The following is a 65,521-nucleotide window of genomic DNA, read 5'->3' on the forward strand; positions in this document are numbered from 1 at the left end:
GACTGTATTTTACATTATGAGATAAACATAGAACTTTGGGGACAAAGGATGGAAAGTTGTGACTGTAGAGTGATGTGTCTGGGTATCAACTTGATAAGGGGTGGAGCTGCGGTTGCTAGTTTGACTGTTAGTTTGAGACAGTGTAGGATCATCTGGAAATAAAGTCTCAATTGTTTATATCAAGTTGGCCTATGGGCATGTCTGTGGTGGATTGTCTTAATTGTCATAACTGAGGTGGAAAGACTTGCCCACTATGGGCAGCACCATTCTCTAGGCTGGAGGATACTGAACTATGTAAGTGGAGGAACTGAATGGAACGCTAACATGCACATATGCACCTACTGCTCTCTGTTGTTGATTATAGATGGGATGCGACCAGTTCCCTCAAGCTCCTGCCTGCCATAGCAACTTCCTCACAGTGATGGACTATATAACCTGGAACTGTTGCTAAAACAAACCCTTCTGGAGCTGGAGAGATGGCTCAGCAGTTAAGAGCTCTCGCTACCCTTCCAGAGGATCTGGGTTTGGTTCCCAGCAACAACAGGACTATTTATACCTCTACTTCCAGGGAGTCTGACACACACTTCTGGCCCACATGTATGAAGCACTAGGCATGCACATGGTACACACACATACGTGCAGATATGTATGTGTTTACTCATACTCACAAAATTAAAATAAATACTTAAGAAACAATAAATAAATGAAAACTCTTTCTCCCTTAAGTTGCTTTTGTCCTGTGGCGGCTACAGGCCACCCCCCCACCACCACCACCCTGGACTGAAGAGGACTTTTCTCCATAGGCACTGCCCCCCCCCCACTCCTTCACACAGCAGGCCACAGGTATAACAAACCCTCTTTCTCAATTGTTCCTGCTGAGCTCTCAATAGGTCCCCTAGAGCCAACTGCTTTGCTGCTAAAGACACCTCAGGGGAAGCCCACTGAGCCAGAGCCCCACCACTAGCATCCATAGGTTTGATTTGGGCATAGCATTTGGTTCTTGTTTGTTTTTATTAAACTGTATTTCTTCAATGGCCGGGGGTGAGGGGGTACGGCGCATGCAGAGGTCAGAGAATAACTTGTGAAGGAACACAAGGGATGGATGGAATGTAAGGGATGGAAGGGATGGAACATAAGGAGTCAGGCTGGGCAGCAGGAGCATCACCTGCAGAGGCATCTCGCTGGCCTTCGTTTGTTTTTTTGGACACATGGTCTCCTGCCACCCTGGATGGCACTGAATTTGCTATGCAGCTGAGAATGACCTTCAATTTCAGGTCCTCCCGCCTCCAAGTTGCTCAAACAGGTGTGCACCCAGATGCCTGGCTCCCTACCCTACCCGTCTGTGCAACCCTAAGCACATCCTGCCACTTTGCTGAGCCTCAGCTCCTGTCCAGGAACCGAGAGCTAGACCAGGAGCTTTGTAAAGGCTCTTCTAGCAGTGACGTCACTCACTCTACCACTAGTCATCGCTTTGCCCTGGGTGTAGACCTGCTAGATGACAGGCAGACAAGACCTGATCTACTCTGAGTCTGACCCCTGTCGTCACCTACAGTACAGATCTCCTGCTATTGTATGAGGTGGTCCTCAACGGACAGCATGGGCTAGTGTCCCTTGGGGTGGAATACAATGTGTCCTGCCTCTTCTGGACCCCTGGAGGCCAGGCTGGCCAGGAAGTAAGTACCTGGGTAGGAGCTCAACTTGCAAACATACATGACGACCCAGACACTTCCATCTCACAGGAATCCAAGCCAAGACTACATAGTGCATTCACTAAGCATGCACTATAACTGCCGGGCGCCTAGAGCTAAGCGACTCCAGGTACAGCAGTTCTCAGCTGCCTCTCCCAAATTCCTAAGAGGAAGAGATCCATCAGCTAAAATTACTCTGCTCCTAATCTCTCACCCCACGTATCCCCAAGTACCCCTTTGTTTTGGGGTCTGGGACTCTTGCTAAGAACAGGTGATGACGGTCCAGATTAGCTCAGCATTAGGCTTTCCAATGACACACATAGCGGGGCGGGAGGGGGTGGAGGGTGGGGGGGTGGAGGGTGGGGAGGCTGCACCTCGCTGATACCTCCCTAGAAGGGAGGACCCAAGACAGAGTGAAGCTGCAAGGCTAGCTCCTGGCTGTGCACTCAGCTATGGGTTACTGAGGGAGAAAAAGGGTGCTGGAATCCCAGCTGTCCAAATTTAGACAAATTGGAGCCCTCTGACTCTCAGGTTGCTTGCCTGGCAAGGCTGCCCTGTGGCTCATGGGAAGCTATGTGTGAAGCAATGGCCTTGTGGCATGTGTCTGGTAGAGGGTGGTTATTTTGATATAGATATTTTGATATAGATAGGCCCCACTTAGTTCCATAAGGAACAGACTCCAGCAACAGTCTGAGAGAAGGTAATTGAAGGTAGACGCCCCCCCCCCCCACCCCCAATCAGAAGTTGTCTCAGTACTTCATCGTAAAATGCATCCGATCCTGTTTGGATCAAGGAAGGATGCATTTGTTCTCTGAGACTCCGCCTTCAATTCAGACAGAGGCCAAATCCACAGAGGACTCTCTCAAGTTCATCTTAAGAACCCCAAGGAGGGGCTTGGGGGAGATGGCTCAGTTCAAGAGTACTGGATTCTCTTTTGGAGGACCCAGGTTCTATTTCCAGCACCCACACGGCAGCTCACAATCATCTGTAACTGCAATTTCAGGGGATCGGATGCCTTCTTCTGGCCTCTGAAGCAACAGATACGCACATGGTACACACACATACATACAGTAATAATAATAATAATAATAATAATAATAATAATAATAATAATAATAATAATAATAATAAAGTACTCACGAGGGACTCAGGAGCATAGCACGGCACTAGTCAGGCCAGCCTTCATCTGTACGTTCTCAAGTGTCCCAAGATTCTGGGTACCAATCCAGTCCCAACCAATTTTTCAGTCTTCTGCTGGCTGGAGGCCAGGTATCAGTAATTTTGAGAGCTCCCTGGGTGAGCCTACCCTGAGATCCACTTTGCCCAAAGAGCTCTACGGTTCTTCCCAGGTGTCCCTGGCACCCGCAGTCATGCTTCGTTCTGCAAGCAGACACGCAGTATAGACTTGGTGCATAAGTGGGCTTCATTTGTTGTCTCCATAATTAATGGTGTGAAAGGGAAAAGTCACTGGGTGTGGTGGCACATGCCAGTAACCCCAGCACTCAGCAGGAAGATTAGGAGTTCAAGATCAGCCATGACTATATGCTCAGTTTGAGGATAGTTCGATATATGCGATGATCAAAGGAAGAGATGGGGTGGGGGAGAAGATAAAGGAAAGAAAAACTGAATTCTGAGTGGAAACTGAAGGGCACCTGTCTAGTTGCCTCTGTGGCAATGAAAAGGTTCTGTAGCCCTTGCTGTTCCATCATAGTACCTCTGAGCTGGACCTGTCTACCAGGTACTTAGGAAGAAGCTAGTGTGGCCAGGGCTCTAGCTTTACAACTTTATGTAGGGTTAAGTTTAAATTTAAAGACTCACATACGGCTTACAGTGAATAGTGGAGAGCATACATAAGGAGCATCAATCTATTATAAACCCCATCTGTCTATGCCTTGTACTTCCATACACCTCTTTTACAACAGCACCCTATTATTTTGCGGGCAGCCTCCTGCTCCCACTGTCTATGGTCATAGCTAGACAGCTACTAAAACTGTACTGCTCTCCCCCACTCCAGAGAGGGCTGAGCCCAGGACCCAAGCTAAGTCAGCCAGACTCTGACTCTAGGTTTAGTGACACAAGAACAGAGCATGAGGGTCAGGGTGGTGGTGCACAGCACTTGGGAGGCAGAGGCAGGTTGACCTCTGTCAATCGAGGCCAGCCTGGTCTACATCTGAAGTCTCAGGCCAACCAGGCCTGCATAGGGAGACTCTGTCTCAGAAAGAAAAAAAGGAAGAAAGAAAAGAGCATTAATCAAAGCAAAGGGATATGATTGCTAATGCCCTAAGACACTTCAGACCATCTCTAGAACTGTACGATCTCTAGAATGTGATTAACAACCGTGATGTATATAATATGAACTTTATCTGTCCCTCCTTTCTACTTCCTGTCAACTGGTTACTCGATCTGCTCTGCCTCTGGACCTACGGCTAACTTTATTTAGCTTTTGTTTACAGAAAGCTTTTGGAATAAAGGTGTGTGTGCCAGGGCTGAGCCACACCACAACCACGTGTTTACAATAAACAGAAAACTCTTGGGTTAAAGGGGTGTGCTATGGCTGAGCCACACCACAACAAGAAACTGGCTTTTCCAGTGCATGATCTCTCGGTCCACAGTGAGATCAAATACCCTGCAACACCTGATACCAGCGCAGGTGCTCCCTAATGCTTACCATCTGAAGGTTTGAGTGAATATCCCAAGTCTGTTTAGTATGCATTAGGTAGTATATCACAAATCTATATTTCATCTTAAGAAATCTGCAGTGGTCATTATCTGATGCTATGTCACAAACTACTGCTCAAATACACAGACACACACACACACACACACACACACACACACGTATGTATGTATGTATCTCACTTGTTATTTCTATTTCCATAGGAGAAAAGATCAGACAGGATGCAGACAGCCATCCTGTCTCTGCTCCATGACTTTGGGTGTAAGACCCAAAGGCTGAATCGTCTCAAGCTTCTCCTTACCACCTGTCCTGATTGTCTCAGTTGGCTGGGGAGGTCTACCGGGTCCTTGTGTGGCATCTGTATTACTTGTGCTTCCCTCACGGCATGGTGGCTGGTGTCTTCTGAGTGAAGACAGCCTCTCGGTTTTTTGTGACCCGGCCTTTAAGGGTCTCGGAGCATCACCCCACCCCATTGTATTCATGGGAGACAAGCCCTTGAGCTCTCAGCACACCTTTACAAAAGGATGGCAGAGGACTTGCAGACGTACTGTAAAGTCACCGTGAGCACTGGGTAAGCGCGAGAGACGGCTATTATTAGGTAGAAAGGAGGTGTTGTAAGGTGTGGTTCTGCCACTTGTTCCTGTGTGAGCTTGGGGCATTTACAGCTGTTGGTCTCAGGCATTTGCATGGCTGCACTCTTGCCGCCTCGGTGAGTTGAGGATGAGGCAGGCCTAACTAACTTTCTTAGAGCCCTGAGACCTGGCCTTCTGGAAACATCCCTAGCACTGACCATGCCTGGTTCCTGACACTGGAGGTGACAAAAGGCTGTGACTGAAGCTCAGAAAGATCTGACTGCAGGAGGAACTTACAGGAACCAACAGGGAAGTGCTGAGGGCCTGGGGATTCTCTGGGCTCTTCTCTACACTTGCTGTGGATGCACATATTTAATCCTAGCACTTCCAGAGCCAGAGGCCCAGCAAAGCTCTGAGTTTGGGGCCAATCTGCTCTACATATCACGTTCCAGACCAGCCAGTGCTACATTGTGAGATCTTATCTACACATAAATAAATAATGACATGAACGAGTAAGCAGCATTCCTCTGTGCTTTCTGCCTTGAGTCCCTGCCCTGACTTCTCTCAACAGTGGACTGTGGCTGGAAGTATAGACCAAAATAAATCCTTTCCACCCCAAGTTGCTTTTTGGTCAGTGTCTCATCACACAGTAACAGAGATGAAATTAGGATGGATAGAGGGGATATCTGCAGCACCCCAAAGACAGACACACACAAAGCTCCACCTCCCAAAGGTTGTGCCACCGCCAAACAGTAGCATCTGAGGTCATGTTGGGTCTCCAGAGTGCACAGGCCACACACACAAATCAACTCTACTAATTCTGGGCAGGTCGACACTCCCCAAACACTGCCTCCTACTCATAAGTTGCAGCCTTGGTCCTATGTCTGGGAAGGCTCACTGGAGCATCCAAAGCCAGAATCAGGGGCAAACTCAGTGAAAGAGAATGACTCCCAGCCCCTACAAATCCTCCCTTAATGAACACTGCCAGAAAGGCTGAGTTCATCCAGCCAGCGCTACCGGCTCAACTGACAGATGCGGAAACTGAGGCCTGCAAAGGGGAGGGATTTGCTGGAAGTCTCAGACGAAGGCCGGCATGAACACGTCTAGAACTCGGGTCTTCCAGGTCAGCATTCTTGTTTCTATAGCGCGGGCTGCCCCTCCAAGAGTTGTGCTTCAGGAAATTCCCAAGCGAAAGCCACTATTCCTTCCGCTATAGGAATCCCCCTCACCCCCCAGGAGTTTGCGCTCTGGGTAGTGAGTTGTAAACTTCCCCTGCAGTTCTGCGCCCACTTCTTCAGCGCCCTAAGAGAAAGAGGTGAGAAGGGAGAGAACGTCCAACGCATCCCTGCGACAACTTGTAGGTGGGGGGCCAAGGGTGGCGGCAGCAGGAGGATCCGACGGGAATGCGCTGGCCCTTTAAGGGGGGGACGGAGCGCATGCGCGGCGCGAGCCAGAGTCGAGGCTGGTGGGCGGCGGGAGGGCTGGGCACCCAGCCGTCGGCTGCCGTGGCTTCTGCTTTGCTGAGCCGGGACGCCGCGATCGGCCTGTGGGCTGCACCTTCGCAGGCTGCTGCTCCCCAAGAATCCGCACACCGGCGCCCGCCCGAGCTTTGCCATTCGCTTACAGCCGTCGCCGCGGGCGGAGCCTGCAAACCTGCCCTCGCGCCCCGCTCTCCCAGCTCTGCTCAGCTTGGCGGTCGGAGCCCTAGCGCAGCATCCTTTGCCCGCTCATGCTGCAGCTGGTGACTAGCGGCAAGTCTGCGGCTGGAGCCTGCCGCTCAACGACCTCAACCTGGTCCCCGCGCGTCTCCTGAACCGCTCCCCATGATGGCTGAGCTTGGAGTCCCGCGTCCCGCTTTGGCTCGGCTGGGACCACTCCGCTCTAGGTGCCCCCGGTGCCCCCGCTGAGCCGCCCCAGGCGGGGGGATCTCAAGGCCCGGGCGCCCCTAACCGTCGCAACCCCCACCCCCCGCCGCGCCCTTCCTCCCCGCCTGCTCCACTGCTGCTCCCCGGGGCTAGGGGCTAGGGGCTAGGGAACCCAGACAAAGCCCCACTTTGTGCCGGAGGCGGGCGTGGAATGTGCGCGCCGGCGCGCGCCCCCTCCCCTCCCCACCAGCTGCTAGACTCGGCTCCCGGAAGGGTCGCGACGGAGAAGTCGCCCCCGGCGCCGCGGTCTCCTCTTGTATCTCCCGCCCCCGGGGTCCAGACTCGGAGCTCACGCGGGCCCCCTCCGGTCGCCCCAGTGTGAGTGTGCAAGGATTTCATAGAGGAATTTTTTTTTCTTTCCAAAACTTGGAGTGGGCACTGGTGCCTCGGCCGACCTTTTCAGCGTGGCTGCAGGTCTAAGCAGTCTGGCCTCAGTCTCCCCAACCCGACCCCTACTTTTCTCCTCCAGGCCACCCTAGATCGCTGTGGGTCATTGTTCTCGCCGCCAAATGGGGGTGCTTTGTACAGGGTGCCAAGTTGGGGTTTTTTCTCTTCAACTCGTTTTCCAAACAAAACAAGGCCTCTAAAGCCGACCCTGGGCAACCCACCTGGCCATCACTCCAGGTTGATGCGCTGATTCTTTCTTACCAAATAGTATTTTATTGTGCAGGAGCCACGCCCTGGTTTCTTAAAGGCGCCAGGCACTGTTTGACCATGTGTTATCTCTATAGCGGGTGTGTGGAAGGCCTCCTGTGAGGCACTTATTTTTCCCGCCTCCTGATACATCCTCCCACCCCCCGTCGAGGATTTAGGGATGCCAGGGGGAAAGAAGGTGGTCTCCAGTGGCAGCAGCGGTGCCTCCCCGAACGCAGCCTCCGCCACCGCTGCTGCCGCTGCCTCCCACTCCGGCATTAAACGTTTGGAGACCAGCGAAGGGGCCTCAGCACAGAGAGACGAGGAACCGGAGGAGGAAGGGGAAGAGGATCTACGAGATGGTGGTGTCCCTTTCTTCATCAACCGTGGTGGACTGCCAGTAGACGAGGCTACCTGGGAAAGGATGTGGAAGCATGTGGCCAAGATCCACCCAGATGGAGAGAAAGTGGCTCTGCGGATCCGTGGGGCCACGGACCTGCCCAAGGTAAGACATGCAGGGGGCAGACACAGTGAAGAGGGGTTTTATTGACCTTGGGGCTAAGAAAGTAGTACACACACATCTTGCTTCAGAAGGGGACCATCGTTATGGTAAGTTTTAAAAATATATATAGGTAGGTGGCACCTGTCCAGAACTTTCTTAACAGTGCTTTTGGAACCATCCGATGAGGGAAGCTCATGCTCCTATCCCCAGGAGGCCCTCCTCCATGGCTTTCTGAGCAGAATCACAAATGAACTAGGGAACTGATGTGGCTTGGCATCTCTTAGGTTCAGGACACTTGAGGACCCAGGAAACTAGGAGACTGGGGAAGTGCAGGGCTTTGTATGGTGAGGAAATATTTTAAAATATTACCCTCTGGGTTTGACCAGCAGTGTTCCCAAGGAAGTGCAGTTTGGGTTCCCTTTTAGGATGAGAAATTCAGAAGGTACAGTGGGAAGCTGCGGAGCTGGGATTCCCCATCAGGCCTTGGGGTTCCATATGCTCAGCACTGTTGGGCACCAGATTCAGTGGCGTTAGCCATTACCCTGTGGGGAACAGAGAAGTTAAAACTGGACCTCCTCCACCACAACAGAGCCTCCATGGTACTGCTGAGCAAAAGAGCCTCCGTCTCATTCATCTTTGTCTTCTTGAGGTCTTCTGAGTGCCTGGCACAGGCCAGACAGTTATGAGTGTTTACTAAGTGAAAAGACATTTGGGCTATGCTGTGGTGTGCAGTGTTATACTGGAAGTGTGTGTGTGTGTGCGTGTGTGCGTGCACACGTGTTTAATGTTTATGGTTCATTCCATGGAAGCAGTGCTCCAGGTACTGAGGCCACTGCTCAGAAGTCAGAGCCTATGGCGTAGCCCTGAAGGAAGAGACAGGAGAACAGAGCTACTGGAAACCAGGCATGTTTTGCTTTTGCTGGGTTATTGGCAGAACCATCAGAAAAAATGTTTTTTGGAAAAGATAATCTGAGGTTGAAGGTTGAGCTACTGCCTAATGTTTCCCAGGGGAATAAGCTAAATCCATTTTGAATGGCTACAGCATCATCCCCTCGTTTATTTAGCTAATCTAAAACTGGAAACCGTCTCCATTGTCTTATCCTTAAAATGAGCACTGCGCAGAACATTCTAGAACACAAAATTTTGGAGCCCAGCTTTGATTTTTGACCTTGGGATACATTTCTGAACAAGGAAGTATGATACTATGGGATGGAAGTATTGTTTCGGATAGCCTGCCCGCCCATGTGAACTCAGGCCAATCCCCTGTAGCCTGCTCACGTCACCGGCTTTCTTATCTGTAAAATGGGCTGGTGGTGGTGAGGACGAAATGAGAAACCATGTGTCAAACTGCAAACTGGGACTATTGGGAGGAGAGAGATGAGATACCACTTAGAGTATCTGGCAAACACGTGCTCCACAATCTCTGGCCCTCTTGGTTCTGCCTGTTGGACCATTGGAGAGTGGCACAATAGTCCGCAGCTTTGGAGGACTCAAACTATCGGTGTCTTTGATACTGATTGGTCAGTAATGTCATCCGCAGGCCTCATGTTCAGAAAGGACATGCTTGAATGAATGAAGCTGTCTGTTAGGGAGGAAAGTACGGAGACTTTTTATAGGAAGTATAGGAAGACACGGGAATTTTGAAACCTCATCTTCAAGCCTTTGGGGAAGCGTCTCAGATTGAGGAAGTGAGGAAGCACCAAGCTCAGTTGTTAATTTGGCTCAGGGAGCCCTTTGGGTGCAGGGGCCATGGAGGAGCCCTAGAAGCCATGGAGAAGAGAAACAACATTGCGTATCATACTATGAGCTGCAGAAAGGCCCCTCCTGAGTGGCCTGCTGCGGAGGTCACGCTGTCCCACGATGGGTCCCGGGAGGGTTTCTTAGGATAAACAACATCTTAACAGATTGCTTGAACCAAACCTTGACATGTGGGAAGATCTCTCACATAATGATCCCTAATTTTTGGCATCTTTACAGGAAAGGAAGAGAGATGGGAACAGCATGTCTATGGCAGCTGGCAGGAGGGGCTGGGATGTGTCTCCCCCTCCCCCTTTTTGCTACAGCTTTCTGTGCCCCCGCCCCCCCCCCACCTTCCCTGAGTTTTACAGGCTGAGTGTCTTCAGGAAGCTGTATCCACAGCAGCAGGGCAGGGCAGTGAAGGGCAGTGCTGTGGAGGGGTGCCTTCATGGCTTCTCATCCTTGCTATCTCAGAACTACTTTAATAAGATGCCCTGCCCCTCCACATCCGCAGCTGTCAGTGGATCGGCGGCAATGCCCATTTCATGGGGATGCTGAGGTGAACACCTCATTAGGTGAGCATAGGTTCCCAGTAGTGCACAGAGTGGACATGCAGCAATCCACAAGCGCTTGTGGCCTCTGTAAGAGCAGTACCAGACCTAACAGTTTCTAGAAGAATCCAGAAGCCAGTAGCAGGCTACGCTCCTGCATAAGAATCTCTCCTTGCTGTTTCCAGCTGCTGCCCCCTTTGGAAGCTGAGAGACTTTACCTAAACCTGGCTGCTGAAGGCTTAGCTGTGGCACTGGCCGCTGAGGACCTGCAGACGGAATCCAGGCATCGCTAGAGAGCCAGATAACCCCGGGAGTGTGTGCTGAACAGTCTTGGCACATATCTGTAGCCAGGTGTTAGACAGTGTTCTGAGGTGCCTGTTGGCAACAGCTCAGTGATGCCCCACCTGTTCCTGTTCCTGCCCTTTCAGGAGTGAGGTGCGTTCACTGTGAGACATCTGAGGGCGCCTCTCTTCAGGGGCTTCTCTGAAATCGTAGAGTTGGATTCTATAGCATGGTCAGTTCTGCTCTGTTTATCTGGGAGTCTTCCTGACTCATCTCCAAGATCAGCTGTTGGCTCCCCTGCCTCCCCTAAGCCGCTCGTTGTGCTGGGCTGAGGAACTCTTCCAGTAGGATTGTCCTGGAACCCTGGACTGTCCTTGGACCAAGCTTTGTTCTTGCTAAGGTGGTCTCTAAGGCCACACATAGGGCCCTAGGTCATTCTTTACTCTTCTGCCACAGTGGCCTTCTTGGCAAGCCCTTTGTGTGGCAAGTAGCCATGATGCTTTTGTGGGTACCCCCTGTTCCTGGCTTGAGCCTGTTCCTAAGTCTCTGCTGGAGCTTTGCAAGCAGTTTACTATGGCTTCCTCCCTGTCCAGGGTGGTTCTTGAGCAGGCGGGTTCAGTTACACACCTCTGGGGGTGATAATTGTGATACCCTGAGAGTACACCCCTGAGGTCCAGTGATTTGGGTGGACATGCAGTGTTGCCTATCATGTCCTACCTCCCCACCCCCATACCCTTGACCAGGATGGCCGGCCAGCCCCTGGGACCGTTGCAGTGTGCATTTGGCACAGAGCGACCAGGCAAGTGAAGGCAAGACCCATCCTGAGCTTATCTCGTGCCGGTGGCTGTTAAAGTGAAGGTGCCAGTTTGAAGATGGAAGTGATGGGAAAGCGGAAATAACTTCTCTAGACTGTGGCATCTGCTGCTAGAGACTGCCTAGACAGGAAGCCAAGGGCCCTGGGGAGAGAAGAGGAAAGAAAGGCCTGCTAGACTGCTTCTCTGAGCCAGGGCCCTTGCTTCCTGCATCTCCACCCAATGGAGTGAGGCAGTATCTATCAGAGACACCACACTGGTCTCCCCCCACCCCCCAATCAGAAGCACCCCAGAGACAAGTGTGTGGTGATAAACTGTGTGTTACTTCCCTTCCTGACAAAGCCCAGCCACAGCGACTATGGTATTTAAAAATACTCTGTGAGCCCAGCCTACCAAAGATGAACCCTTCCTCCTCCATACACACCCACCCTGAGTGTACCTAGGACTCCTCCTGATGCCCCTTCTCTTTACTTTCACCCTTACATTTGCAGCTAGGTGGGCATGGGCAAGCTCTGGGTGGGAACATACTGCTTAGGTATGGAGTGGGTGAGAAAAGGGTGTTTGGAAGCAAGACCTGCCCCATAATATGTTCCCTTGTCCCACGGCCACTGCCACACTCTTTGCCAGTTCAGGTTGGTGATTTGGAAGCCCCAGCACACCTGCCAGTTAGGTAGGTGACATCCCTTGCTGAGGATATGTCCGCCTGTCTAGGACAGATCTCCTAGCTTAGGGTACTACCTGGTAGAATGGAACACTGAGGAAACCAGTTTTAATCTAGTACTGGAGCCAGAGTGTATTCATCTGCTTTTCATGGCTATAATGAAAGACCTGAGGCATGACAGTTAGGAAGAAATGAAGGTTTATTTAGCTTGCAGTGTTGGAGGCTGAAGGGACCCCTGTTGGTTCAGACTGGGGTAAGGTCTAATGGCAGTGGATAGCGTCAAGACAGGAGCATGGAGAGACAGATCACACTGGAAGCAAGAAGCTGGAGGAAGGGGGAGCTGTGTTGTGCCCCTTTGACGACAACCCTGAGGACTTTCCTTTCCAAGGGCACATCTCCAGTGCCCTAAAACCTTCACCTAGAACCCACCTCAACATTACCAACCCAAGGACAAAGTCTCAACACCTTTGCCATAGACCAGACTGAACCCCAAACCCGAACAAATAACCCCAATATGGACATTCTTGTTAAGCATTAATTAATGCATATTGTAAATTTAGTCAGTGGATCCTCCTGTGTTTTCTAAAATTATTTAACAGTATGAAATTCCAAGGTCAACATAAGTGCAGTCCGGTGTCTGGGATGGCTGAGCTGGGAGGAGGCTTGGGATGGAGGGAGCTGATAGAGAAAGCAGTGCAGAGTAGGAGCCTCCCCAGGGTGTTGCTGCTGGGGGGAGGGGGGCTGGAAGCTCCAGGGTGTGCCTCTCCATGTGACAGAGATTTTTCTCCATCTGTCCCTAGATTCCCATACCAAGTGTGCCTACTTTCCAGCCAACGACGCCCATCCCTGAGCGCCTGGAAGCCGTGCAGCGCTACATCAGGGAGCTGCAGTATCCTCTTCGGTCCTGAGCTGTGGTCACCATTTAATGACAGCCCCAAAGATCTAGTGGGACCTGAAGAGAGATCAGCAGGGCCGCCTCCCTCCCAACTCCAGAACTGCCATTTACTGGCATCTCTGTTCCCTGGAGCTGCCCATGGTTGTGTCTGAATGCTGGACACCCTCTCCAGCTTCCCCAGTACCAGCTTCTCCATGGTGTGTGTGTGTGTGTGTGTGTGTGTGTGTACACGTACGTGCACCCATGTAAGGAGAGAGGGGGCTCCTAAGAACCTTGCTAAGGACAGTGGGTATCAGCTGTCATGCATCCTGCTGCAGCCAAGGGACAGAAGAAGCTGGTTGGGGCCATTGTAGTGCTCCCTTTGGGAGGACGGAAAACGATCTTTTGCTCCAAGATAGAACATCTTGAAGTCTTTCTCCTAATTTTTGGCACTTTTCTTTCCTGGCCAGCGGCCTGTTGCCTTATTTCTCTGCTGCGAGCCCCTGAGCTTCTACAAAGAGCTCTGTTTGTGTCCTGTAGCTCAGACAGCCTGCTTTCTTGGAACACCCAGGACTACCAGCCCAGAGGTGGCACCGCACACCAAGGGGCTGGGCCCACTCTCCACATCAACCCAAATTAAGAAACTTCACCTCAGGCCAGTCTGGTGGGGGCATTTTCTCAGTCGAAATTCCCTGTTTCCAAATGACTTTAGCTTGCATCAAGTTGGCATACAGCTACCCCGCCAGCCTTCTCAGCTGTTTGGAGGACGCAGCACTGCCAAGCGCCGTCCCCAGCTAAAGGCTGCTTTCTCAGCCCTGCTGGCTTGGCTGCCCAGTCAGTGTCCTGTCCTGAGACAGGAGGCCATGAGAGAACAAGGGAGGCTGCCAAGGAGTGGGGGAGAGGAGCTATGAGGGTGAGGAGAACCCCAAGTTCTACCCTGTTCCCTTCTTCCCGGAGAGCATCCCAAGCATCCTGCAGGGCGGTTTGTGGGGTCCTTCTGTCGCCATGCTATGGTCTGGGATGGCAGCCAAGGGAAATGTAGAGCCTTGTAAACCGAGCTAGGAAATCCTTAACCACTCTCCCCAGGTACAATCACACAGGAACACAGTTCTTTGAAATTAAGAAGAGCAGACCTCTGACAGGGTAAGTGTAGTGCCACTGGGTTTGATCCCTTAAGGAACCTGGGGGTGGAGCAGGGACTTTCCTGAGGACTGCCAGCCATAGGATGGGGGAAGGGTGCTACCGCGGGGGGGGGGGGGGAGCACCAAGGAAGGAAATCCCAATGAGATAGCCACCCAAGGCTGATGAAAGGGAAACATAACTGAGCTAATGGGGTAACCCTTCCCCTGACCCCAGATGCTGTTGGCAGGAGTGGGGGATGGGAGGGGGCATCTTCCTTTTCTTTCCTTGAAGCCTCCCATCCCCTCTGGGTTATATGGTACCCCAAAGAAAGAAAACCGGCTTCTCTTACTCCCTAGCCCATTGTGACTCAGCATGTGACTCAGCATGCAGGCTGAGTCTCTGGTTCCAGACAATTTCAGTTGCTAATTTGCTTAAATTCGGGACAACATCCTGCGTTGCTTATCCACTTAACTCTTGAAACCCTTGAGTGGAACCCACCTTCTCTGGTCCCAGGCTTGGCTCCTGTCATTCAGTTGGTGCAGTGTGCCGATGTCCCTTTCCATCCTCCCAGGATGCAGGTGACCGACACAAAGCAGTCGCTAGACCTGGAGGATAGGCTGTTCTGAAATAGCCTACATTCCAAGTTCAGGGGGCAGGCGGGCCAGCCAAGGGATAGCTGTCTGCCTGGCCACAGAGAGTATTTGCCATCAGTCAACATGTTCTTTGGGCAGCTGTGGTCAGGTGAGGAGTGTCGATGGCAGGCTTCTCCGCTCCCCAAGCTCCTCAGGTCTTCCTGCCGTCCACGCTCCCCTCCCCCAGTCTTTGAGCCAGAGCCAGGCCAAGGAAGAGGAAGTGAAGGGAGAGAAGGGCAGGGAGAATAGGTCTACTTCCGGAGCTCCAGAGCTGCCTCCTCACCCCCTCAGACACTAGGCTTGGGAGGGGGAAGGAAACACCAGGCCTGGGGGATGGCAGCTTGGAGACAAGTCCCTGGCCAGAATCTTTCTTCCAGTCACCAAATAGGGCCATAGAGGGCTGGAGACAGTCTCCACACAGCTCCGCCTCGCTTTCTCATAGGCTGATGGACCTGGCCAAGGAAATGACCAAAGAGGCTCTGCCAATCAAATGCCTGGAAGCTGTGATCCTGGGAATGTATCCTTCCTGGGGCCGGGGGGAGACTGGCTCTGACTGGCCCAGCCTGTGCTGACGTCTGTTGGCCCCTAGCATGGAGCAGCCTCCCAAGGTGGAGTCTCTGCCAAAGGGAGGATCCTTGGGAGGTCATTGCCCCAGTACCCTGACTGTTGTACCATTTCTAAGAAACGGTCTTGGAGAAGCAGCCGAGAGGCCCAGGGCTGCCACATCCAACTTGTGCTGACTTACAGAGATGGCAGGTGGGGTCTTGAAAGTAGAACTGCCTAGAAAGATGCACAGGGTTTCTCAGCCAGCCCCGTAAAGGGCACAAGGGCATCTAGGAAGACTTGACAAGCCCCTGGGAAAAGCAGCCCTCTGCAGGACCCCAGTCAGAGCTGGGGAGAAAGACAGGTATCTGCGGCCGTTCAGGGGCTCTTTGGCACACAGATAGCATCCTGACCAGGCCCTTTCCTTAGCACTGTGATTCACCAGTTACCTCACTAACAGCATGCCCACCCTGGAACGCTTCCCCATCAGCTTCAAGACCTATTTCTCAGGGAACTACTTCCGCCACATTGTGCTGGGGGTGAACTTTGGGGGCCGCTACGGAGCCCTGGGCATGAGCCGGAGGGAGGACCTGATGTACAAAGCTCCAGCCTTCCGCACACTCAGTGAGCTCGTGCTGGACTACGAGGCGGCCTACGGCCGCTGCTGGCATGTGCTGAAGAAGGTAAAGCTGGGCCAGTGTGTGTCCCACGACCCCCACAGTGTGGAACAGATTGAATGGAAGCACTCGGTGCTGGACGTGGAGCGACTGGGGCGGGAAGACTTCCGCAAGGAGCTGGAGCGGCATGCCCGGGACATGCGGCTTAAGGTTAGCATCAGCAGTAGTCTGAGGGGCCAGTGTCCACTGCTGCTTCCTCAGGGGATCCCCTCCACGCCTTTACCTGGCTGCCCTGACCTGTAGGGGTTGCCTAAGGGTGAAGTATCTACCGGGACTCAGGATCCATCATTACCCAGAAAACGTCCTGTTGTTAAAGTTGTTCCTTTGGGGAGGAGGAAGGGCGGGCGCTGGGTTTGCGGAGTCCTTAGGTCTGTGCAGTTGGACGTGTGAAGAACGGGGACATGTTACACTCAGGGCCTGGGTGCTCTTGAGTGGAAGCAGCAGGCACCTGGCCTATCTGCGAATGTGGCTGGCAGGCTGGGGTAGTGAGCAGCCACGACCTCTCCTGTCCCTCCTGAGTCCCTAAGCTCCCTTGCCTGCAGTAAAGGACCAGGAGGTGAGCAGCAGAAAGGAGAAGGTCCAACTATAGGGAAGACAGTGAGGGTGGTGGCCCCTCCCCTTCTTCCCCACCACTCAGCAGCTGCTGGATGGTTGGAGGAACCTCATGGATCAGCATCAGTAAACTGAGGTCCTTAGCCTTCTAGCAGACAGACTTGGGGAGGGGGCTCTCCCCTGAGTGGTCAGGCCCTCTCTCTTTCTCAGCCCTAATGCATTGTGATCTGCTCCCCCAAAACCCCTGCAGTTAACATTGCCCCCCCTCCAAGGTGGAAATAGGCCTTTGTTAAAGAGAAGCTCCTCTGTGCCTAGGCCACTCCCCTCCCCCAGCTCTCACTGTTGGGAACACAGTTGTATTTTCCAGGCAGCAGCAGGATGTAGAGACAGAGCTTTTTAGGGAGTTCTCTCTCTCTCTTGAGTCCTGCTGGTTTCCAGCCAGCTCAGCACTGGACTCCCCACGTGGCTGTTTTTTCAGCTCCTCCTAGCTCTGGGGAGCTAAGAACTCTGCAAGCGGGCTGACCATACCACATGAAGGATGATTTGAGGTTTTTGGGTGGTTGGTTGGTTGGGTTTGTTTTTGTTTGTTTGTTTGTTTGTTTTTGATTTTCTGAATCAGAGATACAGCTCCCAGTCTGACATCTGATTAGCTTGAGATTGTCACTGTCAGCATTTGCCACATCCCCATCTCACACACTTACCTAGCCTGGTTAAAGGAGGTCTTTCTTCAGAGGTGTTTCTCCAGTCCTATCACAGCCCAGTGCCGCCTCCTGTACTATGTTCTGGACCCTCGATGAGTGGACAGCTCTACTGCGGATCTGCTGCCCCAGTGGCTTTTACTGCCAGTGATGACCCAGAGGGGACAAAGGCTTGGAGTGTAGACTGCCTAGGGGCTTCCAGGGACCGTGGCAGGCAGAGTGGGCCACGAGCAGCCCAGAACGTTTTTTTTTTTTCCTTCCTCTCCATCCAGATTGGCAAGGGTCCTCCTTCTCCCACCAAGGACCGGAAGAAGGATGTTTCTTCCCCACAGAGGGCCCAGTCCAGCCCCCACCGCAGGAACAGCCGCAGTGAGAGGAGGTGAGAAAGGAGGCCCAACAAAAAAGCCTTTGCAAGTCTTTCCCTTGCCTCTTCCCGGACCCTCTCTTCACTCCTTCCTCCTCGTCCTTTGCTCTTTGAGAAATCACTTGGGGTAATGGGTCCATGTGCCTGCGTGCGTGCCTACAGCCATTTGGTGCCATTTCCCTAAAGAAATTCAGCTGACTCTGGTTACCCTGTGCCTGGCCAGAAGGTCTAAGGACAGAGGCAGGCAGCAAAATGGACACAGTGGGACTCTCACAAGGCCCTGAGCTCTCTTGAAGTTTGCTAAAGGGACTTTATATATGACCTTAGGCTGTACAGCTAGCACAGGAGGTTTTGAACACAACTTTTGCCCCCTATATGGTCAAAGTTTTTTGTCTGTGTCCAAATGGTAAAATTTGTTATTTAAATACCAGGCCTCTCACTCTGATTCCCTCTCTCACATAGCATCCTGGCTCTGCCTTTAATTATAATTGTGCCTCTGGAGCCATCCCCGCCCCCACTGTGAAGTGAGGGTGCTGAGCAGACCTCTGGCACTGAAATACCTATTGCCCCTACCTTTGATCTCAGAGGCTTTTTGTAGGGAACCAACTCTACGTTGTACTTAAAGCTCTTACGTGCAAACTGTGCCAGTCTAGTAATCGGCATCAAAGAGCAAGAGGCTGTGTGCTGGGGGGCAGGGGCATCTAGGAACTTGAGGCTGCCCACTGGGTCCAGAGCACTCCCCAGACGCCGTGCTGCAGCTGTGAAGGCTCCTGAGTGGAGGGAAGGGTGGGGTTACGATATTTTCCTCCCTCCCTCTCTTCTTCCTTTCCCTAGCTCCCTCGCAGCCACTTACTCCTCTTCCGCTCCCTCTGCTTTTCTTCCTTCAGGCCTTCGGGGGAGAAGAAGCCTGCAGAGCCCAAAGCCATGCCAGACCTCAATGGGTACCAGATCCGGGTGTAAGGCAGATGCTAGAACCCCTGGGCCTCTTCTGCTTCTGGAGGCCCAGAGCCACCTGCAGGAAAGAACCTACTTCATTCAAGCAGGGGCTGGTGATGGAGTGGGTTGGGGTTGGGGGGAGGCAAGAAGGATGCCTCGTGGTCCCCCTCCCCAGGTGACTTCCCTTTCCGTGGAGCCAAGCCCCTTACTTTGGGCCAAGAAGCAGTATTTCATTTGGAGTTTTAGCTCTACAACGGAAGTTTAGGTATTTGGAGGAAAAGACAGATGGGCACGCTGGTAGCTATCGCAGCCTGCTCTCTCTGAGCACTGTGTGGCTTGCGTGGGGAGGCTTAATGGCTTGGTGGTGCTCCTTCTCTCCGCAGTGCTCGGCATTTTCGAGCCCCACCAGCCTGTGGGGTGAGGGTGGGGTGGGCTAGGAATGGAAGTGTTCCTCCGGCTGGGCCTGTCCTGGCAGAATCATGACGCCGGGAAAAGGAAGCAGGGTAGGGGTTCTCCTGAGAAATGACTATTTCTCAAGTCAGGAACTTGGCAGAAGCCACATCTGCCTAAGGTGGAAGCCAATAGCCCAGGAAAGCCCTCAGGGCAGTGTGACTCTTCAGACAGTACTGTGTCCCCTCACCCCCACCCCCATCTTCACCATAGCTAGTTTGGGATTAAGGCTATAGGAGAACCAGGAAAGGACACAGTGGGAAGAGTGCCTGGCCCCTAAGCACATCTGCTAGTTCCATAGTCTTGACGGAGCATATAGATTGAGGGGGCTCCTTGCAGAAGGGCTGGGCTTTGTATAGGGCCCAGAATTGCACTGGGGACACTGTGGCCCTGAGAAACTGCCTGGGCACAGGATGGTTGAGTGAAACCCTCTAGTTGTGTGAGAGTGGGCTCTTTTCTCCCCTTCTAATAGCCCCAGCCCTTGCTGGGGAAACAAGACCAGACCAGGATGCCTATACCCCAAGCCCACTCACCCTGCCGTCACTGCCCATTTGCGCAATTTTAGTAATTCTTTGAGGCACTGGCAGGGAAGAGCCCAGGCAGTGGGAGTTGTCTACGTACTGACCCTTGGGCATAAGATCCCTGGGAGGAAAGTGAGGTGTGGAGGGGGCCTGTTGGGGCTGGGGTAGGAGACACAGTGGTGAGATGGGAGTGTAAGTGAGAAGGGCCGTGGGAGGCAGTTCAGGATAAGGCTAGGTGGGGACTGAGTTCCCTGCAGCACAGATGACACTGGTCAAGTTGCTGAAGGCTTCAAGTGACAGAGGACAGCTGGATGAGGTGACTGTTAAAGGGCTTTACTGAGAGGCAGAGGCAGCCTGGGCAGCTGCCAATAAGGCTGCAGAGGGCTAAGGGCTTGGATAAGAACAACAGAACTAGGGACTCAAAACACCTACAGGGCCAGCAGGTAACAAAGAGGAGGACTGGGTGGGACTGTGTCCTACAGAAGAGAGCATATCCCATTAAGGTGGGTGCCGCCATGCTACTGACCCCGCAGTCCAGGCCCTAAGGGGTAGTTATCTTTTTTTTTTTTTTCCCCTTTAAGGCCAGGACTCTGAATTGATACATGAATTATAAAAGTTAACAATCAGTTCAAGAAATTATTACCATAGGTGACAGAGTACGAGTCTGCAGTGTCTGGGCTAGAGAGCATGGGCTGGTTATGGGGGACTCCTGCTGCACTGTGGGTGGAAAATGTGACTGTTTTAAGTTTCCCAAAGGCAGAGGGGGCCACTTCTTGTGTCACTCTCCTTGTCCCATCTTGCAGGTAGACACCATGCTTGTGGTTGTTGGGCCAACAGAGTGGGTAGAGTGGGATAGAATGGTGAAGCTTTGGCCTGCCAGGAAATGGTTGGTGGCTGGAAGGAGAGGAAGAGTTGGAGGAGGAGGAGGAGGAAAGGAGGGAGGAGCATGCTGGTGACATGTGTCACAAAGAGGCTGGCTGCTCATCATGCCAACAGCTCCTGGGCCCAGAACCAGGTCCAGTAGGATCCAGCACTGGCACAATGAAAGGCCGGCTGTTTAGTCTCTTATCTCACCCTGTTCCTCCTGGGGTCAGGGAGGGCACTGGGAAGTACATACCTGCCCCGAGGCAACACCCCTGTCCAGCCCCATGAACGGGACATAACACAGTTTTTTGATCCATCCCCGAGTTCAGGGAATAGGAGGTGGTAGTCCCAGTGCTTCCATGCCCAAGGTTGGACAAGATCTCTTCTGAATCTGAATGTGGCTGCTTATCCTTAGGAGGGCAGCCCTGTATGTCTCTGTGAACTTCAAGATATGACAATATGGGAGGAAAGGTGTCAGGAGAGCTGGCATCAGGTCTATGTGGAGAACAACTCCAGGTCCTAAAGCCTGAGGACAGGCACTGAGGCCCAGGGAGGGAGGAAGTAGGCGGAACCCTGACTTGTTCAGTGTGGGCCAGCTGTGACCCCCTGCTCTTCACCTCCTCAGGCCTGTGGAGACTGCCCTAGGCCACAGTGGTGCTTTTTATTTTTTTACTTTCTCTTATGTAGCAAGCCATCCTCCCCTCTGAGGCCATCTGTACAGGCTGTTGTGTGCTCTCTGGGGCTGACCTGACTGTCTGGTTTCTGGGGAGGCAGAGGCAGGGACTTTTGAGGCCTTAGTCACCATCCATGACATCACTTCATCTCACTTCCTATGAGGGACAGAGAGCTGGCAGGTTTGACTCCAGACCTCCCAACTCAGGCCTGCCTTCTGGCTTGTCTGCCCTATCCTTGGGGGCCACTGGCCGAAGAGGGTCAGAGTGAGGTCAGAGGCGGCTCCTTGGTGGAGGTGACTGGGGCAAAGGCTCCTTGTGCATGTTGTTGCGTCAGAACACTGGGAAGCTGGTGTCAGACAACTTTCCTCTCCGCCCAGCTGCTGCCTGCCAGTCCTTTCCCTCCATAGCCCCACATTTCCATGTTTCCTGACCCTTCGTGCCAACCACTTATCCTTGGTGGGCATGGCCAAGTGGGCAGAACAGCGGCCTTCTGGCCCCAGACTTGATGATGAAGCCTAGAGACCAGGTACTGAGCAGCAAGCAGCTCAGGAAGTTGACGATGGCTGATGTCTAGTCCTGCCCTGCCCCCTTTCCAGCTGTGATGAGTTCCTGGCCCAGGGGAGGGTTCAGTCTAATGATAGTTGTGCAGTGCCCTGAGGTCTGTGTGTACACACATACCTGGCCTTCCTGCCTGCAATGAATTCAGGCTTAACACAGCACTGCCCCACCCCCACCCTGACATGCTCTCAATGATGTTAGAGTGCGAGGATGTGCAGGCAGGGACCAGCAAGCTGGAGGTGTAAAGGGCAAGGAGTGTAGGTGGGAGCTAAGGATTCGCCCAGCCAGGTATCACAGCCTCTTGCCAGCATCTCCAGGCAGGCGGGGCTACCATCATGCTAGCTGCACGTCCTTTGCTAGGATCTTCTCACTCCAGCTTGGTGCTTTGGGATCCCAAGCTTCCTTGTTAGTTTAAGTCTGGTACACTTGACCCCTGGGCCAGTGATGACAGGCCACCCATCCCGTGTGCTTTGTTCAGCTGGTGTGTTGTCCCAGAAGTCATTATTCCTGTGTTCGTATCAGTGTTATTCCTGCCTTTCACTTCACACTTTTGTCTCACTCCTTTCTCACCTTCCCCTGAAATGAATAAAGTCTGCCCAGCTCCCGTTGTATGGGCTGGCAGAAGTCATGTGAAACCTTGTCTGCTTCACTGTGGGAGTGGAGCCCAGGCCCATTCCCACCTTGTCAGCCCCACTGGCTGCAGGAAGAAGCCAAGATCCCAAGCAGATGGGAGGAGAACCAAAGAGTGGGGAACAGGAAGCCTCCTGGCACTGGCCAAGGGACTCTGACTGTCAGGCGGTCAAAGCTATTCAGCTCTTGCTAGTCCTAATCTGGGATCAGGTTTCCCAAACTGCTGTGAGGTGCCTCTTCCACAGCCAATCAGGAGAAAGGAGAAAGACAGTTCATTTGAGGAAACCACTGCAATAGAGAACTGAAGTTCAGTTGCCCAGCCAAAGCTTTGGGAAAACCTCTGGACCCACATTGTCCCTCCCTTTGACTCTGGACCTTTTAGCCACCCACACCAAGGGAAGTGCAAACACTAAAAACCAACACAGGAATTCTTAAAGCCCAGTGTCTGTCAGCCCAAAGCATTTTTCACATGTGTCTCATTGAGCTTACGAGTAAAACTCATTAGGCAGGCCATGTGACAGCCCAGCCAAACCGTCCCGTCGTAGCTAGGAGGACAGCATAGAAAGCCTTTTGTCATTTGCAGTGGTCTGATGACCAGGCTTGGGATCAGCATGGCAGCTGGAGGGGAGAGCAACCTGGGGTTAGTTTGGACTATACACTTAAGTAGAGGTAGTTTTATTGCCAGCCAAAATATAGGCCCCCCCAAAAAAATTAAAAAACAAAACATTTACCCAAAGGTAACCACAGTATGTGGATACAGTGAATGCATGGCATTCCATGGGAGATGTGCTGTTTACACAATCTAAGTCTAGTAACAGTGAAACACAGCAGAGAGTTTGGTGGGAAGCCCTAATGGTACAGGCCACACTGGGCCAACTGCTCCTGATTGAGGGAGACAAATGGGCTGGGCGCTGCTAAGCCAACTCCACAGACTGCAAATGTCTTGCTGCTGACCTCCGGGCTGCTCAGAACCCAGTTTCTTGGGAGAAGTGGTTACCTTATTCTCTGCTGCCCAGGTTCTTCCAGGGCCTGCCTCATTTAGGCACAACTAAATTGACTATTCCCAAAATCCCTAAAGAGACTGGTGCACTGATTCCTCCTCCCCATCTGCCAGGACCTTGCATTTTGACTGCTTCTGTGGAGGGCAGTGGCAGTGGAAAGCAATTGTCATACCAAGGACTAAGATTGACCCAGATGCAGGTTGCCTGGCAACACTTAGGGTTTGCCAAGGTTGGGTGGAGACCCAGCTGTTGAGGCCTGGCGGGTGGAAGAGACAGGCTAGCTCTTTGAGCTAGTTCACATGACAACTCTTTCCAATCTCTAGCCAGTGAGATTTTGCTAATGGGAAACAAAATTTCCAAGAATTCAATATAAGAATATAAGAATAGAATATAAGAAGTCATTTTCTCCAGGGCTAGCTGCAGTCCTGCTTGGTAGATCATAGGGACTGGAGACAGTACAGAAGGGCCAGCCTCTCTGCAGATGACATGGAATCCCCGTTCTTCTGCCCCAGGATGACCTGCACCACCACACCAGGCTTTCTAGATTCAATAATTAAAGGACAGGCTGTTGGGGGTCCTGGGTCTCACACAGCTCCTTCCTGGAAACCAGAGATGGGCCGTCATGCCCTGGGAAAAGAGAAGCTGTACCGTGCATTACTTAACACACCAAAACCCCATTCTCCAGCGAGTCACTACACACCAGCATAGGAACTGGAGAGAAAGCAAGCCCTTCCTGGGCTGAAAGCTGTTTCTGAGCTCCTCTCCCAAGCCCCTGCTCTGAGATGGGCAACCTGCAAGAAAGCCTGGCTGCCCTGTGCCTCTGAAAGGCTATGTCTGAGGAACATAGGCCAGCAAAAAAGTAAGCGAAGATTCAAGATTCTGGGTCTGTCGCAGGGTTTCTGCTTCCTGGGGGGTAAGAGGCTATCAAGACCGCACCCCTACTGCCCTCCTAGTGGAGTGGTTACCTTTGTCCTGAAAGTGAGATGGGGAAACAGATCAGTAAAGTGTTTGCTATGCAAGCATGAGGACCTGAGTTGGATCCTTAGAATCTACTTAAAACTGGAATCCAAGCACTGGGGAAGCAGAAAGGAGCAGCCCTGGAGCTCACAGGCCAGCCAGTCTAAACTACTTTGTGAGTTCTAAGCCAATGACTGACCCTGTCTCAAAAAACACCGTGGAACAGCTCCTGAGGAATGACAACAACAACAGTTGACCTCTGGTTTCTACATGCATGTACACACCCATTCACAAGCACCCATGCACACATGCACCCACGTGAACATGCATCCTTGCGCGTGCGCATGCACACACACATGTACACGAAGGGGAAATTAAATGCAAACTGCTAACCAAAATTCTGAGGTGTGTGTTTAGTGACTGAGGCAAGGTACTGGGGGCTCCTCCACACAAGGAAAGAGTGCACCAGAATGGTAACTCAAACCTTGGAGCTTTCCAAACCCTCCCAGCCCACAGGGCCAGGCATCCAACCTTTCTGAGGACAACCATCCAACCCAATCTCCCACCAAAATTTCTGGCATTCTTAGCATCCTTTTCTTGCTATGGCACAAGCAATATAGACCTACAAAGCCCTGTCAAGTACTCAAACTGCAAACTCAAAGGTGGAGGAGGAATTACATGATTTACCTAGTCATCAGCCAGCCTGGCCAAGGTAAGGCTCCTTAATCCTATTCCCTGGCTAAATTTGCTTTCTCCTTAGTCTGTGGATCCTGACCCAGACTACACCAGCAGCTCCAGGTGGCTTTGAACAATGCCAGGTCCCTGGAGAGACACTGACTTGAGATTGAGCATGGGGCTGGCAATCTGTTGAGGTAAGACAGAAAACTACACCTTGCCTCACTTGGCCTTGGCTTGGCATACTGCATAGGGAGACCAGAGGATGACGTAAGATCAGCAGTTAGGCCCAGCAAGGAAGAGAAGTGTTTCCAACGACAGATGGCCCACAGCTCAGCCCTGGCTCGACTGCAAGAAATGATCAGAAATAGATACCCTGCAAGAGGCATCTGCCACATGCATCATGCCTCACGCAGCTGCCACTGCTTTGACCAGGAACATCCTACTTTCCACCGCGACCCATCTGTAAAAGTCTGCAGTCTACAGAGAGACACAGGCAGCAGATGGAAAAAGAGCAGAGCGCAGCTAAATTAGAGCCCTTCTCTTCTCACACTGGGACAGAGAATGGCAGGGCAGGGGACTTCACTCAAACCCTCTTCCTCCCACGTCTCAGAACACAGGGAAGATAACAGAGACAGATGGCTAGCTTCTGTTCTCCATTTCGATCCTAAGGCCCCTCATACCCTTCTCCGCCCACCATATCCTCCAACTCTCTCAAACCCCACGTTTTTCAGAGTCCTAATGAAAAGGCCAACAATGGAGGGGGCATGATTAGCCTTTATTTGGAAAAATGTTGCCTGGTTCTGTTGGCTCCAGAGTGCAGTTTATATGCCATTTAAACCCCCACACTTCATTTCTAAAAGAGAAACAAATAAGAAACAAGGAAAAGCTAAACCATCAAGCCCTGGCTCTCCACCTTCTTTAGCAGTTGAGCCCGCACTTCCTGGCAGAGGCCCTTGTCCTGAGAACCAACAGGGCATGGATGTGAAACCATCTCAGGAGGTATCCAGAGAGAGATGGTGAAAAGCAGGCTATGGACAGGTGGGCCTGGGGCTCAGACAGGCAAATGTCCAGTACCCAGAAAACAAAACTTAAAAATAGACACACAGGAAAAGACGTTCCCTCAGAACCTGGGCACGGGGAGCTGAGGGTCGGAGTGCAGCAGCAGCGTTCCGGCCAGTCTCTGGCTTTCAAGTAAAGGAAAGAACATGACATCTGGCCCACCGTGCCTAAGCACAGTCAGTGCCCTCCAGTCTCAGGGAGAGCACAGCAGACAAACCAACAAAGGCCAGCAGATACTCTGAGTTAAAGCTATGTGGAGGATCTGACTATACCCCAGCAATGAGTAAGGCATGCAGGTGACATGGTATAGACTACAGTGAGGAGGTTAGGGAACCCTTTGTTTGAGGAAGAAAGAAAGAACAAATCTGCAGGCACAGCCATTCTGAGTTTTTAGATCTAGCTCAAAGCCAGGCTACTGTTGAGATGTTTTGGCCTGAGCTGAACAGAAGGCCTCTCCAGTGAGAGAATGGAAGGGAACAAGGAAGGCAGGAGGCAGAGGAGGGGAAAGAGTGTGAAGAAGAAAAGTAATTTTCTTAGGTGTGCAGAGGTCAGAGGTTAAGCCCCGGGCTCCAGTGCTGGCTAAGGCTGCTGTAGAGCCTCCTGCTTCTTCTACTGGGACTCCAACTCTTGCCCAGTTCTGCAGAGCCTGGTGAGACAACAGTTCCCTGAAGGCTCAGTCTCCTTACCATTAGAATGCTTTAAACCTCACAACACTGTGCCAGCCCACTGAGACATCAAACTGCCTTCCTCAGGGAAGTCCTACCAAAATCATCTAGGTCTGAGGAGATCTGGGGTATGGTGTGTCCCTGAGCTGCTGCTCCAGGCTGTGGGCCAATTTGTCTCCAGAAATAAAAAGTGCCCAGGATGCCTAGATGACTGACTAATGAAAGGGAAAATAGGGCCCCACACTTGTGGCCTCCTGGCAGCACACAGCTATGTCATGCTCTCAGCCTGTCCATAGCCCATCACCTCACAGTGGCACATGCACTAGGCAGAGGCAGGGCTGGCTGTGCTGGGCAGTCCCATCCCAAGAGAACCCATGCTTTACACACACCTTGTATGTGCGTGCCAGAGCCCAGAGGTCATGAAGGGAGGGGGACGGTTAGGTCAGAGGGTGCCACCAAGAAATGGCCTGAAAGCAAATAACCAATGAGATCAATAACTCCCGCAACCCTGGTCATTAAAAATCAATGGGGGAGGGAGCGCTGGGTACATGGAAGGAAGGGGAAAAGCTTTCCACCTCTCCCAGGGCCACCTAGCATGTGGCACAATATTAAGGAGAGGCTGGGACAGGGCAGGGACCACAGAGAACGTGGACAGGCCTGGATAAAGTCTAACCACGGGCAGGAGGGAACAAGGGAAGGGACGTAAGTTTCCACAGCACGGGGCATTTGCAGTCGTCCGAACCAGTGAGCTCTTTCCCTGGGGGCCCTCATGGGGCAGTCACTTCCATGCCGAAGCTGGCGAGCAGGCAGAGATGGTCTGAAGAGTAGAAGGGGTTGGGTAAGCCATTGGCAGCCCAGAGAATCTCTTCAGAGAGGAGGGAGAGGCGGCCCAGGAGCTTCAGAGTCCCATCTCGATCCAGCCTGTGATCTAGGGCACAAAGTAGAAGCCGGTAGGTAGAGCAGCCACAACCATGTGGCATGGTAGATGTGGACCTCAGAACTTTCACTTTAAAATAAATGACATTCCCTCACACACACATACACATGAATGTTCACACATGCATGCACACACCACCTGACATTCTGTCAGGGACAAATAGAACACAGTCTCTAGGCCCAACATTACAAGGTTTTTGATTTTTCAAGAGATATATAAATATAGATCCCTCATATAAAATATGATTTTAAACAGGCAATTCAAACATTTAAAAAATAATAATCAAACTAGACATTGGGCTAGTGAGCTGCTCATCATGACTATTGGCAAGAAAAAACAGGGTCTGCCCTTAGCAAGTCCCTGCCCACCTTCTGCCCTTAGACTGGTCTAGTTATTTCTAGTGCTCTACTTTTAACACCACCATGATGGGAAAACAAATGACTATTCTCCTGCCCCAAGCCTGACACTGCAAGAAAAGGAGAAAGCACGCAAGGAAGGCAGCCTGCATGAAGGATGTACACAAAGCTGGCACGACGTCTGCGTCTTTGATGCTCAGGTTCCTGCAGCCCACGTCAGGCCACCAAGACCCAACCTACCGGCAACACCCCAGGCACCCTGGGGTGGCTTCTAGAAACCCGTGTTTCACCAGGCTTACCAGTTCTGTTCTCATTCTCACAGGATTCGGCTGAGAAAAAAATGTAATCCACTGTCATCCCAAGACCTAAGGGCATCGTCGTGACCTCTGGGCGGCCGTGCTGGGGCAGGAAATGGGTATATACTGAGGTCAGGTGGAGGCAGTGCTGGACGGTGCCTATTGTCCTACAGGGACAGAAGGCGAGATGTCAACTAACAAAACACATTACATTTCCTCGTGTCACTTTCTCCATGGGCTTTATGAAGAGTTTTAAAAGGATAATCCCTAATGATGGTTTCAGATGTTGCTGACACTCAGCAGTGTGTGGCACTGTTACAGTCACTGTAAGGATGTTCTGAGAGACTGTATAAGGTTGTGAAGATACAGTTTAAGCTTCAGTAGAAACCCTAGGTGTATAGGATTGAATGAGAATGGCCCCCAGCCAGGTGTGGTGGTGTACATCTTTAATCCCAGCACTCAGGGAGGCAGAGGCAGGTGGATCACTGTGAGTTTGAGGCCAGGCTAGTCTACAAAGTAAGTCCAGGACGGCCAAGGCTACACACACACACACACACACACACACACACACACACACACACACACACACACGAGAGAGAGAAAGAGAAAGACAGAGAGAGAGAGGACCCCATAGGCAATTTTTTAATACTTGGTCCCCAGTTAGTGGAACTATTTGGGGAGGATTGGGAAGTGTGGCCTTCTGGGAGGAGGTGAGTCAGTGGGGGTGGGCTCTGAGGTTTCAAAAGCCCACATCAGGCCCAGTCTCAGTCTCTTCTCTCTCTCCTCTTTCTCCCCAGCTCCCCTCTCCGTCCCCCTTGTTCCTCTCTCTTTGCCTGCCTCCTGTGGATGAGAACACCATATTCCCTGCCATGATGGCCATGAATTAACCCTCTGAAAGTGTAACTAACCCCCCAGTTAAATGCTTTCTTTTAAAATCTGCCTTGGTCATAGTGTTTCTTCACAGCAATAGAACACTAACTAAGACACCACGATACTGGAGATGACGTGACCATGATATATCCACAAAGGAAAACTGGAGTTATGGAGGTTTACAACTGAGTAATTATTGCGCAGCATTGTGCAATAGGCTAACTAAGTAGATCCTAGTCTCTCTGTGTGGTTATTTGGGTATAAAGCTGGTTAAGGAGTAACCACTAATTTTATTTAAATTATTATTAATACTAAATATTAAAAATCATTCAACACATCCATCAAAGAAAATGTTAAATCTTTTTTTAAAAATCCCTTACACAAAACATCTAAGAAATTATGGACATCATGAAAAGACAAAACTTAAGAATAACGGGAATAAAAGAAAGAGAAGATTCCTGGCTCCAAGGCCCAGATAATATTTTCAACAAGGGGGCTGGAGAGATGGCTCAGTGGTTAAGAGCACTAGCTGCTATTCCAGAGGTCCTGAGTTCAATTCCCAGCAACCATATGGCACCTCACAACTGTCTATAACTCCAGTTCTAAGGAATCTGACACCTTCACATAGACATGAATGCAGGCAAAAACACTAATGCATATAAAACAAAACTAAATAAATTATTTAAAAAATATTTTCAACAAAATCATAGAATAAAACCTCCTCAACCAGGCTGGGTATGGTGGTGCAGGCCTTTAATCCCAGCACTTGGGAGGCAGAGGCAGGCGGATTGATGTGAGTTTGAGGCTAGCCTGGTCTACAAAGTGAGTCCAGGAAATCCAAGACTACACAGAGAGACCCTCAAAAAAACCAAAAACCAAAATTAACTTCCCCAATCAAAAGAAAAAGATGTCTATAAGCATACAAAAGACCCACAGAACACCAAATAGATTAGACCAGAAAAGAAAATCCTCCCACCACATAATAATCAAAACACTAAATGTATAGAATAAAGAAAAAAATATTAAAAGCTGCAAGGGAAAAAGTCCAAGTAACATATAATAACAAACCTATCAGCATCACACCTGGCTTCTCAGCAGAGACCATAACCACCAGAAGGGCCTGGGCAGACATCTTATAAACCCTAAGAGACTACTACACCTTGTAAAATTTCAATCCTCATAGGTGGAGAAAACAAGATATTTCAAGACAGAAATAAATTTAAACAGTATCTATGCACAAACTCAACCCTACAGAAGATACTAGAAGGAAAACTCCTACCTGAAGAGGTTAACTACACCCCCCCCCAAAAAAACCCATAGGATATAAATAGCAAAACCAAAAGAAGACAAGCACACAAATACACTACCACAACCAACATCAAAATAAAAGGAACAAACAGTTACTGGTCATCAATATCTCTCAACATCAATGGACTCAACTCTCCAATAAAAAGACAGACTAACAATGGATATATAAACAAGACCTATCATTCTGCTGCATACAAGAAACACACTTTGGGGCTGGAGGGATGGCTGCTCTTCCAAAGGTCCTGAGTTCAATTCCCAGCAACCACATGGTGGCTCACAACCATCTATAATAAGATCTGGTGCTCTCTTTTGGCATGCAGGTAAACATGCAGGCAGAATATTGTATACATAATAAATACATACATACATACATATATCTTTAAAAGAAAAGAAGGAAGGAAAGATGGAAGGAAGGAAGGAAAAAAGAAACAAACCTCAGCCACAAAGACAGACATTACCAGAGAGTAAAGGGCTGGAAAAGGTTTTCCAAGCAAACAGACCCAAGAAGCAAACTGGAGTAGTCATTCTAGTATCTAATAAAATAGACTTTCATCTAAAATTAATCAAAAGAGATGAGGAAGGACACTTTATACTCATCAAAGGAAAAATCCACCAAAATGACATCTCAATTCTGAACACCTATGCTCCAAATGCAAGGGCACCCGCATTTGAAAACCAACACTAATAAAGCTTAAAGTGCACATCAATCCTCACACATTAATAGTGGGAGACTTCAGCACCCCACTCTCGCCAGAGGTCAGGTCAACAAAACAGAAACTAAACAGAAATAATGACACAAACTGATATCATGAATCAAATGGACCTAACAGACATCTACAGAACTCTTGACTCAAACACAAAACCTTCTCCAAAATTAACCATAGAGTTGGTCACAAAGCAAGCCACAACAGATACAAGAAGATTGAAATAATCCCTCTTCTCTTATCAGATCACCATGAACTAAAGCTAGACAACGGGAATAACAAAAAGCCTATACATGCACAGAAGTGGAACAACTCTTTACTCAACGACAACCGAGTCTGGGAAGAAATAAAGATATTAAGAACTTCCTAAAATTCAATGAAAGTGAAGGCACAACATACCCAAACTTATGGGACACAATGAAAGCAGTGTTAAGAGGAAAGTTCATAGCGCCAAGCACCTTCATAAAGAAACTGGAGATATCCCATGCAAGCAACTCAATGGCACATTTGAAGCTGTAAGGAAAAGAAGGAAGCAGACACATCTCAGAGAAGTAAACAGCAGCAAATAATCAAACTCAGGGCTGAAATAAATAAAGAGAGTAATTCAAAGAATCAGCAAAACCAAGAACTGGTTCTTTAAGAAAATTAACAAGATAGTCAAATCCTTAACCAAACTAACTTAAAGGGAGAGAGACACTATCCAAATCAACAAAATCAGAAATGAAAAGGGGGACATAACAACAAATATAGAGGAAATCCAAAGAATTATTAGGTCTTACTTCAAAAGCCTATATGGCACAAAACTTGAAAATCTAAAGGAAATGGACAATTTTATAGTAATATTCCACTTACTAAAATTGAATCAAGATCAGGTAAACAAATTAAATTGTCCTATATCCCCTAAGAAAATAGAAGCAGTCATCAAAAGTCTCCCAACCAAAAAAAAGCCCAGGGCCAGATGGATTCAGCGCAGAATTCTACCAGACCTTCAAAGAAGATCTAATACTAATACTCTTCCAACTATTCCTAAAAACAGAAACAAAAGGAACATTACTAAACTCATTCTATGAGGTCACAGTCACCTTGATGCCTAGACCACACAAAGACCCAACAAAGAGAACTTCAGACCAATTTCCCTTATGAACACCGACACAAAAATACTCAATAAAATACTCACAAACCAAATTCAAGAACACACCAAAAATATCATCCACCCTGACCAAGTAGCCTTCATCCTAGGCATTCAGGGGTGATTTTAATCCACCATATAAACAAACTGAAAAAAAAAAAAAGCCCACATGATCATCTCCTTAGATGTTGAAAAAGCACTTGACAAAATCCAACACCCATTCATGTTAAAAAGTCTTGGGAGAATCAGGGATACAAGGCACATACCTAAACAAATACCTAAAGTAAAGGCTATATACAGCAAGTCTATAGCGAACATCAAAATAAATGGAGAGAAACATAAATCAATTCCCCTGAAATCAGGTACAAGACAAAGCTGCCCACTCGTTTGGTAACTCTTCAATATAGTACTTGAAATCCTAGCTAGAGCAATAAGACTAAAGGAGATCAAGGGGCTACAAATTGCAAAGGAAGAAGTCAAAGTTTCACTATTCACGGATGATATGATAGTATACATAAGTGACTCCAAAAATTCTACCAGGGAACTCCTACAACTGATAAACATCTTCAGCAAAGTGCGTGGATACAAAATTAACTCAAAACAAAACACCTGTAACCCTCCTTTATACAAAAGACAAATGGGCTTAGAAAGAAATTAGGGAAACAACACCCTTCACAACAGACACACACACATACACACACATACACACACACACACACACAAACAAACAAACAAAAAAAAAAACCAAAAATAACTTGGTATAACTCAAAGACGTGTAAGAAAAAACCTTTAAGTCTCTGAAGAAAGAAACTGAAGAATGGGGCTGGAGAGATGGCTCAGAGGTTAAGAGCACTGACTGCTCTTCCAGAAGTCCTGAGTTCAACATCCAGCAACCACATAGTGGCTCACAACCCTCTATAATGTGATCTAATGTCCTCTTCTGGCCTGCAGGTGTACATGCATAATAATAAATACATACAAAATAATAAATAAATATTTTAAAAAAGAAACTGAAGAAGATATCAGGAGATGGGAAGATCTCCCAAGCTCATGGATCGGTAGGATGAACATAGTAAAAATGGCCATCTTACCAAAACAGATTCAATGCAATTCCCATCAAAATACCAATACAATTCTTCACAGACTATGAAAGAACAATTCTTTTTTTTTTCCTAAATATTTGTACTTTATTTTGTTTTATAGAAAGATGAAAAGAAAATTCCTTTTTAATGTTCTTCCTTACTGCAGTGAATATAACCCCAGGAAGTTCTTTGGTCATTTATTATTGCTTCAGGGCCACATGTATGAACATTTTTACATCTTCATTATTTATGAAAGAGGAAAACCAATATGTGAAATATCAGAGCCAATGAAGAATTCAAAACAAAGCTGAGTTCAGTGATTCTAGTAACAACTAGAGGAAATGTTTGAGTGACCATTGTGTTGGTTGGGTTTGTTGGTTTGTTTGTTTGTTTTTTCTTTCTTTTTTTTTTTTATTAATTTATTCTTGTTACATCTCAATGTTTATCCCATCCCTTGTATCCTCCCATTCCTCCCCCCCATTTTCCCATTATTCCCCTCCCCTATGACTGTTCCTGAGGGGGATTACGTCCCCCTATATATTCTCATAGGGTATCAAGTCTCTTCTTGGCTACTTGCTGTCCTTTGAAAGAACAATTCTTAACCTCATATGGAAAAAATACCCAGAATAGATAAAACAATCCTGTACTATAAAGATCTTCTGGAGGCATCTCCATCCCTGATGTCAAGTTGTACTATAGAGCAACAGTAATAAAAACTACATGGTACTGGCATAGCAACAGACTGATGGATCAATAAAATTGAATCAAAGACACAGAAATAAACCCACACACCTACAAACACTTGATTTTTGACAAAGAAGCCAAAACCATACAGTGGAAAACAGCATCTTCAACAAATAGTGCTGGTCTAACTGGATGTCTTTGTGCAGTAAAATGCAAATAGATTAATATTTATCACCCTGCACAAAACTACATTAAAAAAAAAACTACAATCCAAGTGGATCAAGAACCTTAATATTAAACCAGAAACACTAAATCTATTAGAAGAGAAAACGGGAAAGAGCCTTGAACTCCTTGGCACAGAAGACAACTTCTTGAACTGAACACCAACAGCTCAGGCTCCAAAATCAACAATTAATAAATGGGACCTTATAAAACTGAAAAGCGTCTGTAAAGCAAAGGACACTGTCAATGACAGACTGGGAAAAGATCTTCATCAACCCTACATCTTACAGAGGGCTAATATCCAATATATATAAAGAACTGAAGAGGACTGCTCACCGCTGGTCACCACCAGAGCCAGCTCGCTGCTGCAGCCGCTGAGGGCAGACAATGTGCTGGGACCAGGCAGCCCAGACCCCTCCTCTTCCCTCACCCCCACCCCTGCCCCTGGGACCAAGGGCCAGCAGCCCCAAAGCGGGCTGGAGCAGGGTAGGGGTGGGCAGGTTCAATAAACAGAAAGTGTTACCGTTAAAAAAAAAAAAAAAAGAACTGAAGAAATTAAACAACAATGAACCAAATAATCTAATTAAAAATGGGGTACAGAGCTAAACAGAGAATTCTCAAAAGAAGAATATCAAATGGCTGAGAAGCACTTTAAAAAATGTTCAATATCCTTAGTCATATTAGGGAAAGGCAAATCAAAACAACTATGAGATTCAATCTGACACCTATCAGAGTGGCTAAGATCAAAAACTGAAGTGACAGCACATGCTGGTGAGGATGTGGAGAAAGGGGAACCCTCCTCCATTGCTGGTGGGAGTGCAAACTTGTAACAACAACCACTTTGGAAATCAATCTGGGACTTTCTCAGAAACTTGGGAACTGTTTTACCTCAAGACCCAGCTATATACCACTCCTAGGCATATACCCAAAAGATGCTCTACCATAAAGCAAGAACATTTGTTCAACTACATTCATAGCAGCCTTATTCGTAATAACCAGAAACTAGAAACAACCCAGAGGTCCCTCAACCGAAGAATGGATAAAGAAACTGTGGTACATCTACACAATGAAATACTATTCAGCTATTAAAATCAAGGACAGCATGAAACTTGCAGGCAAATGGATGGAGCTGGAAAAGATCATCCTGAGTCAGGTAGCCCAGACCCAGAAGACGACTCAGTATATACTCACATTTTAGTGGATATTAGTCATATAATACAGGATAACCATACTACAATCCAAGGCATAAAGAAGCGAAGTAACAAGGAGGACCCTAGGGAGGATGCGTAATTCTCATTCAGAAGAGCAAACAGCATAGACACTGGAAGCAGTTGAAGAGAGGGAACAGGATCATAGAGGTCCTCTGAAAGACCCCACACAGCGGGGGATCAAAGTAAAAGCTGAGTCTCATAGCCAAACTTTGGGCAAAACGTTGAGCAGGGAGTCTTATAGGGGCGAGGGGGCGGGGATAGAGGAACCAAGAGGAACAGGAGCTCCACAAGACTGACAGAGCCAACAAATCTGGGCCCAGGGGGCCCTGCAGAGACTGATGCACCAAATAAGGACCATGCATAGAGGGAATCTAGACCCACTGCTCAGATGTAGCCAATAGGCAGCTCAGTCACCATATGGGTCCCCTCATATGGGGAGCAGGGGCTGTCTCTGCCATGGACTCTGTCACCTGCTCTTTGATCACATCCCCCTGTCAGGATGTCTTACCAGGCCACAGAGGAAGAGGATGCGGGTAGTCCTCATGAGACTTGATAGGTTGGGGTCAGTTGGTAGGGAGGAGGGCTCCCTCTCTCTGAGGACTAGGGGAGGGGGTGGGGGTAAGGAGGAGGGTAGGTGGGACTAGGAGGAGATGAAGGAAGGGGTACGATTGGGATGTAGAGTGAATAAATTTATAAAAATAAATTTAAATTTTAAAAAGTCATGCAGTTCATTGTCCAGGTGACATTAGAGTTGCAATGGCTAGTGCTGCCAACTTGACAGGATTTTAGAATCACCTCTGGCCAGGTGTGGTGGTGCACGCCTTTAATCCCAACACTGGGGAGGCAGAAGCAGATAGATCTCTGTGAATTTGGAGCCATCCTGGTCTACAAAGTGAGTCCAGGACAGCCAGGTGTATTACACAGAAAAACCCTGTCTGGAAATACCTCCCTTCCCCCAAAACAGAATCACCTCTGGTTATGCTTGTGAGGAATTATCTATATTGAGACAGGAAGTCCAACTAAACTGTGGTGGCACCTTACATGGGCAGAGGTCTTGAACTCAACAAAAGGAAAAAGTGAGCAAAGCACTGGCATTTACTTCCTGTCCCCTGAGTGCAGGTGCACATGACCAGCCATGACTTTGCCACTTGTGTAAAAACCCTTTCGCCCTAATGTTGCTTTTGTCACGGTATTTTATCACAGCAACAGGAAAATTAATGTATTACTCAGTTGCATCAAATTCCTTCCCATAGGAATAAGAGGCTGGTGATCTCAGCTAAATGAACCTAGAAACAGAGAAATGAATGCTGAGACCTACCCACCCCCACACTCCTCATCCCCATTACTCTGTGGCCAGCAAGTCTGCTGGAGGCTTTCTCTCTCAAGAAAAGGAAAGAGATTAAAGATGTGTGCCTCCACATCCAACTTTTTTTTTTTTTTTTTTACTATATAGGGGTTTTCACCTGCAAGACTATCACCTTGCCTTTTACATACAAGCCCATCCCTCTATAAGCTTCTTAGGGAAGGAAGGCAGCTTAGAAAGCATTCCCAATCAGCCTCAGCATGGCCGGTGCATTCATGCCCAGAATAGAAACTGAGAAGAAGTTTACCTGGGGAAGACAGGCTGAAGTTCAGATATCTCTTCCTCAAAGATACACTCGGCCCAACCAGCAGGTCGATCTGCAGGGGCCAGAGAGAGAAGCATTTTGTTAGCCACAGACCTGCAGCAGGGTCAGAACCTTTCACCTTCAGATCGCTTTCAGAGCCGGTCGCACTGCCCACCCCCCAAGATCAGGAGGGGGAAAGGAAAGAGAATCAGTGATGAGGAAGGAAATGAACTCAGGCTAAAAACCTGAGACCCCTAACGCTCCGCAGTTTTTAACTAGGTCACAGTCATGTAACCCAAAACTCAGAGTGAAGAGGAAAATCAGACAAGAGTCCCTCCCACTCACCCAGCGAAGTTCATTTTTCTTGAACAGGGGCAACCAATGCTATCAAATTCCTTATGCAGAGTCTGTCTCCACTGCCCTAAGTTGGCCTTGACCAATTGTCCTCTAGATATGAGCCTTTGGTAAGCTTTATTAGTTTTACTAGCTGAATCTTTATTATCAAAATCAAGGGCAAGCCTGTAATAGATAGATAATAAATAGATTTTGCCTTATTAGGTGAACCTTTATATGTAAAATAAGGGGCTAGCCTGTGGTAAAGATTTTTTTAATTCCTTATGCATTCCTCTAGAGATTTTCTGTCACACATCATCCATTGTATATAGAAACACATAGGTGCATGCACACAGAAGTATGTACATTCATAAAGAAAATTACAAATCCCAACAACAGAAGAGAGAGAAGAGCTATTACTCTGAGTCTTATTATCATTGTCCAGCTTCTCTTGCTGTGGTAAACACCATGACCAACAACAACCTGGGGAAGGAAAGGGCTTTGGCTTACACAGTCACCACTGAGGGAGGGCAGGGCAGGGACCTAAGGCAGGAAACTGCAAGCAGGAACTGAAGCAGAGGCATGGACGGGTGCTGCTTACTGGCTCGCTCAGCCTGCTTTCTTATACAATCCAGGACTACCTGCCCAGGGGTAGCACCACACACATAGGCTGGGCCCTCCCATACCAATCATTAATCAGGAAAATACACCTCCCCCAGGCTTGCCTCAGCCCAATCTGATGGAGACTTTTTCTCAGTTGAGGTTACCACTTCCCAGATAATCCTAGCTTTTGTTTAGTAGACAACTAGCCAGCACATTTATGACACTAATAAAGACACCAAGGGTTTACACTAACAAATCCTTATCAATCATATTACTGAAATCAAGAATGAAAGAGGGTCTCAGCTGGGGCTCAATGTAAAGTACAAAGTCCAGAATTTTAAAAGGAAAAAGGATGGGAGTTGAGAGGGCTGATTCATCATTTCTAGTGGGGGATGGAGGGTATCTGTACACAAACACTATAAACTATACAAATAAATTATAGGGAGATGGCTCAGTGGGTAAAGTCACTCACTACCAAGCCTGACAGCCAGAGATTGATCCCAGGAACCCACATGATAGAGAGAGCCGACTTCCACAAATTGTATCTCACCCCCACGTGCTCATTATGGCACGATGCCCACACACACACACACACACACACACACACACACACACACACACACACACACACACACATAAATGCTTGTTTATTTTAATTTAAGCTGGGCCCTGCACTCAGGAAACTGAGGCAGGTGGATGTCCCTCTCTGAGTTTGAGACCAGCCTGCTCTACATAGCTAGCACTAGGCCAGCTATGGTTTACACAGTGAACCTCTGTCCCAAAAAAGTAAACAAAGGCCTGTCTCAAAAAAGTAAACAAAGGCCAGGCATTGTGGTGCACGACTTTAATGCCAGCACTTGGGAGGCAGAGGCAGGTAGATCTCTGTGAGTTCGAGGCCAGCCTGGTCTACAGAGTGAGTCCAAGACAGCCAAGGCTACACAGAGAAACCCTGTCTCAAAAATAAACAAACAAAATATAAATAAAGGTCTCTTTTCCTTATCTTTCTTTTGTAGGTAAGGAGATATATGGGAGTTGGAAAGAAAGGGAGATATAGAAATATAAGGGAAATAGAACAAAAGGTAGATTATTGACTCTACTCAAGACCTTAATTGCTACTCACAAATAAAGTTATTTTTAATTCATTGGAATAGAATTTTGTATATTGATGAAAAATAAGTGTAATTCTGATACACTGGTATAGAATCCAAATATATGATTATTCCTTACACACATTACATATGTATTTCTACTCTAATGTGAGGTGTTGCACCCATCCAACTCAATTATAATACAAGGTTTACTTCCAATACCTTGAAAGTGGTGCTGTAGCCTATTTAGGATAATTAAGTAATACAAGCTAATTGTTAGTTGAACAAATCATGGTCATGTCAAATACTAGTCTAATTTTATCACAAGAATATATATCCTAGGTCTAATAGATAACTATGACTGTACAGCTATATAAGGTAAAATAGTTAAATAAGGTCTTCAAAAGCCTCAGAGACCTACAGAATGTGGCATTTAAAGATGTTTTTATTATTCTAAAGATTCTTTGACAACCAGACAAGTTAACTCCTGGCAATACCCAGCCTACCTCAAAGAAGATGATGAGCATCAAAGAACCTCCTCATGGAGTTGACTTCAAATGTGGCAAACCAGCCACTGGGCAAAATGTCCTCGTTTCTGCCACTGACAGAATTCTGCCTAAAAATGAGCAAGCTTAAATGCAGGCAGAGTCAACGGCTGAACTCTGCCAAGATGGAGTAAGCAAGTCCTCAATAATTCCTGCCTCACAAATAATACACGTCTGTCAGATATAATGGGCTAGAAGGCTGAAGATGATGCTCCAACGTTAAAGAGTGTTGGATGACTGTTTAAGCAGTAAACTGGCTCAGTCATTTTTTCATTTTGAAAGCTGCTCACCTGCACTTCTGGTTCACTCAGGTAATTAAGTTTTATTCCTTCTCAAGTCTCTGATGAGGTTAAAGACCAGATAATTTGGTTTTACAATTAAGCTTAGTTGGTTAGGGGTTAAGATGTTTTTAGATCAAGATTGATGTTTTAAGTTAATAGAGATGAGATATGATAGATATTGATCTTCATTCAGAAATTTAGACCCAACAAGACAGGAAAGATGTTTACTTCAAGTTTGCCAAATACAAATAGCCAAATCACTATGAATATAACATTTATATAATTCCTGATTGTTTTGTGGTTCTTCCTGCTGTATGTATATGTTTATATATATGTACATGTTTAAAAAAGAAACATAATAATAAAGTTAAATATACATATAAAAAAAGAAAAATTTTAAATATGTAACTTAACATAAAATGGAAAAAACTAGGGAGACATAAGCTAACACAAACTTAAGAAACAGCAAGTTTGATTAGACCTGTAACAAATACAGACTAAAGCAGCAAGGAAAGCCTGGACTTTGGATGGCTTCGTTGGGGAACTCTACCAAACATTTAACTAAGATTTCATGTAAACCCTTTATTTTTTGTTTTTGTTTTGTTTTTTCAAGACAGAGTTTCTCTGTGTAGCCCTAGCTGTCCAGAACTCACTGTGCAGACCGAGCCGCCCTCAAACTCAGAGGTTTGCCACTGCCTCCCAAGTGCTGGGATTCAAGGCCTGTGCCACCACTGCCCAGAAGCATTACTATAAATCCTTTATGTACAATTTTGGAGGTGATATTTTGCATTTCATGCTATGAAGTCATTAGCAGTGCTGTTATTGTCATACCAAAACTATATAATTATATCACAAAGAAAACTAAAAACTAACATCCCTTATGAAACATAGAAAACTCAATAAAATCCAACAAAATATAGATATGATTATATACTTTGATCACATGAAAATCCCAAGAACTTAAGCTAACAGATTGGATTAGAAAACAGGATCCAGGATAGAGAGATGGCTCAGGGGTTGAGAGCACTGGCTGCTTGTCCAGAGTTCAATTCCCAGCACCCACATGGTGGCTCACAATCATCTATAATGAGATCTGGTTCTGGCATGTAGGCAAAACACTGTACACATAATAAATAAACCTTAGGGGGGAAAGTAAAAAAAAGAAAGAAAGAAAACAGGATCCATCTTTTTGCTACATCCAAGAAACATACCTTACCTCTAAGGACTTTTTGTTGTTGGAAAAGGGCATTCCAACCAAATGGACCCAAGAAGTAAGGAAGTGTATCTAATTTAGTATCAGACAAAATAGAGTTCAAATCAAAACTAATCAGAAGAGATAGGGAAGGACAGTATATACTCGTTAAAGGAAAAACCCACTAAGACTATATGCAATTCTAGACATGTATACACCAAACACAAGGGTATCCAAGTTCATAAAAGAAACATTACTCTAGCTAAAAACAACACATTGAACCCAATACAACAATAGTAAGTAACTGCAATACCCCACTCTCAACAATAGACAGGTCATCCAAACAAAAATCAAACAGAAAAATGCTGGAGTTAAATAATATCACAAATCAAATGGACTAGCAGACATCTATAGAACATACCACCCAAACACAATAATATACTTTTCTCAGAAGCCTATGGAACTCTCTTCAAAATGGACCACATATTAGGACACAAAGCAAGTCTCAAGAGATGTAAAAAGGAGAGAGAGAGAGAGAGAGAGCAGGCACCTTATATTCTATCTGATCACCATGGATTAAGGCTGCATATCAACAATAGAAACAGCAAACAGTATACAAACTCACAGAAGTTGAACAACTCACTATTGAATGAAAATTGTGTCAAAATAAATCAAGAAGAAAATTGAAAACTTTTTAGAATTGAATGAAAATGCAAACACAACATAACCAAACCTGTGTGACACAACGAAGGTGGGCTAAAAGTCAAGCTCATAGCCTATATTAAATAAACTGGAAAATCTCATACTAATAACTTAATAGCAGACTGGAAAGCTCTAGAAAAACAAGAATACCTCAAAAGAGTTGATGGGAAAAATAATAAAACTCAAGGCTGAAATCAATGAAATAGAAACAAACAATGAAATGAAGCATTGGTTCTTTGAGAAGAGTCAATGAGACAGACAAACCTGTAGCTAAATTAATTGACACAGAGAAGATCTAAATTCCAAATTAATGCTAGGCAGTGGTGGCGCACACCTCTAATCCCAGGACTTGGGAGGCAGAGGCAAAAACGATTTAAATTAATAAGAGATGAAAAGGGGGAGGGAAGAATGGGAGGATACAAGGGATGGGATAAACATTGAGATGTAACAAGAATAAATTAATAAAAAAATTTAAAAAAAAAAAGAGATGAAAAGGAAGACATGATGGCAGATACTAAGAAAATTGAGAGAATCAAAAGGGCACACTTTAAAAATCTATATTCTACCAAACTGAAAAACGTAAAATAAATCAATAAATAATATTTTTGATTAAAAGTATGCATCATAATACCCAGAAAATTTCTTGGTATTTATGACCTACCAAAGTGAAATCAAGATAAAATAAACAATTTAAAGAAACAGTAGTATGCATATGATAAAGGTTAGTATGTAGAAATAAATAACTAAAAATAAAAATGAACATCAAGAAAAAAAACTCAATTTAAAAATGGGGTATAAACAACAGAATTCTCAAAAGAAAACACAAATGGCTGAGAACATTTTAAACATTCAACATCTTTAGCCATCAGGGAAATCTAAATTAAAATTATTTTGAGATCTCATCTTATCCTAGTAAGAACGCCAAGATTCACAAAACAAATGATAGCACATGCTGGCAAGGAGATCACTTATTAGCTGCTTGTGGAAATGCAAACTGGTACAGCCCCTGTGGAAATCAGCATGGAAAATAAAAACCTACCCCGACATCTAGCTGTGCCACTCACGAGCATCTACCCAAAGGTCTCTATGTCTTACTACATCTCATCCGTGTTCATTACTGCTTTCTTCTTTCTTTCCTTTCTTTCTTCTTTCTTTCTTTCTTTTTTAAGATGTCTGGGCAAAATGGCTTTATTAGAGTGCCAGGATTACAGTGGGACTTAGGAACTAGCATTGAGGCCCTTCTTCTTGCTAAAGGTGGACATAACAGTGACAAAGCGACGGTTGTACTGCATTCGCCGCTTGGCCCGGCCTGTCTTCTTCTTCTCCTGTTTGACCACCTTGGGAGTTTGACCTCTCACTTTTCCAGCACGAGCCAGGGAACCATGGACTTTACCTCCCAGCATGTGGCCAGCTACTTCCAGAGTGGTCAGGGCCTCTGCACCACACTGGCCTAGGGTGGCCTCATTCTCCAGCGGCGAGCCTGCCAGAAGCATGACTTGCTCTTTGGGGGTGATGCCTTCCAGTGAGGCCACATGAGCTTTGATCTGGGCGACCTCCTGGCCGGTCACCTCGAGGGTGTGTAGTTCCTGGGTGCAGACAAAGAGCTGCATGTTGGCGACTAACCCACAGATGGCGCTACTGCTACCGCGTAGATGGAGTCAAGAAAGAGCTACTGCTCTACTTATATAGCCAGAAATTACAAACAGTCTAGATGTCCATCAACTCATGAAAGGATAATAAAAATGTGGCAGTTTTCCAGTTTTACCGCTGAACTGGTAAGGTACACAGTGGAATATTATTCAGCTATTAAGAAAAATGAAAGTAAATGGATGGCCCTAGAAACAAGGATCCTGAGTGAGGCAGGGGCACCGCTCAGCCCCCATCAAGCAGAGGCCCTTGCAGCACGCAGCCCTAAATGTCTCCATCAAACCCCTGTTCTCAAGGCTCCAGGATCTATGAGCAGGAGACGGATTATAATATTGTAAGAGCCAGAGGTGCTGGATGAGATGACTCCAAGGAAACAACATCTTCCAGACTCAACAGAATTGATGCATATGTGAACTCACATAGGCTATGACTGCACACATAGGACCTGCACAGGTTCAAACCAGACACAATCCTCACCCCTGACCTGAGAGGCTATCTGTGCAACTGAAACCTGCTGGGGAAGGGAGACCCAGTTTTCCCCAATGGAGTGTCACTGAGCATGTCAACCACACTCCAGCGCATGCCCGTGCCCAGGGTAGCTGGCCAGCACAACAGGGTGCTGACAGAGAACGTGAAGTCAGCCGGCAGGAGATGAGGAGGATCTGGGAAGAGTTGGGAAGGGGAAGGATAAAATTATACTACATTGTATGAAAGAAAATATTTTTTTTTTTTATTTTAAGAGTCCAGAAATGTACACACCTGTGCCCCTTCAATTTTTGAAAGGAAACTGATGACCAATGTATATGGAAGTTCTTTGGGTGGTGATTAACATGTTCTACAATTAAGACTCAGAATTTAGCTCAGGGACACAGTAAACATAAGGCCCTGGCTTGGTCCCCAATATGAAGTGTGTCGAGGGACAAGAATAAACTGTTCTAAAAGTATAGTGGTGATGGTTACACGGACACTGAAATATACTAAGGGCCAGTGAACTGTAGAGATGTGTATTTTATAATATATAAATTTTATCTAAATAAGTTGTTTTTAATTAAAAGGATAAAGGACTATTATGAGCAACTTCGGCCAAAAAACATTGGTAATTCAGATGAAAGGAAATCTCATTTTATGTATTTCATATTTTTTCTATCATTAGCTTGTTGCTGTTCCTCCTATAAATAAGGTCTTGTCTTCATTCTATTTTCAACAAAGCAAGAGCATGTATATGTGACTATTATTGACTGTGACATGCTAACTTTACAACTACCTGCTTTCCAGGATCATCTTAATTTTAATGCTATTGCTCTTGGATGTTTCTCTTGACCCACTGCATAGAGGCATCATCAACAAGCTCCTCTCTAGACCTTCTGTTTCTTAGGCTTTTATTTTCTATTTCTGTGTCTGTTTCTGTTGGCTGCTGTCTTCCAACACAGTTCCCTAACAGTAGGTGCTCCTGTCCTGTCCCTGACCCTAACAGGCATGTTTGGGGAACTGCAGTGGCTTTGGTTTGGGGTTTTGATTTTTATAGTGCTGGACTTTGAGCACTTCTGTTTTAAACTAAGCACCTTGTGCTGCAGACTGTGAACCATGAACTAAAACTTTCTACTTTTATTAATTTCCTGAAAACTCTGCCTCCTGAGTCACACTGTGGTCACTAGTATGGTATTATCTGGAATGCCAACATTCTAGCACTAAATCTTGGCTGAACTGCACTGTTCATCACTACAATATACAAGACAAATCACAGTAACCAGTTTTGTTTTGTTTTTCTTTTTTTAAGATTTATTTATTTTGTTTTGTTTTGTTTTGGAAATAGGGTCTCTCTGCGTAGCTTTCGCTAGACTCACTTTCTAGACTAGGCTGGCCTCGAACTCACAGCGATTCGCCTGCCTCTGCCTCCGCCTCCGGAGTGCTGGGATTAAAGGTGTGAGCTACCACGCCCAGCTGATTTATTTATTTATTATGTATAGTGTTTTGCCTGCATGTATGCCTACCACCAGAAGAGGGCACCAGATCTCATTATAGATGGTTGTGAGCCACCATGTGGTTGCTGGGAATTGAACTCAGGACCTTAGGAAGAGCAGCCAGAGCTCTTAACCTCTGAGCCATCTCTCTAGCCCTTGTTTTGGGTGTTTTTTGTTTTTTTGTTTTTTTTTAAAGACAAGGTTTCTCTGTGTAGGCCTAGCTGTCCTGGACTTGATTTATAGACCAGGCTGGCTTTGAATTCACAGCAATCTGCCTTCCTCTGCCTCCCTGAGTGCTGGATTAATGGTGTATGCCACCACACCCAGCTGTATTTGTCTCTTTTTATTTTCTGGTGATACTGGAGACTGGACCCAGAGCCTTGCACATGCCAGATGCATAATCTGCTACTGAGCTGTGACTTCAGTCCTTTCTTCTTCTCAGCAATATTGGGGGGGGGTGTTTTGCTTGGGTTTGTTGTTTATTTTGTTTTGTTCTGTTTTTGAGACAGGGTCTCTCTATACTAGCCCTGGCTATCCTGGAACTTGTTATGTAAACCAGGCTGACCTCAAACTCAGAGATCCTCCTGCCTCTGCCTCCCAAGTGCTGGGATTAGAGGTATGCTCCACCACACCTGGCTTCTCAGCAAAACTGTGTAGGATGTTTCCCACAATACTTGGTTCCTCCCATGCATCCACTACTGTGTACAGACAGCACTGTTCTGGCAGCTACACAGGGCTCAGGGCCTAACGTGGATACAGTTATCTCTACAAAGCTGTAACATCTTCCCAGAGCCTATTCCTCACTGGAAGTGGCAACCAAGCAAGCAGCTAGAAGATCGTCAGTGAGAGCGAACACATACAATAATATGGGGGGAGGGGGTTCGGGGGTCTCAGCATTCATTTGTCTGTTTCTAGGTTGATTTTAGCTTAGACCATCAGCCTCTTATTAGAATTTGCTGCAGCTGAGAAATGTATTAGTTTTCCTGTTGTGGTGATAATACCTTGAAGAGTTTTTAATCAGAGATGGTTGGAGAGACGGCTCAGAAGTTAAGGGCACTTGGTGTTCTTGCTTGCAAAGAGGCCCAGTTTGATCCCAGCGCCCACGTGCTACCTCACAACCATCTGTGATTCCAGTTCCACAGGATCTGACACCTCTTCTGAACTCTGAGTACCAGGCATACATGCAAGCAAAATATTCACACACATAAAATAACCTAAAAAAACTTTCTTAATCTAAGTGCTAGGGAGATGGGCAAGAGTAACAGCAGCACAAGCATGAGGACGAGTGTGCATCTCCAGCACCTACAAGAAAAGCCGCCCACACTATTTAAGTGCCAGAAATTGCAGTTCATACCTGTAACACTAACACTTGGAAAGGCAGAGACAGGAGAACTCTGTGAGTTCAAGGCCACTCTATGCTACATAGGAAGTCTAAGGCCATCCTGGGCCACAGAGTAAAGTGTCCATGAGAAAGGAAACACAGGGACCCTTCTCACTATCTATAACAGTGTGAATATCTGTAAATGCCTAGAGTCATAAGTTGAAACCCTGACTCCCCAGAGAGCAATGGTATGAAGAACGGCAGTTTCTTCTGGGGGTGGGAGGATCACTAACTTGGAAACATACTTAATCTTTATGGAAACTAGAGAGACAGCTCAGCAGTCAAGAGCACATTTTGCTCTTGCAGAGGACCCAGGTTCAGTTACTAGCACCCACCAGCAGCTAACAACCTTCTGTAACTCCAGTTCCATAGGATCTGACACCTTCTTCTGGCCTCTAAGGGTCCTGAATGCAATTGCTGTACAGACTTACAGGCAGGAAAAGCACCCCTACATACACACACACACATCAGTCTTAAAAAAAAAGAATCATTCTGTCACAAAGGAAGCTGAGAAGAATAAAACTTCACGTGCTACACCACACAGTGTGGGTGATGTGGAAATGCTTTTGTCTGTTCTGGGAAACAGACCATCAGTGTCTAGCACTGCATCTTCTTGCATTAGGAGGTCATCATTAAAGTTAGTGTCTCAGACAAGCTGGCATATTTTGATATGTACTGAAGACTAGATAACTCTGGTATTAAACTGGAATTGTATCTGTTTAATGTATTTAAGCACACCCGCTAGAAAACTGTTTGCACTTAGCAAATCTTTTCATTTCTGGTCTAAAGTGATACAAGCTTTTCTTTTCAGATTTAGAGTCTCTAATGGGATTCAACAGCAGCAGCCTGTTCAGGCCTGGGTTGGAGGTACTGAGCCAAGGAGGGAGACACAAAGTATGTGGTAAGCATGTGTGCTTACCCAGATTCAATCTCAAATGTGAAAACAACACCATTATTTTGTACTGTTATTGAATCATTCCCATTATAAAACTTTTTTGACACAAGATCTTGTAACATAGCTTAGGCTGCATGGTTTTCATCTCTTCCCCCTCAGCCTCCTCAGCACCACCATGCTCAGTAAACAATTTTGCTTTTAAAGTGATTGTTAAGCCAGGCACGGTGGTACATGCCTTTAATGCCAGCACTTGGGAGGCAGAGGCAGGCCTGTGAGTTCGAGGTTAGCCTGGTCTACAAAGTGAGTCCAGGACAGCCAAGGCTACCCAGAGAAACCCTGTCTCAAAAAACTAAATAAATAAATAGACTGTCAGTGTGTAGATTAAAGGTCTTGATCTAAATTTGATTGCTATTAAGTTTCCGTGCTATTTTATGCTTCATTCAAGTGCAAGTGTTTTAATATAATCTGTTCTTACTATAAAGTTATCCATGTGGGACTGTTACTGCTTTACTCTGGGATTTTATAGTCTTAAAATTCAGAGCTGAGCTGCTGGCCTTACCTGAGACATCTATATCATCTCCTCCAAGGCTGTATGCCAAGGAAATGCTCTACTACTGAGCACCTCCAGCTTTCCACTTCTGAGCTCTACAGTTTAGTTTTCATCTTCCAATGTCATTATGTGTCTGAACTGACTTTATAAGGCAAGTATTTCTACTGTTTGAGATGGTCGTGCATGTCTTGATCAAGCCCGCCCAGCTTCACCGCTCTTGCAATGCCACATGTATCCCCATCACTAATCCCTCCCAGTTTTGTGTGTTCTTTTTTTAGTGCTGCCACTATGTGCATGAACACAGGGCCATCTACTGGACCACGGGCAGTCGCACAGGGGCCAGATCCATAAAGAAAACAGATTCTCCCTCTCTCAGTGTCCACCATCAACAGCCAATAGCTCTCAACTAGGGGCTCATTATTAATCTTTCTTCTCTAACGTGTCCTTTAGCTGCCTTTTGGTTTTCCAGTACTCCTTTCTTCATATATTTTAGTATAGATTCCACAGTATTACTTTGAGCAAGGTGAGCTCTGAGTTAGCTATGTTATGCTGTCCCAGATACTTATATGAAGTACATACAAAGGAAACACTGAGCATGTGTTCCAATTAAGAACTTTGCTTTTAACATAGGATGGTATGAAACATTTTAATCTTCTCTTCTCTGGAGCTGGAGGGCTCTGCAGCTCTGAAAGAATCACCACTGCCCCTTGGACATTTGAACAGGCTGTGTACTGAAAGTGTAACCTGCTTCCCCCCTCACTCTGCCTTTCAGGAGCAAAGCCATCTACTGACTTTTCCATCACGATGCATGCACTCTACTCTTGTTGAAAAAGCAAGAGATTTGAGGTTTGTTCCTCTGGCACCCCTAGCCCATTTCCTCTTGTAGCTATTACAAATTCCCTGTAATTTACCGCTTCAGACCTCCTAGTTTTGTACAATATGGAGTTTGCCTCTGGCTTGTTTTCCCCACCTTCCTTATTGCCTGGAAGTGGTGTCAGGGACAAGAAGGTGAGGCCATCAAAACACTCTGGCACATCCAAACTCGATGTTCTCCACAGGAGCAAGTTTTCTTGTGATCAGGCCCCCAATTTGCCTCACAATTTTCAAAGCCCTGAGATATGCGCCTTCTCTCCTATAAATGCTACACACATGCACCCATCAGCAGCAAACCTATAGGGCTAACTGGCTCCCTCAGAGTCTCAGGGTAGCAAGGACCCAGGGCTCCTGGTTTACAATCCAGTGCTCGTATTAACATATACATCCAAGCATCAGCTCATTATCATAAGCTGATCATGAATTATATTTAGGAGCTAGGAACAGGCTGGAGAGATGGCTCAGCAGTTAGAAGCATTTGCTGCTCCTGAAGAGGACACAGGTTCAGCTCCCAGCACCCACATTAGGCAGATCACAGCCACCTGTAACTCCAACTCGAGGGATCTGATCCCTTATTCCATCTCTGTTGGCATAGTACTCTGCATGACATGGTACTCATTCATACACATAATAAAGCTTTTTTTAAAAAAGAGAGAAAGAAAAGACTGGAAAACAAGAACTGATAAATGTCAGGGGTGCAGAAGATGAGGGCCCAGAGAGCAGGCTTCCTGTTACCTGGCTTGGTGTCTGTCACTCCTTCCATGAGAACCAGTCCTACTGGTCGCTGACAAGCAATGTTGCAGAAGCGGAATCGTAGCAGGAAGTCTCGGCCATACTTACGTCTCTCTATAAACCAGGAAATGCCATATGGTAAAAGAAAGGCAAAGGAGTCACATGCCAAGACTTCCTAAGTACCAAGAACCTTCTAGCATAAGAGCACCGAGGAAATCTGCCTGTGTGGACAAGGAAATTCTTCCAATAGTTGCAAGTGAATTTTGTCCAATTCATTCAGTGGCAGATGGAGAACAACAAGAAAAACATGGGGATGTGCTAAGAAATGTAAGTATACTTTCTCTTGTTATTGAGAGCAAGCTTTGACCCCACATGAACACGAAGACACAGCAAATCAAGAATGTGATCTATGATCCAGGCATGGTAGTAATCCCAGCACTGGGGAGGCAAAGACAAGTATTCTGAGTTCAAGGCCAGTCTGGTCTACATAGAGGGTTCCAGGACAGCGTGAGCTATGTAGAGAGACCCTGTCTGAAAAAAACAAAAAACAACAACAACAAAAAAACAAAAACAAAAACAGCTGGGTGTGGTGGTGCACACCTTTAATCCCAGCACTTGGGAGGCAGAGGCTGGTGGATCGCTGTGAGTTTGAGGCTAACCTGGTCTACCAAGTGAGTCCAGGGCAGCCAAAGCTACACAGAGAGACCCTGTCTCGAAAAACCAAAAACAAAAAAGCCAACAACAACAACAAAAAGAGTGTGATATGTGAAGGCAGGAGGAATGGCTTGGCCAGTAAAAGCACTAGCTTTCACCAGAGGTCAAAGGTTGGTTCCCAGCACCCACATGACGACACCTCGCAACAGTCTATTAACTCTAGTACCAAGGGACCTGAGGCCTTCTAGTTTGTGTAGGCACCAGGCACACACGTGGTACACAAACAAACACACAGCCCCCCACCCCCCAAAAAATCACAAATATTAAAAAAAAAAAGTGCTTACCTGATCTCTTGGGATGACAGGAGGTGACATACTGACAGCAATCAGTGATGCCCAGGGAGCTGGGCCACAGTGGGGCCTGCAGCTTCCTCTGGTAAAGCTGATGAGAGAAGTCTTCCTGTCCAGAAACCTACAAAACAGAACAAGGTGGGCATGATGAATCCAAGATAGAAAAAGGAAATGATTCGTGTTTTGGGACGTTTCAACAAATACAAGCACATACAATCAGACAGTGTACACATGAGATGAGCAAGCCACGTAAATCTCAAGGGAGGGCAACAAGTTATAACATTGCTTTCTCATTAAAAACATTTAAATGTCCATGAGACAGAAGAATGGAAAGAGGGTGAAGACTAAGTCAAGGACAACAGAACCGTATGAGCATGTGGTCCTAAGAGTCACCTCAGAATGACCCATGCAATCCTCCACAGGGGAGAGCGCCTCCCTTGAACTGTAACGGACAGAGGTTTCTCCTGTTCTCCTCAACTCTGTATCTTCTAGATTAAAGTCAGTGCCTTGAGTCTGTTCTCTGGAAACCACAGGGGAAACCAAGTGGGAAACGCACCCAGCACTTTCCTGGATCTATGTCCCCATCCTCAGTCCAAGTCATGAGCAGCCTGGGGACGGACAGAGCGTATAGGGGAACATTCAGCAGTGTCAATCATCTGCAGACCTCCAATGTGGGCAGCAATACCCCTTTATTTCCCTTAACAACAAATATTTGAATGCCAATTATGTGCAAGACACTGGGACAGACTGGGGCAGTCACAACCCCCTAAACATTCAGTATGTAATCCAGAGTAAAAAAGACTTGGAACTGAATGGCCACTTAATGGATGTAACTTTAAACAAGTTAGTGTTCTTTAAGTTAATATCCCTTTTTAGGAAACGGGACACTAATACCATATACAATTAAAAGTCTTACAGTAATAATAACCGCGACCAATTACTGACTGAACCCTTGGAAAGAGGCACTAGAAAACTTCACATGCATTATTTCTTATGATCATACGGTACCTACCATTGGTCCCATTATATCCTCAGTGTACATTGAAGCAAAGGGGGATGAGGAGGCTCCCTAACTACCCAGGATGGCAGAGCAGGGATCTGAACTCGGGGCTATCTGAGTGCTTTCACAGCCCATGCATAACAGCCCCATCATTTAGTAGGCACTCAGCAAGTTCTCCTGGTCCTGAGCTCCTTGAAGGCAGCTCCCTCAGAGGAGGCTAATGGCCGGCTCTAGGCGGCCAGGACATCACCAGCACTTAATAACCTCATTAAAATAAAAGCCCAAGCACTCAATAGTTGAGTCATTTTGTGTCCCTTCTCCATTATGCTTTACCAAAAATTAAGCAGTAAGCTGGATCAGAAGAGACAAAACAGGAACAAGGATTATGTAACGTACAGCGGACTCACTACACGCTGATAAAACTGTGAGCTATCTATGCTACTGATATTTGGCAGCTATAAGAAATTAGATTCAAATGCAAATGACTAACTGAAAAACAGTCCAAAGCAAAACAGCACTACATTGTGTTTATAAGACACATACAGTAGACTTATCTTCTGGTGAGGTGATCACAGCAGAGTCCAGACCACCTGGCTACAATTCTTGGGTTCCCCCACTAACTGCATGACCTAAATACAATTATTTAGCATCTCTGTGCTTTAGTTTCTGTACTTATTAAAATCGAAGCAATGATAGAAGCAGTGAAAATTAAGGAGTTGATACAGGTAAAGTCTCAACATAGTACTTGACACATACGAGCATAATAAATGTAGACTGTGATGGTTCTAGGCAGCATGAATACCATTGGAATGGCACAGAAAATAACTTGAGAGAACTGCCGCTACACTCAGAAGATTCAGCACCTCACTCTATGGGAGAAGATACAGGATTTGCGTAATAACGGGGGTATTTTCTCTTGTTTTATGTTTTAATTGCTAAATAATTTATAGGAATTGATTGCGAATTAAAACATGGTAAAAATGGGAAGACGTTCAGTGTGCCAGAGGTACTCCTGTGCTGCTAGCCTCAGGAGCAGAAGCCATTCAACATCTGCAGCGACAGGAGGGAGCCCACAATCCCTTGCCACAGAAGCAGCCCCACAGTGGCTGCCCACTTGGCTCTTCCCTGCCCCCCACCGTGTTCCCGCCCCACAGTGGCAATCCACTCAGCCTACCCACTCCCCACCCCCCACCTCGTGTTCCTGCCCCACAATGGCTGCCCACTCAGCTCTCTCCTACCCCCTTGTTCCCACCCCACAGGGCTCTCTCCCTCCCCGTGTTCCCACCCCACAGTGGCTACCCACTTGGCTCTCCCCACCCCCCATGTTCCTGCCCCACAGTGGCTACCCATTCGGCCTCCCCACCCCATGTTCCCGCCCCACAGTGGCTGCCCCATTTCACCTTCCAGGCTGGCATCCCATCGTACTGGAGCTCTCCATCCCTGATGAAGTTGTAGAGAGGTGAATCAGGGACAGAATTCAGGTCCCCACACAAGATGATAGGGCAGTGGCTGCCATCTGACAACCTGGCCACCTTGTCCACCTCGGCCAGAAGAATGGCCATCTGGGCCAGCTTGACATCACCCCGACGTGGGTTGTACAGGACATGGGTATTTGCCACACACAGGGGAGCCACTGAGACTTGCCCCAGACTTTCTGGCACTAGCGGCTGCAGCAGCAACACTAAGCCCACATTGTCCCGATTGAGGAGCTCCAATCCAGGCCGGAAGTACTCCACAGGGCTGGCACAGAGCAGACGGAACCTGGTGGGCTTGTAGCACACAGCACAGCCATCCGTTTTACACCCAGTCCTCCTCTTGTAAAAACAGGTGAAGCCTGTAAGGAAATGCCACAATGAGATGAGGCAGAGTCGGGGAAGACTGAATCCCTTCCACCAACTGCAGCAGCCTAAGGCTCCGATCCCAGCGTCCCATGAGGGGGAGCCCTTGCCACCTGTGAGGTTCTGCAGATTCCCTCACAGCTATGCATGGCCTGAAGCCCAAGGGACCAGAAGGGGAAGGAATGAGGGAAGGGTACATGCGACACACATGACTGATAGAACGGAGGCTTGGGGTTACCTCGTGGCTTCCCAAAGTCCCTAGTTCCCTGGATCTTGAGTCAGACAAGTGGAAGTCCTGGCTCCACAACCAATTAGCTTTGTAGTTTGGGAGTTTTAAGCAAGTCTCATGGAGTTCATTGGTTATTTCAAAGGTTTAAAAACCTAGAACTCTACTTCCTCACCCACATGTGAAAAGAACTAGCCCACAGGCAGGGCTGGTGGTTTACTAAGACACAAAGAGGAGGAGACTCTTCAGGAAACTCTGCAGGGCTGGAGGAAGAAGGGCCTGCAAACGCTGGGGAGCTGCAGTACCCATCATGCGCAGTGAGGGCTCCAGCTGCTCCCAGTAATGGTCTTCCTGGACTTCCTGAAGACACAGGATCTAGGAATGGACAAGGGAACCAGTCAGAAGCAATGGGACTCCTACTCCCTAGGAGCAGGCCCCAGACCAGACTAAGGGTCAGAGTGAGACTTCCCACAGGGCTCACTCCCCAGACAGAAGCTTGAGGGGCCAGACAAGTGTGTTACACTTCCGCACCCTGGGAGTCCCTGCATACAGGTGCTGGAAAGTGTACACACTAGAGAACTGTCTTGGCATCTGCCCAAAACGCTTCACTCCAGGGCAGGCAAGCTCAAACCTGTCTATCATCCACAGAGCCAAAGACAATCTTAGCTCATCTGGCACAACTGGCATCATCTAACTAGCCATGAAGCAGGAACTCATTCTCTCTGAGCACCAGGAAACAGCCTAGGTCCTGCACCTAGGCAAGGTGGCGCATCTCCCTCTTCACTCACGTCGGGGTCCCAATGCTGGAACTCCTGCATGAGATTGGCAAAGCGGTAATTCCAGTTGAGGATGTCCGGGTGGCAATGCAGATAGAGCTCTGAGCTCTGCTGCATCAGGTCCTGGGCCAGGATATTATACGACATCAGAGTGAACTGGAACTGAGGGCCATCCCCTGCCTCCAGACCCTGAGCATCTGGCTGCGTGGAGAAGTCCTCCCATTCTCGCCACAGGATTTCTGCAAAGGGGTCAAGAGAAGAGTTCCAGAACACAGGCAGGTATCTAGAGGCCAAGCCACTACCACCCAATGTCACCATGTCATGCCTGAGGTTTCTTTCTCCACTGCCCCTGGCACTTATCCCTCTAAGGACGTTTGTCAAGCTGATAGTTAAGCTCCTCAGAGCCGGAGACACCCTTGTCCTGTCTATCACTATATCCCCTAGTTACCCAGCACCTAGCATATGCTCAAGAATACCTACGAGTCTAACAAGGTCTCACGTATGAAATAAGAGCAAATCTCTGGGGATTCATGCAATGGGGGTGTGGTTAACAGTCTCCTGGGGCTAAGGACACTTCTAGAGTAATTTCCAGCCCCGGGTATTTTCTATCTCTCTCCATACCTGGTTTCTGGTTATACTGTGAGGTGCCTGAGTGGATTTCAAACCTATTTAAGCCACAGAACTTTCTTCACATCTTCACAGACTCCCAATATGGAGTAGAAATAAAACCAGAGTTATTCTCCCTGAAGCAGAGCAGAGGCCTGAGGCCTCTCTACCCCTGCCTCCACAAAGCCTGTGTTATGCCTTCAGAACATGGAATGTCAGAACTAAGGTTGGGCCTCAGTTCTCCCACTAACTGCAAGACATTAGACATGTCCCACTGCCTCTGTGCACTGCGGCTTTTTCATCTGTAGACCCATAAGGACAGAGAAGATGACCTCTAAGACACTCCCAATATCTGACCCTGCAAGAGTCGCAGAAAGAACTCCCCACGACAAGGTATTTTCCAGATGACCTGCTACCCGGGCTCACTATGCTGGATGTCAGACTCACCATGATAAGGTATTTCCATTGGGGGAGGCTGCAGCTGCTCCAGGCCTTCAAAGGGCCACATGGAAGTCTCTTCCTGGGGCATTGGCTCCGGTGCTATGCTCCAGGCCACCATTGCAGGGTCCTCTTCCCATTGCTCTGCAGCCATTGCGCCCATGGGAAGAACAGCACAGTCTGCATACTGGGGCCCTGTCTGCACTGGAACAGCTGCCCACAAAGGGCCCTCAACCTCAGCCAGTGGCTCCTCCCCTAGCACCTCAGGGAAAGGCAGGTCCAGGTTCTCTGCTGCCCGAAGGTCACTCAGCTGCCTGCTGGACCACTTGTCCTCCGCGGCAGCATCCTGTTCTCCGGAATTATCCATCAGGAGTGCCAGGCTGCTCTCAGCTAGTCCCTTATCTGCAAGAGGACCCTCACTCGCAGTTGACAGTGTCTGGTTCCACCCTTCTTCTTGCCACTGCTGCAGCAGGCCCTCACACTCCTCTTGATCAGGCCCCCGAGGGGCCATGGCAAAGTTACCCTCTACCTGGGGGGACGAGCTCTTCGCCAGAAGGGCATTTTTTCGGCATGTAAAGAAAGCATCTAGAAAGGAAGCCAAAAGAGCAGGTTATAGGATAATTCATCCCACAGAGTTCCCCAGGTAGAACGGATGCCTCACATGATCATATCCACTTTGTTCATCACTGCGCTGTCACACCTCCCCACCTTACTACCTGGAGCATCACCTTAGCAGTGCTTGCCATGTGATGGGCCAGATACTGTTTGAATTGCCGTACAAGTATTAGCCAATGTGCTAAGCAGAGACCTGATAAATTTCAATGCAAGAATGAAATAACAGTTAATCCCAGGAGATAACCTAGAACACAGACAGGTACATATAACCTCATCTTTCTTCCTGGTAGTTAATGCTACTTCTTAATTTTTAATTTATTTTATGTGCATGGGTGTTCTATCTATATGTGTGTCTGTGTATCGTGTGTGTGTATGTGTGTCTGTGTGTCTGTGTGTGTATGCCCGGTGCCTACAGGGTTCAGAGAAGGGTATTGGACGCCCTGGGTCTGAATTTCAGACTGTCAAAAGCTACCATGCTGGGGCTGGGAATCAAGTAGGTCCCCTAAAAAACAGCCAGTACTCTTAATCGCTGAGCCATTTCTCCAGCCCTTAAAACACTATTTTTAACATCAACTCTTGAGTCCTGAAAACCATATTACATTAGAACTAACCCCATGAAGTAACACTGAGAAGCATAGCCTTGTAACAAAATTAACCAAACTGACTCTAAACAGTGCTCCTTTGGACTGAGTTACTCCTGACCTTAAGAAGAGAACCAGAGAAAGGAAAGTGAATAACCCCTCACAAGAGTTTTCCAGCTCTACAAAGTCTCTAATCTATGAAAGAATTCCAGAAAATAATACTAAAGTGAGCAGCCTTAAAATCAACTTAATTTTTTAACAAAACCCCTGGGCCTCTTTCCAGAGCTATGTAACCCACCCACAACATTTTCACAAACCCTCACTGTCAGCTTTCTCACTCCATAACACAGCAGAGGCTGCACATCAGAAGGTACCAGCAAGTGACAGTTGTAAGACAGCTAGCTGTGCTGTGTCCTCTACGCTATAGGAGCCATGAATGACAGCCAAACGGCACTAAAGCAGGAAGAGAGCTCTAGAATTAGAGCTTCAAAATAATGTTCCAGTGAGAGCATACAACTCCTCTCCCAGCACACACATGCAGACACTCCAGAGCAATGACGGCCCACAATCACTAGACACTCGTTTTAATGGCAATTTGTCAACTATATGAATTTACGCCTCTCTAAATCACTGGTAAATCTTAGCCAGCCAGATGGCTCAGCAAGTAAAGGCACTTGCCAAAAAGGATGAAGGAACCAAATCCACAAAGCTGTCTTCTGACTCCCACACATGCCATGGCAAGCCTCACCACCATTACCACCACATACACACAGAGAGTAAGTCTTTTAAAAATTAAATCAGCCAACTAGGTGAGAGGGGCAGATTTGGCCCTTAGGGAACAGCAATGTCCAGAGCTGCTAAGGGACTGCAATTGTGACCGTGCTCTTGGTCAAGGGGCAGGGGTGCCACCAAGCATCCTACAATGCACAGGACAGGCTCACAATAAATGATCTGCTCTTAAAAGAGTCAAGAAAGTTCTCAATCCACAGGCTGAGTTGCTGGATTTTAGTCAAGAACTTGCTAATTATCTGTCCCTTGAAGCGTACACACAGACACACACACACAATAGATATTGATGGAGATTGTTTTTCAAGAGAACTCTTTGCTAAGCAAATTTTTTTAATACCAAATACACAAAATTAATATAACTGTCACTTTATAACGTGTGGATGGAGAGAGGGCTCCCCTAAAAATCTCTATAATTCCACTGAGAAACCTGTGAGCTGATACTTAAGACCACCACTGTGGGCACTAGATAGCCACATAATTAAAGGAATATCCTGGGTTCTCTGCGAACAGTGACTCTGTAAACAGGCTGCCCATTCCTGACAAGTATGGGTACCCAAGACCTTCCTGAATCCTCTAGAGACCCATCACTGCCAGCAAACCACGTGTTAGCATAAGATACGGTATACACATGGACAAGGCCTTGCTCTGTTGAAGCCAGCAGTCTAGAAGTAACAGCGTAAAAAGAAAAAAAAAATCTAAAGTTTGATATAAAAATATAGTATCCATCACCCACATAGTGCAATTCCAGAAAGAAAAGGCACATGATACAGTTGGGCGTCTTATTTCTAAGAAAACCCTTCTTGGTGCTAGCCCCTAAGTTGCAGGAGAAAAGTTTGGGAATTTTATGGGACCTCAAAGAAAAATTGGGGTTGTGTGAAAGCCTGTGGATATCAAAAGCAGTGAGAAGGCAGACTGTGCAGAAGAAACAACCACCTCCCTCACTAAGGCGTCCAGCCTATCACATCTCTCTCTAAACACTTGCTCCCAAACTGAGGATGAAACCGCTTCTGCCTCCTGAGCCTAAGTTTGTTTTTTCAACTCTTCTTTGGCTCAAAGAGGTCAGCAGATGACAGGCCGCAGTGAAAGGTCTATATGAATGAGCCCACCCGTCTAAAGGCACACCCCTCTCCGACTCTACCCGCCGAGAAGTCCGGTCCTCGCCTGTCCGGGGATGCCACCGCTCCCGACCCCCGGGAGTCTTTCAGCCTGCCCCAGGACCACCACCACAGCCAAGGAGGACGGCCCCTTCCCCAGTCCTGGCTCCACGTTAACCGTGGCCCGACGTCACCAGACCACAGCGTGAGGACGGGGCTGCTCACGAGAATGGCCAGCCAGCCCGAGCCTCGTGGGGCCAGGACGGCCCCGCGGTCCGGCAGGGGCCGCCGCACACTTTGACACCAGCCGAGGACCGTGAGGCCTGGCGCTCCGCCCTAGGGCCCGTGGAGCCCAATGGGGGCAAATCCCGGCTCCAGCCCAAAAGGATGCGAGGCCGGTACCTGAGAGGGAGCGGAAGAGGCGCGCGACCGGCAGCAGCAGGTAACACAGGCACGACGCGATCATGTCCGGCCGCCTGCCCGCGCCGCCGCTGCCGCCGCCGCCGCCCCTCAACACCGCCGCGCAGCGGTCTCCCTCGGTTCTGTCCACCCTGGCTCCACCCCTCACGCCGCCACGCTGCCCAGACTCTGCCTTGAGCCGCCCAGGCTCCGCCTCCACACTGCCTAGGCCCCGCCCCAGGCTAGCGCTTCAACAACAACTTTATTGGGAGCAAGGGGTTGGAGAGTTGCGACGGGATGGGCTTCCATGGCAACGGAACAGCCCGGCCTGAAACCCGCTACTCTGTACGCTAACTTTAAAAGTTCATTTTAATAAATAAATAAAATAAGATTAAAGGGTTCGTAGGAGGCTTTAAACTACCATTAGGAAACCACTTATTCTCACTTTTGCCACTAAGTAGGGATCTTCCTCAGGAATATCATATACCCTTTTTGACCCTTTCCTCAACTCTAATACAAAATATTGGACTTTTTGCAAAGACTTCTGCTAAGTATAGCCCTTCTGTAATTAGTCCTTCTGAGCCAAGAGGAAATCGCTTCCTCATTCTGGCCTTTACTGGCCCTCTTCTGGCCTTTACTGGCCCAGTTCAGATTCTAGGTCACAAATAGAGTCCTCCCCTTGCTTCAAGCACATGCAATTTTTACTTCCTCCACCTGTTCCAAATGGGTTATGGGGAAAAGGTGTGTCCCATTGGAAAGGAGGGAAAATGGAGGGAGGGAGGGTGGGTGGGGTCCACAAGATCAGGAACCAATATTGACTGGGGGTGTGTTTACTCTGTATCTCTATTGTGCCAAGGACTGAGTGGGTGTGGTAGTTTAAGATGGTCCCCTTCATCCTTCAGCATTTGAATGCTTGGTCCTCAGTTGGTGGCTGTTTAGGGAGGATTAGGATGTGTGGCCTCATTGGAGGAAGGATGTTACTGGGGCTGGTTTCAGTTTGTTCTCTTTGATCCTTGCAGCTCTCATCTTCTGTTCCACCACATGCCTGCTGCTTGCTGCATCTACTCTGCCATCGTGGGCTCTTGTCTCTCTGGAACTGTAAGCTTCAAATAAACCCTTCCTTCTGCAGCTTGCCTTGGTCCTGGTGTTTTATCACAGCAATAGAAAATTAAAGCTGGGTGTGGTGAACCACACTTTTAATCCTAGTACTCTAGACACAGAGAAGGGTGGATCTCTGTGAGTTCCAGGTTAGCCAGGACTACAGAGTGAGGCCTTGTCTCAAAATAGGTAATTGAAGAAAAAAAAATTAAATAAGGCAGCCAGTCACATAGATGGGACTAATGATTGAAAAAAGTGTGTGTTGCTTAAATGAAGCAACATGCTCCAAGTCTGTGCTAACCAAAGACTTCTTTGGATTTCTCTTCCCCTATCTACCACCCTCCTGTTTTCTGTCCCAGCCATGCTCTAAAGAGGGAAGGACCATACAATACACCTAGTTCCAGTACCCAGTGTCTGAGTTGTGCCATTTCCAATCTGTGGCTGGAGCCTTGGCTGTTCAGGGAAGCCCTCTGGGGAGTCACCAGATCCTGGACCAGCTGGATACATCATAACACTGAAGAGCTGAGAAGAGGAAGAAGGAGAGAATCAGTGATGTGGCCTTCCTAAGACTGCGCCCCCCATCTGCTTGCAAGAGCAGCACTCACCCCTTTACCTTCCTCTTCCTCCCAAGATCTATCTGGTGGTCCAAGTTCCAAAGCAGATCTTAAGTCAAGGACTATGCATATCATTTTGTAAAGCAATGGTCCTTCCATTTACTTGAAAATGTCTTTAAAGTACAGTCATCTAGGCCCTCCTCCCAGAGTTCTCCCTCACAGGTCTTAGGCCCTTAGACACTCATCAAGTTGGGTTTGCTGCTGGTGGTGGTGGTGGTGGTGGTGGTAGTGGTGGTGGCAGGGTGTGTGTGTGTGTGTGTGTGTGTGTGTGTGTGTGTGTGTGTGTGTGTTTCCTCTGTATAGCCCTGGCTGTCCTGGAACTCCCTCTGTAGACCAGGCTGGCTTCAAACTCAGAGATTGGCCTGCCTCTGCCTCCAAGCACTGGGATCAAAGGTGCATGCCAACACTCCCAGCTTTCATCAGGGCGTTTTGAGGTAGGAAGCTTCTATTGAAGGAGCTAGCCTCACCTGGACTGCTCAGCACACAGTTGTGGGCACAGTGAGACAGGCTTATGGATGTCACATTCTTTCAGAAGCTTTCCCTGGAGCCTGTGAAGCCTGGCTTCTCTTTTTGTATCCTGACTTATAATTAGCTACTTTATTTAGAAAGTGAAGGCTGAGCACTCAGGGAGGCAGAGGTAGGTGGATCTCTGTGAGTTTGAGGCCAGCCTGGTCTACAAAGATAGTCCAGATCAACCAAGGCTACACAGAAAAACCCTGTCTTGAAAAAAAAAGTGAAGACTGATTAAAGATTCATACAAGCTCTCCCCAGGTAGCCTCTCGGGTTATCTCTTAGAGCCTCAGTTTTCTTCACCATACTGAGCCAGAGTTGGCTCACATGCCCTCCCCCCCCCCTTCCCTCCCTTCCTTCGTTTATTTCTTTTCAAATAGGGTTTCACATATCCCAGAATGACCTTAAGCTTGCTCCAAGAATTCATCCAAGGATGACTTTGAACTTTGGAACCTTCTGCCTCCACCTCCCAAGTTTGCACCACCACCCAGTATGCAACGTTAGAGATCAAACTTGGGGTGTCATGAATGCCAAGTGTCTATGGTGGTTTTCAAATTTGGACAGAAGCAATCCAGAGTTGGGAATGCCTGGGTTTTCCTCCACAATCCCTGGCTAGAATACAGTTCCTGCTCTCCACACTTTAACACTGGGTTGCCAAGATTCCATATATAATTTAAATAAAGATTTCCCAAAGCCAGGAGTGGTGGCACATGCTTTTAGTGCCAGCACTCAAGGAAGCAGAGGCAGGCAGATCGCTGTGAGTTGGAGGCCAGACTGGTCTACAAAGCGAGTCCAGGACAGCCAGGATTCCAAGAGAAACCCTGTCTCAAAAAACAAAAGCAAAACAAAAATCCCCATCTGGGCTGACAGTGATCCCCAAAAAGAGCCATAGATCCAAGGGAAAAAACAAAACAAAACAATACACAAGCTATAAGAAGCTTTCTTTGTGTCTTGGTTAGGGTTGCCCAAGAGACTCCCAAAACATCATGGGAAATTGCTGTTGCCCTTGGTTTCCCCTCAGAAGTGGAAAGTAAGTCCTTATTGCTGATGACAACCAGGTGCTTCAGACACAGGCCCCAGCCGACCTGAGCTGGATCTGACCTGAAAAAAATTCTCTCTGAGGACTAGCTGTCATATACCAGAAGGCACCATGCAAGCTTCCAAGGAGGAAACCAATCAACAGTCCTGCCCAGTTGTTTGTTTTTAAAGATTTTTATTTATTTATTTATTTATTTATTTATTTATTTATTTATTTATTATGTATACTGCTCTGCCTGCATGTTCACCTGCAGGCCAGAAGAGGGCACCAGATCACATTATAGGTGGTTGTAAGCCATCATGTGGTTGTTGGGAATTGAACTCAGAACCTTTGGAAGAGGAGCCAGTGCTCTTAACCTCTGAGCCATCTCTCCAGTCCCAGTCCTACCCAATTATGACACCTATGAACTACAATTCCTCAGCCAAAGGAAAATTACAATCATGACCTTCACTGTGTCCCAGCTTCACCATACCAGAAATAATCCGAGGGATGAGCCCTGCCATTAATCTCAGCTGTGATAACCATGGCAGCAAGGAACATCTGCATCCTTCATTAGCATGGCTTCAAGGTGCATGTACTATCTAACATTGGAAGGAAAGGCCTTGCAATGCTTTGAAGAATTCAACTTGGCACACGTGGAATTTGATTGCTTGGAACTTTTTTTGCTATACCTGCGCCAGTTACCTTCAGGACTGTAGTAGAAGTTACTGGTCAAGGGCGTGAAGAGTACTGCCCACACCACCAAAAATTGTGAGCCACATGTACAACTCAAGTTTTTATCTTAGGGAGCTGAAGAGATAGGTCAGTAGTTAAGAGCACTGCCTGCTCATTCACAGGACCTGGGTTTAAGTCCCAGCACCCACATGGCAGCTCACAACTGTCAGTTCCAGGGGGCACCAATGCCCTCTTCTGACCTCATTGGGCACCAAGCATACACATAATCCACACACACACACATGCAAGTAAAAATCCATAAACATAAAATAATAATAGTCAATGTTTTTTAATGTATAATAGAGAACTGGAGAGATGGCTCAGCAGTTAAGAACATTGACTACTCTTCCAGAAGACAAGGGTTTGATTCTCAGCACCCACATGGTGGCTCACAGTCATCTGTAACATCCCTATGTTACAGGCATACAAGTGGTACACATACATAGACCCAGCCAAGGCATCTGTACACATAATAGAATAAAATAAAAGCAAAAAAAAAAAAAAAATAGTATACTAGAGTGTGCGGGTATAACTTAATGGTGAAGCACTTGCCTAGCATGTACAAGGCCTTGAGTTCAATTCCCAGTACATCAATATATATTTTTTAGGGGCTGGAGAGATGGCTCAGAATTTAAGAACACTGCTCTTCCAGAAGTCCTGAGTTCAATTCCCAGAAACCACATGGTGGCTCAGAACCATCTATAATGAGATCTGACGCCCTCTTCTGGCCTGCAGGTGTACATGCAGGCAGAGCACTGTATACATCATAATAAATAAAATAAATCTTTAAAAAATGTAATTTAATGTATATTACATATATATGATCATATCAAAAGTAGAAATGTGGACTCCGATATAGCTCAGCGGTAGATCAGTTGTCTAGCATGCATAAGAATAATACCCTGTATTTAATCCCAAGCACCACACAAAGAAAAGAAAAACATAAATAAATAAATAAAGCAAGTGAAATTAGTTTTAATAATCTTTAAACCCTACAGATAAAAAGTTTTAACACATCATTTATATTTTAAATGCGGGTTGTTTTCTCTTTGTTTACATTTTTTTAAACTTAGTCTTTGAAATCTGGTGTGTGTTACCCAGACATCACATCTCAATTTGAAGTAGCCGCATTCCAAGAGCTGAAGAGCTAGCTACAAGGAGTTGTAGCTTATTGAACCTGCACAGGTCTCGAGGACTCAACTCAGCCGCTCTGGTGGGGTAGGCCTCTCCGACTTTTCTGAAAGCTCCTAACCACACAGCTTCTCTGAGCCCAGCATTTCCTCCAGTGTGTCAGAGTTAGTGACTAGCTACTCCCCAAACGATGGGAATTAGCGTAAGTCGGTGCCTTTGTTCACTGTTAGTCACCAAGTCGTGAACCCGTGTTCTTGTGTACACTTCCCACGCTCAATGTTCTTTGTCTTCGCGTGTCTGTCCTCTGACTTCCTACCCTGTCCCTGATGTTGGTTCTTAGAAGACCAGCTCCCCCATCAACTTTAGAAAAGCACAAGAAAATAAAAAGTAAAAAAAAAAAAAGAAAGAAAGAAAGAAAGAAATTTTAAAAAGAAAGAAAAGAAAAGGGCAAGAACCACCAAGAATAAATTCTCTGCTCCATGCTATCACAACAGTGCATGAAACAAGATGTGGAACCACCTTTCCCACTGGCCTCCCAATACAGGGCCTGGCCCCTCCACCCAGCTCAGGATCCTGGATCCTCCATCCTCCTCCCAGAGATGGGCCTTTCCCACTGACTCCTCACAACAAACCTTAGGCATGTCCAGGCATCCCTACACTGTGACACTGGCTATTCCTCTACCGTCTCACCTCTTCCTTCGTAGCCAGCTGTCTTGAAAGACTTGCCAATACCTGCCCTCTGTGCTTCGTTACCACCCATCCACCCGCATTTCTCGGGACTGTGGCTTCCATCACTTGCTGAGCCGTCCTCACTAATGTTCCCTCTGCCTTCCCTGAGAGGTCACTAGAGAGCTGTACCAAAGATGAACCCCAGGCTTTATTGGTTACTAGCTATTCTGTCATTTTGCTTGCTTTCCCATCTTGGGTTTTTTGTTTGTTTGTTTGTTTGTTGTTTGTTTGTTTTTGAGACAGGATTTCTCTGTGTAGCCTTGGCTGTCCTGGACTCACTTTGTAGACCAGGCTGGCCTCGAACTCACAGCGATCCGCCTGCCTCTGCCTCCCGAGTGCTGGGATTAAAGTCATGCACCACTGCCGCCCGGCAGTGTTAACTCTTTTTTAATTAATTAATTAATTTAATTTACCTCCCAATCGTAACCCCTCCCTCCTCTCCTCCCTGTCCCACCCTCCCTCTCTCTTCCCTTACTCCCGCCCCTATTCCTGAGAAAGGGGGAGCCCTCACCCACCCCAGCTCATCAAGTCCCATCTTGAAGGAGTGCTTCCTCTTCGCATGTGGCCAGGCGAGGCAGTCTTGCCATGGGTGAGTGATCACAAAGCAGGCAACAGAGTCATGTCAGAGACAGGCCC

At 47.4% G+C, this 65,521-nt stretch overlaps 3 protein-coding genes across 3 annotated transcripts; 1 reads left to right on the top strand and 2 right to left on the bottom strand.

Annotated features, from left to right (window-relative positions):
* The first annotated feature begins 6,433 nt into the window (after nt 1–6,433).
* On the top strand, nt 6,434–19,069 carry Vash1 (vasohibin 1). The gene is made up of 7 exons (XM_051149634.1): nt 6,434–8,000; nt 12,841–12,929; nt 14,001–14,057; nt 15,111–15,185; nt 15,657–16,038; nt 17,411–17,517; nt 18,390–19,069. Exons 1-7 carry the CDS (start codon nt 7,677–7,679, stop codon nt 18,460–18,462), a joined length of 1,107 nt encoding a protein of 368 aa, XP_051005591.1. The 5' UTR covers nt 6,434–7,676; the 3' UTR covers nt 18,463–19,069.
* Nucleotides 19,070–26,565: 7,496 nt separating this feature from the next.
* Nucleotides 26,566–59,147, bottom strand: Angel1 (angel homolog 1). The gene is made up of 10 exons (XM_051149639.1): nt 59,054–59,147; nt 55,582–56,157; nt 54,541–54,767; nt 54,058–54,127; nt 53,089–53,522; nt 50,683–50,809; nt 49,688–49,798; nt 36,905–36,974; nt 28,088–28,251; nt 26,566–27,423 (listed from the first exon to the last, which is right to left on the bottom strand). The coding sequence occupies exons 1-10, from the start codon at nt 59,115–59,117 to the stop codon at nt 27,263–27,265; spliced, it is 2,004 nt and encodes a 667-aa protein (XP_051005596.1). The 5' UTR covers nt 59,118–59,147; the 3' UTR covers nt 26,566–27,262.
* On the bottom strand, nt 42,863–43,255 carry LOC127192330 (FAU ubiquitin-like and ribosomal protein S30). Its single transcript, XM_051149643.1, has one exon. It carries the CDS (start codon nt 43,253–43,255, stop codon nt 42,863–42,865), a length of 393 nt encoding a protein of 130 aa, XP_051005600.1.
* Nucleotides 59,148–65,521: the final 6,374 nt, after the last annotated feature.

This window comes from Acomys russatus, chromosome 1 (genome assembly GCF_903995435.1).
Source record: "Acomys russatus chromosome 1, mAcoRus1.1, whole genome shotgun sequence".
NCBI lineage: Eukaryota > Metazoa > Chordata > Mammalia > Rodentia > Muridae > Acomys > Acomys russatus.

What these genes read in the sequence shown, in the direction of transcription:
- Vash1 (XM_051149634.1), top strand. Translation starts at nt 7,677, where the DNA reads ATGCCAGGGGGAAAGAAGGTGGTCTCCAGTGGCAGCAGCGGTGCCTCC. An exon ending in CCCGGGACATGCGGCTTAAG is followed by an intron (nt 16,039 to 17,410) that starts GTTAGCATCAGC and finishes CTCTCCATCCAG; the next exon opens with ATTGGCAAGGGTCCTCCTTC. An exon ending in AACAGCCGCAGTGAGAGGAG is followed by an intron (nt 17,518 to 18,389) that starts GTGAGAAAGGAG and finishes TTCTTCCTTCAG; the next exon opens with GCCTTCGGGGGAGAAGAAGC.
- LOC127192330 (XM_051149643.1), bottom strand. Translation starts at nt 43,255, where the DNA reads ATGCAGCTCTTTGTCTGCACCCAGGAACTACACACCCTCGAGGTGACC.
- Angel1 (XM_051149639.1), bottom strand. Translation starts at nt 59,117, where the DNA reads ATGATCGCGTCGTGCCTGTGTTACCTGCTGCTGCCGGTCGCGCGCCTC. An exon ending in TCCAGCATTGGGACCCCGAC is followed by an intron (nt 54,128 to 54,540) that starts GTGAGTGAAGAG and finishes GTCCATTCCTAG; the next exon opens with ATCCTGTGTCTTCAGGAAGT. An exon ending in CTGTCATCCCAAGAGATCAG is followed by an intron (nt 49,799 to 50,682) that starts GTAAGCACTTTT and finishes CCTGGTTTATAG; the next exon opens with AGAGACGTAAGTATGGCCGA.